Source organism: Nicotiana tabacum, chromosome 15 (assembly GCF_000715075.1).
Source record: "Nicotiana tabacum cultivar K326 chromosome 15, ASM71507v2, whole genome shotgun sequence".
In the NCBI taxonomy this organism is placed as follows: Eukaryota; Viridiplantae; Streptophyta; class Magnoliopsida; order Solanales; family Solanaceae; genus Nicotiana; species Nicotiana tabacum.
In genome coordinates, this window is record NC_134094.1 from 10330536 (window position 1) to 10402624 (window position 72089).

The following is a 72089-nucleotide window of genomic DNA, read 5'->3' on the forward strand; positions in this document are numbered from 1 at the left end:
GGTCCACAATAATAGATTCACCCACGGGTGTAGATACATAAACAGAAGAACTCAAGGAATCACGTGATACGCCCAAATACGGGGCAAAATAAGATGACACATAAGAATAAGTGGAGCCTAGATCAAATAAAACTGATGCAACTCTATGACAGACCAGAATAATACCCGTGATAACAGAATTGGATGCAACGACATGTGCCCTAGCAGGAAGGGTCCCCCTCTAGGACGACCTCTACCTGTCTGACCTCCACCTCTAGCTGGCTATGCAGGTAGAGTGGCAACTGGTGCGGTAACCACAGCCTGAGAAGTCTGGGGAGCCCTGTGGAATAGGTGGGGCCTAAGAAATCTGTGGAGGTGCACCCCTCCTAAATCTGGGGCAATCTCTCATAATATGACGAGTGTCACCACACTCAAAAAAGCCCTCAGAGGTCATGGCTGTTGGAACTGGCTCGGGCCTGATCGACTAGACTGCCTAGTGAAAGCACCCCATACAGGAGGTACAGAAGACACTGGTGGTGCGTAATATGGAACCTGAGGTGTGGGAGTAGTCGGAATACCACTGGAAGCTTGAAGTGCTGAATGAATAGGATGGCTCACATAACCTCTACCATGACGGGTTGCAACTGGGGCACAAGAATTATTATATGTGCCAGAATCTCGGGGTCTCTTAGCTTCCCTCTCTTCGCTCTCCCGAGTCTGCATACCTTCCAATCTCCTAGCAATTGAAACCACCTATTAGTATGTGATGTCCATCTCTAGCTCTCGGGCCATACTATATCTGATACTATGGTGGAGACCCTCATTAAATCTATGAACTCGCTCTCAAACAGTAGCAACTAAGGCTGGTGCATGCCTAGCCAAATCATTGAATCGGACCACATATTCTGACACAGTCATAAAACCATGGCGCAGCTGCTCAAACTCTGTGCGCCATGCATCTCTAAGACTCTGAGGAACATACTCCCTTAAGAACATATCTGAATATTGAGTCCAAGTGAGTGAGGCTGCCTCAGCCGGACTATCCAACTCATATGCCCGCCACCAGTGGTAGGCTGCTCCTCTAAACTGGAATGCCTTGAAAGAAACCCCACTGGAATCCACAATACCCATTGTACGAAGGATACAGTGACATTCCTCCAAAAAACCCTGAGCATCCTCTAAAGCTAAATCGTTGAAAGTGGGAGGGTGGTACTTCTTGTACCTCTCGAGCCTGAGCTGCTCCCCCTCTGAAACTATTGTCCTAATCTCAGGCCGAACTGGGACAACTGGCTGCACTGGTATAACCTCTGGGGCATGGTCAACTTGGGCCCGTGGCTCTGGAATACGGGCTGCGGAAGTCTGTGAGCCTCCCCTAGCCTGAGATATGGCAGGAGCAAGTTGAATTAGCCTTGCCTGAGCTAAAGTGCCAAACATGCTCAAAAACTGGGCAAGAGTCTCCTGAAGTGCAGGAGTAGTAACAGGCGTCTCAGGTGCCTGCTCTCCAACTGGAGATACTGGTGGCTCTGGTGCAGCAGCTCGTGCAGGTGCTCTGGCTGCACCACGTGGTCTTCCTCGGCCTCTGGCTCGACCTCTGCCCCGACCCCGGCCTCTTGTGGCTCTAACAGGGGGTGCGGGTGTCTCATCATCGGATCCAGTTGTGTGTGTACTCACCATCTGTGAGAGAATAGAAAGATAATGATTTAGAAGTTTTGAATTCAATAATTGCGCACGATAAGGAATCAAAGAAGTGAATATTTTCCTAACAGTTCCATAGCCTCCTGAAGATAAGTACAGACGTCTCCGTACCGATCTGCAAGACTCTACAAAACCTGCTTGTGACTCATAACACCAATGAACCTAGTGCTCTGATACCAACTTGTCACGATCCCAAATTTTCTCCGTAGGAGGTCATGATGGCACCTAGTCTCTAAGACTAGGTAAGCCTATCAATGCGGAATAATCATAAATATCTGAAATAATAAACTATAATTCAAATAATTACAACTCCCAAAACGCGGTAGAAATAAGTCAGAAGATTCTAAGAATTTATTCTCTATGTATCTATACATCAGAGTCTAAAATAAATAAGGAAGACAACATAGTAATATAGAAGGGGACTCCGGAGTCTGCGGACGCTGGCAGATATACCTCGAAGTCTCCTCGTACAGCTAGTTTACTAATGTCTGGTATTATAAGATATACCTGGATCTGCCCAAAAAGATGAGCAGAAGCGTAGTATGAGTATACCACAGCGGTACTCAGTAAGTGCCAAGCCTAACCTCGGTAGAGTAGTGACGAGGTCAGGTCAGGCCCTACTGAAAAATAATAATAATAAATAGCACGGTAAAATGTTTCACAATGTAATAAAATAAAATGACAATGGAAATAAATCAAGTAGTAGGTCACCATTTAATTACACAAATAATGGCAAATAATACCTTGTGGAACAAAACAGAATTTCTTTTCAACTTGAAGAAAAATCACAACAACAACAAAAGGCATCTATGGCCAGAAATCAATATCAACAAGGGCATTCCCGAGGTACCGCTTCGTAGTCCCAAATTATAAATAAATTCACAATATCTCATTTTCATTATCTCACCGCGGGAGCCTTCACAATTTATTTAAAGAAAATATTTTTTTCCCGAAATAACATCCCGCGTTTTAGCCATCCTTATCACATCCCATGACTTCTAGTAGTTTCCCCTACTAGCCACGCGTATCAAACCACCCTTATCTCACCGCATGCATTTGAATACCCAGACCTTATACCACCGCATGCGTATCAATATCACAATATATCACAATTTGTACCTCAAGTGCTCAAATAATTTAACTTGTCAAAATAATTCAACAATAATATTTTTCCACAATAAAGAGCTCACGGCTAATGCTAAAATAAATCATCAATAATATTTTTTCACAATAAAGAGCTCACGGCTCCATCACAATGAGCACGAAAATCTTAAAAAAATATTCAGGAATAAATAATTCAGCAAAATAATATTTCAAAATCTTTAATACGTTGCTTCAATACAAAATTTAAAAATGTCAAATACTTCATATTAATAATATTTAATTTAAAGAAAATCAACCTTCAAATAATGCACAGAATAAAAGAAACCAAGTTCCAACTAAACAGGTAGAACAATTAGCAAGAAAGGGTCAAGCAAATTGAAAGTATATAAATTAAATCAATGATGGAGAATATAACAAGATTTAATAATTTAATTAATATGAACAGTGATCTACATAATTTAAAAACATAATCCTTCACATTTAGTCTGTGTACACACTCGTCACCTCGTGTACACGACTTTCATCACATTACAATTAATATCAATCCTAGGGAAAATTTCCCACACACAAGGTTAGACAAGTCACTTATCTCGACTTGCTCCAATTTAACCAAGTAGTACGCCTTTTCCTCGATTTTTCGATTCCGGTCGACTCGTATCTAGTCATAATTAATTTGATACAGTCAACAAAAATTATAGAATCAATTCAATAAGAAAATACTACATTTTTCAATAAAATCCAAAATTAACTCAAAAATTGCACGTGGGGCCCACGTCTCGGAATCCGGCAAAAGTTACGAAATATGAACGCCCATTCAACCACGAGTCTACCCTTACTAATTTTGCCAAAATCCAACCTCAACTCGACCTCCAAATCTTCAAATCTTATTTCCAAATCCCTAAGTTCAAACTCCCGATTTACACCCCAAAAACATGTAATCAGTCGGATTATTCGATGATAATTCAATATTATGGAGTAGAAAGGCTAACAAGAGATTTACCTCAAAATTTCCCGGGATTTCTCGCTCAAACATCGCCTCACCCGCTTTTGAAAATGTCAAAAATAACAAAATCTCGGACTCCTCTGTTTTTAACATTCTGTCCAGGAGTCTCGCACCTGCGGAAATTGAACCGCTTCTGCGGATTTATCCCTCGCTTCTGCGATCACCCACGCGCAGGTGAGTGTCCGCACCTGCGATATGCCTTCCGCATCTGCGCTCCACAGTCACCAACCTAGCCTCCGCTTCTGCGCATCTCAGCTCGCACCTGCGAGCTCGCTTGTGCGAGTTTCCTGTCCACTTCTGTGAACCTTGCGCACCTGCGAGGTCCATTGCGCTTCTGCGTGGTCGCACCTGCGAGCAAAGTTCCGTAGGTGCGATTACACCAGAAGGCAGAAACTTCAGATTTTTCTTCTAAGTCCGAATTTGATCCGTTAACTATCTGAAACTCACCCGAACCCCTCGGGACCTCAACCATATATACCAACACGTCCTAAAATATTATACGAACTTGCTCGCACGATTAAATTGCCCAAATAACACCTAAAACTACGAATAGGACACCAAATCAAAGAAAATTTTCAAGAAAACTTTAAAACTTATATTTTCACAACCGGGCATCCGAATCACGTCAAATCAACTCCGTTTCTCAACTCCGGAACAAAAATATGAACCCGGTATCAATAAATCCAATATCATTAATTTCTTAAAAATTATTAAGCTTTCAAACTTTTAATTTTTCATTAAAATTCCATATCTCAGGCTAGGCACCTCGGAATTTGATTCCGGTCATACGCCCAAGTCCCAAATCACGATATAGACCTATCAGAACTGTCAAAACATTGATCCGAGTCCGGTTGCTCAAAAAGTTGACCACAGTCAACTCAGTTAAGTTTTAAAACTCTAATTCACATTTTAATCCATTTTTCACATACAAACATTTTGGAAAATTTTACGGACTGCGCACGCAAGTCGCGGAATGATAAATAGTGCTTTTTCGAGGTCTTACAACAGAGAATTAATTATTAAATTTAAAAATAATATTTTGGGTCATCACACATGATAACTATTATTTCTTGTAATTAACTATTTTTTTGGGTCTGCGAAAAGTAAATTTGGAATTTGCGTGTGATTGTTAGAATGTTAGGTTTTAATTTAGGTATATTGTCTCACATTAGGAGAAAACGTATTGTGTAGGCATCTATAGATATGTACCAATCTCTTTACTTATTTTTGATAGAATGAGCTTTATCAAGAATCCGGTTACTATTTTTCTCCATGATATTATTTAAGTTTGAAAACTAACAAAGTTTTGAACGGTTATTTAGCAATATGATAAAGTTGAAACAAGGTAAGAGCTTGAAACTGTGCACCTAACTCTTAAATCGTCGATTAAACCGAACCAAACATGAATAAATCGAACCGAAGTTAATATAGTTTGGTTATGATTATTTAAATCATAAATCGAAAATTGAATAAACCGAACCGAAATTCTATAAAATCGAATCGAATCGACCGATGCCCACCCCTACTCCGGAGCAGCAGCAAATATGCAACTAATAGCAGGGCTGGTAGGAGATACTTGGATGTGCACACGAAACATGTGCAGAAGAGTAGCATGAGTATACCACAACGGTACCCAAAGTGCCAAGCCTAACCTCGGTCGAGTAGTGACGAGGTCAGGTCAGGGCCCTACTGGTATATATATATAAATTAGATAAAGCAGAATAAAAATATCGCAGTGTAATAAGAGATTGAAATTTAACAAAGAAAATCACAAAAGAATAACAGTACAGTACACAGGGGTAAAACAACAGGTGATCTCCCGAGATACCATCTAGTAGTCCTAAAAGTAAATATGCAGGGGGATCTCCCAGGATATCGTCCCGTAGTACCAAAGTAAATATGCAGGGGGATCTCCCGGGATACCGTCTCATTGTCCGAAAGTAAATACGCAGCTCAAAACAATGGAAATAACAGTTACATCAAGAAATCCTACAGTTTAGACTAAGTACAAGTCAAGGAGGAAGTAGGAAATCCACTAAGCATGTTGTACAGAGCTCAGATGAGCATTTAAGACACGTAGACATGTTATACTAGGCTAAACAGGATAACTACACATGCTGGTATAACTCAATTAAGATGAAACAGGTTATTACTCAATAAAAATCTGATTTTACAACAAATAGCCCATGTACGCACTCGTCACCTCACATACAGGACGCGCACATATCACAACAGTACCAAATCCTAAAGAGAGTTCTCCCACACAAGGTTAGGCAAGCCACTTACTTCGAATCAAGCTCAATCAATCGGTAATAATGCCTTTTCCATGATTTTCCGACTCTGAATGGCCCAAATCTATCCAAAAGCAATTGCATACCATAAATACAACTATAAGCAACTAATCTAATTAATGAAATCAAGGCTTAAGTAAGGAATTAGAAAATCACCCCAAAAGGTCGACCCGGGCCCACGTCTAGGAATCAGTAAAAGTCACAAAATATGAAAACTCATTCACTCACGAGTTCACTTGTACCAAAATTATCCAAATCCGGTATCAAAATCCGAATCAAAACTGTCAAGACCCAATTTTCCCTCTGTGTGATGTCGTGACGGCACCTAGTCCCCTTCTACTCTTTCTCATGTCCATTATCTTCTGTAGTTTTCCTTGTTAGACTCTGATGTATAGAGACACTAGATTTTTCCTTCTGTAGTTTATGATTAGCGATGTTCCGTGTTTTGGGATTTGTTATGTATTTTTGAATAGTTGGTTAAATTTATATTTTTATTTCATTATTCCGTAAAATATTAGGCTTAACTAGTTGTAGAGACTAGGTGCCGTCACGACGTCACACGGAGGGGAAATTGGGTTATGACAAGTTGGTATCAGATCTCTAGGTTCGTAGGTATCGTGAGTCATATGCCGGTTTATTAGAGTCTCGCGGATCGGTACAAAGATGTCTGTACTCATCTTCGGGAGGCTCTGGAACTGTTAGGAAAATTTCACTACTGAAGCGAACTACTGAAATCGACAATTTTCGCAAGACAAGGAATCAAAGTAGTGAAATTTTCCTAACAGTTCCAGAGCCTCCCGAAAATGAGTACAGATATCTTCGTACCGATCCGCGAGACTCTAATAAACCGGCATGTGACTCACGATACCTACGAACCTAGAGCTCTGATACCAACTTGTCATAACCCAATTTCCCCTCCGTGTGACGTCGTGACGGCACCTAGTCTCTACAACTAGTTAAGACTAACATTTTACGGAATAATGAAATAAAAATATAAATTTAACCAACTATTCAAAAATACATAATAAATCCCAAAACACGGAACATCGTGAATCATAAACTACAGAAGGAAAAATCTAGTGTCTCTATACATCAGAGTCTAACAAGGAACAATACATAAGATAATGGACATGAGAAAGAGTAGAAGGGGACTCCGAGGTCTACGGACGCGACAGATATACCTTGAAGTCTCCAAAGCTGTCCTGGCTCATTGATAGTGCGGCTGATAAGGTGCACCTGGATCTGCACACGAAAAACATGTGCAGAGTATAGCATAAGTACACCACAATCGGTACTCAATAAGTTCCAAGCCTAACCTCGATCGAGTTGTGACGAGGTCAGGTCAGGGCCCTACTGGTAAATATATAATAAAATAATATAGAGTGTAATACCGCAATAAAATAAAGGCTGAAATTTAACAACGATGAAATCATAGAAGGTAACAGCTCAGTACACAGAAACACAACAGGGGATCTCCCGAGATACCGTCTCGTAGTCCCAAACGTAAATGTGCAGGGGGATCTCCGGGAATACCGTTCCGTAGTCCCAAAGTAAATATACAGGGGGATCTCCCGGAATACCGTTCCGTAGTCCCAAAGTAAATATGCAAGACATGGGGATCTCCCAGAATATCGTTCCGTAATCCCAAAGTAAATATGTAGTACAGGGGAATCTCCCGAAATACAGTTTCGTATTCCCAAAGTAAATATGCAGCGCGAATGACAGAAATACAACTACATCACGAAATTCTTACAATTTAGACTAAGTACCAGTCAGGGAAGAAGCAGGAAATTCGCTAAGCATGCTGCACATAAGTCACATAAACAATCAAGACGCGTAGACATGTTGTATTAGACTAAACATGATAGCTACACATATTGGAATAACTCAATTAAGAATGAAAATAGATTAGTACTCATTAAAATTGTATAGCTCAAAATAATAGGAAAACATTTTGCTGCTCGGTAAGAAAATTGGGTTTTGCCACAACTAGCCCGTGTACGTACTCGACACCTCACGTACACGGTGCTCACATAAAACAATAGTTCCAAATCTTAAGGGGATTTCCCCCACACAAAGTTAGGCAAGCCACTTACCTCGAACCAAGCTCAATCAATCGGTCACAATGCTTTTCCCACAAATATCCGGCTCTGAATGGCCCAAATCTACCCAAAAGTAATTACATATCATATATACAACAATAATAGACTCATCTAATTAACAAAATTAACATTTTAATGAAAATTCCGAAATTAACTCAAAAATCGCTCGTGGGGCCTACGTCTCGGAATAGGGTAAAAGTCATAAAATATGAAAGCCCGTTCACTCATGAGTCTAACCATATCAAATTTACTTAAATCCGACACCAAATGGTCCTCCAAATCCACAAATCAAACTTCCAAATCCCTAGCCTCAAATTCCGAATTTTCACCTTAAATACACACTAACTAGGTGGGAAAATACATGGGGAAGCAAGATTATTGATCAAAAATAACCACAAGGGACTTACCGTAAGAAAGCTCTCGAAAATGCTCTTAGGAATCGCCCTAAACCGAGTTGCAAATTCCAAAAATGACAAAAATCGCGAAGCCCTTCGGTTTTAACCACTGCCCGGGTATTTCCGCACCTGCAGAGCCTGGGCTCGCACCTGCGGGTGCGCTTGTGTGGCAAAATGTGCGCATCTGCGCAAATCACTTATCCCCTTTGCCTTCGCCCCTGCGATGAAAGGGCCGCACCTGTGGAAATCCCTTCCGCTTATACGGACCTCGCGCACCTGCGATGACCCTAACGCATTTGCGGGCATCGCAGATGCGGAATTCACCTCACACCTGCGACCCCTGGCACTCCTCCATTTTTTCACTTCTGCGCTTGCCTCTCCCCACATGCGATCACGCACCTGCGGTCTCTCCACCGCAGGTGCGAAAATGACAGATGCCTGAAGACTTCAGCAGCAACTCAAATCCCACATTTGATCTGTTAAGCACTCGAAACTCAACCGAGGCCCCTGGGACCTCAACCAACCATACCAACCAATCCTAAAGCACCATACGAACTTAGTCGAGCCCACAAATCTCAACAACTAATGCTAAAATCATGAATCACCCTCTAATTCAAACTTAAAGAACTTGAAACTTCAAATTCCTACAACTGATACTGAAACCTGTCAAACCACGTCCGAATGACCTCAAATTTTGCACACAAGTCATATTCAACATTACGGACCTACTCCAACTTCCGGAATCGGAATCCGACCCCGATATCAAAATTTCCACTACTAGTCCAAATCTATAAAAATTCGTCTTTCACCATTTCAAGCCTAAATGAGATACGGGGCCCCAAAACACATTCCGGACACGCCCCTAAGCCCAGAATCACCTAACGGAGGTAACGGAATCAACGGAATTCCATTCCGAAACCATCTTCACACAGTTCCGACTATGGTCCAAATTCTAAGACTTAAGCTCTCATTTAGGGACTAAGTGTCCCAAAACACTCTGAAACTCAAAACCAATCATCTCGGCAAGTCACAATAGCAGAAATAGATATGGGGAAAGCAGTTAATAGGGGTTCGGGCTCTAGCTCTCAAAATGACCGGCCGGGCCATTACCTCATCCCCCTCTTAAAACAATCGTTCGTCCTCGAACGAGCATATAGACATACCTCAAGTGGTGAAAAAATGAGGATAACGGCTGCGCATATCCTGCTTGGTCTCCTAAGTCGCCTCCTCGACCGACCGTCCCCTCCATTGAACCTTCACAGAAGAAATGTTTTTTGACCTTAGCTTTCTAACCTGCCTATCTAAAATAGCCACTGGCTCCTCAACATAAGATAGATCCTTGTCCAATTGAACTGAGCAGAAATCCAACACATGGGACGTATCGCCGTGATACTTCTGGAGCATAGAAACATAAAATACTAGATGAACTCCTGCTAGACTGGGAGGCAAGGCAAGCTTATAAGCAACCTCCCCAACTCGACGCAGCACCTCAAATGGACCAATGAACCTTGGGCTCAGCTTTCCCTTTTTTCCAAACCTCATAATGCCCTTCATAGGCGAAACGTGGAGCAAGACTCGCTCTCCAACCATGAATGCCACATCGCGAATCTTCTAGTCCGCATAACTCTTCTGTCAGGACTGGGCTGTGCGAAGTCTATCCTGAATCACCTTCACTTTTTCCAAGGCATCCTGAACCAAGTCCGTACCCAATAATCTGGCCTCGCCAGGTTCAAACCAACGCACTGGGGACTGAAACCGCCTACTGTACAGAGCCTCATACGGTGCCATCTGAATGCTAGACTGATAACTGTTGTTGTAAGCAAACTCCGCAAGTGGCAAGAACTGGTCCCAAGCACCCCCAAAATCTATCATACACGCACAGAGAATATCCTCTAATATCTGAATAGTGCGCTCGGACTGCCTGTCCGTCTGATGGTGAAATGTTGTGCTCAACTCAACCCTAGTACCCAACTCATGTTATACAGCTCTCAAGAACCGTGATGTAAACTGCGTACCCCGGTCAGAGATAATAGATATCGGTATGCCATGAAGCCTGATGATCTCACAGATGTAGATTCGAGCTAGCTTCTTGGAAGAATAGGTAGTCATCACAGGAACGAAATGAGATGACTTGGTCAGCCTATCCACAATCACCGAAATTGCATCAAACCTCTTCTAAGTCCGTGGGAGTCCAACAACGAAATCCATAGTGATCCGCTCCCATTTCTACTCCGGAATCTCTAACTTCTGAAGTAATCCACCTGGTCGTTGATGCTCATATTTTACCTGCTGGCAATTCAGACATCGAGCCGCATACTCTACTATGTTCTTCTTCATTCTTCTCCACCAGTAATGTTGTTTCAAGTTCTGATACATCTTTGCGGCACCCAGATGAATAGAGTACCGCGAACTGTGAGCCTTATGGAGAATCAACTCACGCAAACCATCTATATTGGGCACACATAACCTGCCCTGCATCCTCAATGCACCATCATCTCTAATAGTGACCTCCTTAGCATCACCGTGTTGGACCGTGTCCTTAAGGACAAGCTGATGGGGGTCATCATACTGACGTTCCCTGATACGATCATAAAGAGAAAAGCGAGAGACCATACAAGCAAACACTTGACTCGGCTCAAAAATATCCAATCTCACAAACTGGATGGCTAAGGCCTGAACATCCAACGCCAATGGCCTTTCTACTGCTGGTAGATATGCTAAACTCCCCAAACATAATGCCCGGCGACTCAAAGCATCAGCCACCACATTGGCCTTCCCAGGGTGGTACAAAATAGTGATATCATAATCCTTAAGTAGCTCCAACCACCTCCGCTGACATAAGTTAAGATCTTTCTGCTTAAACAGATGCTGTAAACTCCGATGATCGGTGTAAATCTCACAAGGAACACCGTACAAATAATGCTGCCATATCTTCAAGGCATGAACAATAGCTGCTAACTCAACGTCGTGGATAAGATAGTTCTTTTCGTGCACCTTTAGTTTTCTGGACGCGTAGGCAATCACCCTACCTTCCTGTATCAACACCGCGCCGAGACCAATCCGCGATGCATCACAATATATAGTATAAGACCCCGAACCTGTAGGTAATACCAATACTGGTGCTATAGTCAAAGCTGTCTTGAGCTTCTAAAAGCTCTCCTCACATTCCTCTGTCCACCTGAACGGAGCACCCTTCTGGGTCAGCCTGGTCATATGTGCTGCAATAGATGAGAATCCCTCTACAAAGCGACGGTAATACCCCGCCAAACTAAAAAAACTCCAGATCTTTGTAGCTGAGGACGGCTTGGACCAACTCTGCACTGCTTCAATCTTCTTTGGATCCACCTGGATCCCCTCACTCGATACTATATGACCCAATAATGCCACTAAGTCTAGCCAAAACTCATACTTTGAAAATTTTGCATATAACTTCTTTTCTCTCAAGGTCTGAAGTGCAGTCCTCAGGTGTTGCTCATGATCCTCCCGACTCCGGGAGTATACCAGAATGTAGTCAATAAACACAATGATGAATGAGTCAAGTTAAGGCCAGAACACACTGTGCATCAAGCACATGAAAGCTGTTGGGGCATTGGTCAGCCCAAAAGACATAACAAGAAACTCATAGTGACTATATCTAGTCCTGAAAGCAATCTTCGGGATATCCAGCTCCCGAATCTTCAACTGATGATAACCTGAATGTAAGTCAATCTTGGAAAACACTCTAGCACCATGTAACTGATCAAATAAGTCATTAATACAAGGCAATGGATACATATTCTTCACTGTGACTTTGTTCAACTAGCGGTAATCAATACACATCCGCATAGAATCATCCTTCTTCTTCACAAATAAGACAAGAGCACCCCAAGGTGACACACAGGGCCAAATGAAACCTTTATCAAGCAATTCTTGTAACTACTCTTTCAACTCCTTCAATTCAGGAGGAGCCATACGATATGGAGGAATAGAGATGGGCTGAGTTCCCGGCAACAGATCAATGCCAAAATCAATATCTTTGTTGGGCGGCATGCCCGGAAGATCAGCTGGAAACACATCTGGAAAGTCCCTCACTACTTGAACGGAATCAACTATAGGGGTATCAATATTAACATCTCTCACATAAGCTAGATACGCATCACACCCCTTCTCAACCATTCGTTGAGCTTTAAGAAAAGAAATAACTCTGCTGGGAGTATACTCTAAGGTACCTCTCCACTCTAATCGCGGTAAACCTGGCATAGCCAGCATCACAATTTTAGCGTGACAATTAAGAATAGCATAATGGGGCGACAACCAGTCCATGCCCAAAATAATATCAAAGTCTACCATGCTGAGCAATAAAAAATCGGCTCTGGTCTCAAAACCACTAAGAGCAATCAAACACGACCGATACACGCGGTCCACAACAAGAGAATCTCCCACAGGAGTAGATACATAAATAGGGGAACTCAAAGAATCCAAATATACGCCCAAATACGAGGCAAAATAAGAGGACACATAAGAATATGTAGATCCTAGGTCAAATAATACCGACGCATCTCTATGACAGACCGGAACAATACCTATAATGACAGAATCAGAAGCAACTGCCTCTGTATGAGACGGAAGTGCATAATATCTGGCCTGGCCTCCCCCTTTAGGGCGACCTCTACCTCTCCGACCTCCACCTAGAGCTGGTTGAGCAAGTGGGGTGGCAGTTGATGCTGTAATCATAGCCTGAGGACCCGGTGGAGCACGCTCTGGCTGAAAAGTTTGTGGAGGTGCACCCCTCCTAATCCTGGGGCAATCCCTCACCATGTGGCGAGTGTCGCCACACTCAAAACAAGCTCTGGGAGGGCGTGGCTGCTGTGACTGGCTTGGGCCAGGTCTGCTGGATTGGCCGCTAGGAACACCCCGTGCAGGAGGCACGCTAGACAATGGCGGTGCATAATAAGGCTCCTGGGGTCTAGAAGGAGCTGGAACACCGCTGGAGGCTGGAAGAGCTAAATGAACGGGGTGGCTCACATAACCCCTACCATGGCGAGCTACTAGGGCACGAGCTCCCGAATAATAACCAGCCTCTCGAGAGCTCTTTGCCTCCCTCTCCTCTTTATTCCGGGCAAACATGCCCTCAAATCTCCTGGTAATACACACAACCTGCTGATAAGAAATATACATCTCCAATTCCCTGGCCATACTACTCCGGTTGCTGGGATGGAGACCCTCAATAAACCATCGAACCCTCTCTCGAACTATGGCAACTAAGACTGGTGCATGTCGGGCCAAATTACTGAAGCGAACTACATACTCTGACATAGTCATAGCACCCTGGCACAGCTGCTCAAACTCCGCACGCCATGAGTCCCTGAGGCTCTAAGGGACATACTCTCTCAAAAATATGTCCTAGAACTAAGTCCATGTATGTGAAGCTGCCTCAGCCGGACTACTCAACTCATAAGCACGCCACCACTAATAGGCTGCTCCTCTAAGATGGAATGTGGTAAAAAAAAAACCCGCTTGTCTCTGCTATGCCCATAGTACGGAGAATACGGTGACACTTCTCCAGAAAACCCTGAGCATCATCTGTAGCCAATCCGCTAAAAGTAGGTGGGTGGTACTTCTTGTACCTCTCTAGTCTAAGCTGCTCCGCCTCAGAAGTTGCTGCCTTAAACTCGGGCTGAGCTGGAGCTACCGACTGCATTAGTACAATCTTTGGAACATGGTCGACCTGAACCCGCTGCTCTGGAGTACCGGCGAAGGGAGTCTGTGCTCCTCCCCCGGCCTGAGATGTGGTAGGAGCAAGTGGAATCAATCCAGCCTGAGCTAAGATGCTGAACATGCTTAGAAACTGGGCTAGAGTCGCCTGGAGGGCTGGTGCAGCAACATGTATCTCAGGTGTTTGCCCTCCAACTTGAGCTACTGGGGGCTCCTCTATAACAGCTCGTGCGGGTGCTCTGGCTGCACCACATGGACGTCCTCGGCCTCTACCCCGGCACCGGCCTCTCGCGGCTCTAGCAGGGGGCGTAGGTGCATGCTTATCAGATCCGCTTGTACGTGTCCTCACCATCTGTGAGAGAATAGAATACAGAAATTTAGAATCTCTAAAATCAATAATTTTCGCACGACAAGGAATCAAAGTAGTAAAATTTTTCTAACAGTTCCAGAGCCTCCCGAAGATGAGTACAGACATCTTCGTACCGATCCGCGAGACTCTAATAAACCGGCATGTGACTCACGATACCTACGAACCTAGAGCTCTGATACCAACTTGTCATAACCCAATTTCCCCTCCGTGTGATGTCGTGACGGCACCTAGTCTCTACAACTAGTAAAGACTAACATTTTACGGAATAATGAAATAAAAATATAAATTTAACCAACTATTCAAAAATACATAACAAATCCCAAAACACGGAACATCGTGAATCATAAACTACAGAAGGAAAAATCTAGTGTCTCTATACATCAGAGTCTAACAAGGAACAATACATAAGATAATGGACATGAGAAAGAGTAGAAGGGGACTCCGAGGTTTGCAGACGCGACAGATATACCTTGAAGTCTCCAAAGCTGTCCCGGCTCATTGATAGTGCGGCTGATAAGGTGCACCTGGATCTGCACACAAAAAACATGTGCAGAGAGTAGCATAAGTACACCACAATCGGTACCCAATAAGTGTCAAGCCTAACCTCGGTCGAGTAGTGACGAGGTCAGGTCAGGGCCCTACTGGTAAATATATAATAAAATAATATAGAGTGTAATACCGCAATAAAATAAAGGCTAAAATTTAACAACGATGAAATCATAGAAGGTAACAGCTCAGTACACAGAAACACAACAGGGGATCTCCCGAGATACCGTCTCGTAGTTCCAAACATAAATGTGCAAGGGGATCTCCGGGAATACAGTTCCGTAGTCCCAAAGTAAATGTGCAGGGGGATCTCCCGGAATACTGTTCCGTAGTCCCAAAGTAAATATACAAGACATGGGGATCTCCCGGAATACCGTTCTGTAGTCCCAAAGTAATATGCAGTACAGGGGATCTCCCGAAATACCGATCCGTAGTCCCAAAGTAAATATGCAGTACAGGGGGATCTCCCAAAATACCGTTCTGTAGTCCCAAAGTAAATATGCAGTGCGAATGATAGAAATACAACTACATCACGAAATTCTTACAATTTAGACTAAGTACCAGTTACGAAAGAAGCAGGAAATTCACTAAGCATGCTGCAAATAATTCACATAAACAATTAATACACATAGACATGTTGTATTAGACTAAACATGATAGCTACACGTAATACAATAACTCAATTAAGAATGAAAATAGATTAGTACTCATTAAAATTGTATAGCTCAAAATAATAGGAAAACATTTTGCTGCTCGGTAAAAAAATTGGGTTTTGCCACAACTAGCCCGTGTACGTACTCGTCACCTCACGTACACGGTGCTCACATAAAACAATAGTTCCAAATCTTAAGGGGATTTCCCACACACAAAGTTAGGCAAGCCACTTACCTCGAACCAAGCTCAATCAATCGGTCACAATGCTTTTCCCACAAATATCCGGCTCTGAATGGCCCAAATCTACCCAAAAGCAATTACATATCATATATACAACAATAATAGACTCATCTAATTAACGAAATTAACATTTTAATAAAAATTCCGAAATTAACTCAAAAATCACTCGTGGGGCCTATGTCTCGTAATCGGATAAAAGTCATAAAATATAAAAGCTCGTTCACTCACGAGTCTAACCATATCAAATTTACTAAAATCCGACACCAAATGGTCCTCCAAATCCACAAATCAAACTTCCAAATCCCTAGTCTCAAATTCCTAATTTTTACCTTAAATACACATTAACTAGGTGGGAAATTATATGGGGAAGCAATATTATTGATAAAAAATAGGCACAAGTGACTTACCTCAAGAAAGCTCTCGAAAATACTCTCAGGAATCGCCCTAAACCGAGTTGCAAATTCCAAAAATGACAAAAATCGCGAAGCCCTTCGGTTTTAACCACTGCCTAGGTATTTCCGCCCCTGCGGAGCCTGGGCTCGCACCTGCGGGTGCGCTTGTGCGGCAAAATGTGCGCATTTGCGAAAATCACTTATCCCCTCTGCCTTCGCCCCTGTGATGAAAGGACCGCACCTGCGCGTGAGCGCCTGCGGAAATCCCTTCCGCTTCTGCGAACCTCGCGCACCTGCGATGACCCTAACGCATCTGCGGGCATTGCAGATGTGGAATTCACCTCACACCTGCGACCCCTGGCACTCCTCCATTTTTCCGCTTCTGCGCTTGCCTCTCCCCACATGCGATCACGCACCTGCGGTCTCTCCACCACAGGTGCAAAAATGACAGATGCCTGAAGACTTCAGCAGCACTGCAGGTGCGAAAATGACAGATGCCTAAAGACTTCAGCAGCAACTCAAATCCAACTTTTGATCCGTTAAGCACTCGAAACTCACCCGAGGCCCCCGGGACATTAACCAAATATACCAACCAATCCTTAAACACCATACGAACTTAGTCGAGCCCACAAATCATATCAACTAAAGCTAAAATCACGAATCACCCTCCAATTCAAACATAAAGAACTTGAAACTTCAAATTTCTACAACTGATGCCGAAACCTGTCAAACCACGTCCGAATGACCTCATATTTTGCACACAAGTCATATTTAACATTACGGACCTACTCCAACTTCCGAAATCGGAATCCGACCCCGATATCAAAATTTCCACTGCCGGTCCAAATCTCCAAAAATTCGACTTTTGTCATTTCAAGCCTAAATGAGCTGCGGGCCCCCAAAACACATTCCGGGCATGCCCCTAAGCCCAAAATCACCCAACGGAGCTAACAGAATCGACGAAATTTCATTCTGGAACCGTCTTCATATAGTTCCAACTACGGTCCAAATTCTAAGGCTTAAGCTCTCATTTAGGGACTAAGTGTCCCAAAACACTCCGAACCTCAAAACCAACCATCCTGGCAAGTAACAATAGCAGAAATAGATATGGGAAAAGCAGTTAATAGGGGTTCGGGCTCTAACTCTCAAAACGACCGGACGGGTCGTTACAAAAACTCAAAACTAAGTTGAAGAACTTTCCAACTTTTCCCCCAAATTTCTCAACCAAATTATTTAATTAAATGATGAAATCAACTATAGATTAGTGGAATATAACCATAAATGAGTTAAGAATCGTTACCCAAAAGCTTCCTCTGAAAATCTCCCAAATTATCGCCCAAATCCAAGCTCTCAAAGTCCCAAAATTGAAAATGGGATAAAACCCTCGATCTTGGCCCTTTTCTGCCAGTGATTCCGCTTCTACGGGCTTCCAGTCGCACCTGCGGAATTTCCATCGCAGGTGCGGATTCCACTTAAAGTCCAAAATCCGCTTCTGCGGTCACTTCTCCGCATTTGCAGATGCACAGATGCGGCTCCTTTTTCGTACCTACGCTACAGGACAAACTCTTCTAGAGCGCACTTGTGGTCCTCCTCCCGCACGTGCGTGCCCGCACCTGCGGTCTCCCCACCACAGGTGCGAAAATACCAGAAGCTTGAAAGCTTCAGCAATAGGACAAGTCCAATTTTTGATTCGTTAAGCATCTGAAACTCACCCGAGGCCTCCGGGACCTCAACCAAACATATTAACATGTCCTAAAATACTATACGAACTTAGTCGAGCCCTCAAATCACATCAAACAACACTAAAAATATAAACCACCATCCAATTCAAACTTAATGAACTTTGAAACTTCAAACTTGTACGTTCGATGCCGAAACCTATCAAACCACGTCCGATTGACCTCAAATTTTGCACACAAGTAATATTCGACATTATGGGCCTACTCCAACATCCGGAATCGGAATCCGACCCAGATATCAAAAAGTCCACTTCCGGTCAAAATCTCTAAAAAAATTCGACTTTCGCCATTTCAAGCCTAAATCAGCTACAGACCTCCAATTCACAATCCGGACATGCTCCTAAGTCCAAAATCACCCAACGGAGCTAACGGAATTGACGAAACTCCATTTCAGAGTATTCTTTACACAGTTCTGACTACAGTCAAAATCTTATGACTTAAGCTTCCGTTTTAGGGACTAAGTGTCCCAAATCACTCCGAAACCACAAACAAAACCTCCTGCCAAGTCACATAAGAAAAAAAACAATATGGGGAAAGCAGTAAATAGGGGATCGGGGGTATTACTCTCAAAATAATTGGTCGGGTCGTTACAGTTTCGATACGAGTTCAACCATACGAAAATTATTGAATTCTGACATCGGATCGCCTTTTAAATCCTCATTTTATATTTTTGGAACATTTTAAAAAAATCTCATTTTCTTCAATTAAATTCACTAATTAATGATGTAAATAGGCATGGAATCAAGAAGTATAATCAATTTAGGATAAGGAACACTTACCTTTCGAACTTGTGAAAACTGCCTCTGAAATCGCCCAAATCTGAGACTTAAAACTCAAAAATGACCAAAACTGTCGGACTCCCGAATTTATGCATTCTCTCCATCATTTTCATTTTTGCGGACAAGAATTTCACATCCGCGAAGCCAGCTTGCCAGGCTAAATTCTGCACCTGCGGAATTCCAGTCCGATTCGCGACTGCGCAGAAGCACTAATGAAGCCGCAGAAGCGACGAGTTGCGCATTTTCGATACTTGCACCGCACAAGCGGGCATCGCACCTGCGCTCCAAGCTTCGCAGAAGTGAAGATTCTTCCCTGGCCTCAATGTCACAGAAGCGACATTGTCTTCGCAAAAGCGGCTCCGCATCTACACTCCAAAATGCGCAGATGTGAGACGCTAGAACAAGACTTGCAATTTCAACCAAAAATGATCTGAAACTCACCCCGAGCCCCTCGTAACTTCGTATGAATATTCCAACAAGTCCCGTAACATAATAAGGATCTACTTGGGGTCTCAAATAACAACAAACAACGTCGAAACTACAAATCGGACCTCAATTCGAACTTATGAGTTTATGAAATATTTAATTCTATAACTCGTGCCGAAATATGTCAAATCAATTCGGAATAACCTCAAATTTTGCAGGTAAGTCCCAAATAACATAACGGAGCTATTCCAACTTTCAAAAATCTCAACCCGAGTCTGATATCAATAAAGTCAAATTTACGGTCAAACTTTGAAAATCTTTAACATTTAGATTTCTAGTTTCCGTCAAATAGCGATAATTTGAGCTAGGGACTTCTGAATTTGATTTCGGACATACGTCCAAGTCTCAAATCACGATACGGACCTACCGAAACTATTAGAACATTGATCCGGATCCGTTTACTCAGAACGTTGACCGAAGTCAACTCAAATAAGTTTTGAAACACTATTTCATATTTTTATCAATTTTTGCACATAAAAGTTTTCTGGAAAAAGATACGGACTGCACACGCAAGTCGAGGAATGCTGAATGGTTCTATTCAAGGTCTTAGAACACAGAAATAAATGTTTAAAATTAAAGATGACCTATCGCACATCGCAATGAATAATATGAAATTTATATTAGGTACTTGAGCAAATATAATTTATTTTTTAAGGCCATGAAGAACATAGTATTTTTGCATGATAATTAAGTATAAGTCAACATATTATTCTACATAAAGAAAATGCACAACTCATATATTGAAGTTACAATAATGCATTAAATACTTTTGTATGACATAGCTTTTTACTTTCTTAAGTTGGCTAAATATGATCAATATTAATTATTTTCAAGAGCTTGTGCTTTTTTAAAATCTAGTATTTATAACTAAATTACATAGTTTAATAATATTTATGTGATTTTTAAAATTTTATACTCATTGAGATAAAGTGCACGCACAACATGCATATCCTAAAACTAGGTTATTGGTACGTTATAATCTCATCATAGGATTTTGTGTATAATTAAATACTAAAAAGTTTACAACTTTTTAACTAATAATTGAGCAGTTTTATGGGGTGAGTTCTTCATTATTAAGTTTAGCATCAACATTCATTATTTTTGTAAACTTATACTTTTATTACAAAACTTAAACTTAAATTCAATAGAATATTTAAGTGATTTTTAAAAAAAATTACTCAATGAGAAATGGGTACACTAAGTACTCACACAAATACTATGACATATTTATAATTATAAGTTTCAAGAGTACCTTTCTTTCCTAATCTACATACTCAGTCAAAATGGGAGTCTTGGCGTAATTGGTAAAGTTGCTTCCATATGACCATATGACCAGGAGGTCACGGCTTCGAGCCGTGGAAATAACATTTTGCAGAAATGTAGGGTAAGGTTGCGTACAATATCCCTTGTGATCCGACCCTTCCCCTGACCTCGTGCATAGCTGGAGCTTAGTGCGTCGAGTTGCCCTTTTTATACTAGTAAGATATTTTTCACATTGGGGCACAAGTTGGTACTACTATGTCTATATCAGAAATGACATGATCTTGCACTGCACTGAGGATGACACCGATTCTAGAGAACTAGATAATGATCAAATTGTTGATGACTTGATGTACATATAATTGGTATTAGAGGTGACAAAGAGCGAGTTGGGTCGCATATGGGAGGGTCGAAAACGAATAATACAAAAACGAATAAGATATCTTACCAGCCCCATATTTAATACAGATAAAAAATGGGTTAACTGACGGATAATATGAAAATCCATATTATCCATGTCTTCTTGAATATGATCACTTTTGGGAGAACTTTTAGTCTCCCAATCTTGAAGAACCCCCAATTTGAGTCTTTGCAAATGTAAAAGTTAAACACATTGTTTATCCATTTTTTTAAAGTGAATAATATTATTTTTTATCGATATTTGACCTATTTTTAAAAAAATCATTATTCAACTAATTTTTTAGTGGATTATATGGATGCATAATCATTTCTTGTATCCATTTTGCAGCTGCTAATTGATATTTAGCTAATATAGAATTGTGATTGAGACCACCTTTTGGAGGTGTACTAACATTAATTACTTGATAGATAAAGATAAAAATGAGATCAATTATAGATTGCTAATAACTTGAGAGAGAAAGCAAGTCAAATCCAGCCATTGCACATGCAATGTGTTGTCTCTTTTTAATGCAGAAATCTGCACATATCAGTTCATATATTAGGTATTATGCGGTGTTCAATATTGGCCATGTCAATAAAGGGGTATTGCAGGATAAATAAGATTCCTTTAACATTAATAGAAGTTCTAGAAATGGAAAAACCTCTTATATCCAGCCATTGCACATGCAATGTGTTGTCTCTTTTTAATGCAGAAATCTGCACATATCAGTTCATATATTAGGTATTATGCGCTGTTCAATATTGGCCATGTCAATAAAGGGGTATTGCAGGATAAATAAGATTCCTTTAACATTAATAGGAGTTCTAGAAATGGAAAAACCTCTTATGAGTAGAGATACATCCAAAAGTTAAACTTTACGGGTCTGAAATCTAGGACAATAATAGTTGGCTTGAAATTTTAAAGTTTTGTTCATATTTGTGAATTTCTTAATATATATACCCTTGGTCAAAACTATTGAATTGTCGAACTCATATACTACTTTACATCTGCCCCTAGTAGGAGGAGCCCTTTCTTTTTCTAGTAGGCCCTATAAGGAAAAAAATCCGATTAGTAGTGTTGCATTTCTCAGCAAATTTCTCCTTGAGAGTACTCTCTGCTTGGCAGATTTCTGACTCATTCTGGTTTACTTATTAGCATTTAAGGGACTTTGGGGTTGCGAATATGAAGGTTATGGAAAATCTTTGGTTTGCTATCCTTGATGAATGATGCAGTTTAGACTAATCTTTAAATTATCTCAATATAGAAAATGTTAGGTCAATAGCATACGCTACCATGATGCTACACACTGAGCTTGCACTGACATGACTTGCAAACAACTCTGAATGATGCAGTTTAGGCAAGTCTTTAAACTATCTCAATATAGAAAATATTAAGTAGCATAACTAACATTACAATGATGCTACGCTGAGCCTGCACTGGCATGACTTGCAAACAACTCAGACACTATAAGCCCGCACGCTACAATAAAAAAGCAGCGCCTAACAAGCCAGAAAATGGATGCACAAAGGCACAATGGCTTTTGGGCGCAATTGATTACAGCCTTGCTTCTTGCTTTCAGGCCGGAGCTTGATAAATAGCAAAGTGGTCGAATAAAACTTTATGTTAAGCAATTAGCAAACTAGTTAAGCCAGAGAGGAAAAAATGGCAGAAGCATTAGGTTTCAGTAATTAATATTTCTTCCTTTTCTTTTGAAATGAATCATAAAAACTCTTACCCAAAAGAAATATAAAGAGGGCAAGTGATAAAGAGCAAATGACACAGATAAATATAGCTAGGCTTGTAGAAGGTAGCACAACGTACAAGCCAGTCATAAACGCTATCATCATTGCTAGCATGGCAACCAAGGCAAGGATGCCAGCAGCTACATAACGACTCAACCTTTTGTTCTCTTTCTCGTAAGTTGCAAGGTAATGCAGAAAAACAGCAGCTGTGGAAGATATCATGGCAATGGTATCTGTTACTGCGAATGCTTTGAACGCTGTTTTCTTGGATATGATTGCCATGCCTTTATTTGGACCATCATCACCATTGTAACCACCAGGAATGGTGAAGCCAGCCGCGAAAGAAACGGTTAATATAAGTGTAACAACTATCAAATGTGTGTTTGCTCTTTCTTTCCATACTTCCATGCGTCCTTTGAACCACTTCTTATAAGATTCTTTCTGAAAATAGAGTTAAAAATCTCTAATTATTTTATCTCAAGTCTCAAGTATATCTCAATTTTTGTTTAAAAAAAACTATGCCATTTTAGTGTTATAAAACTAACCTCTGAGTGTTTTTAATAGGAAAAGACCAAAAAGAAACTTGCATCGTATAAACAAATATTTACCCATCTGATATTGTTGCGCTCTAATTCTTCCCAGCAAGGGTGAGACTGAAACGACACGTTCCCTGTAATCTCGTCGGGCACGTTCCCGTCAGCGTCTCTTTGCACAAAGATGTTATTGTTCCAGTGTTGATCTTCGAATAATGTTATCATTTTCCAATGCTCCTTCGCGTATGCAATGTGAAGAACATTTTGGCCTTGGCTAGTGACTGCGTCCAAGGAATCTGGGCACTGCTCTATAATCTCTTCCACGGCCTGTATTTTATTATTGATGACCGCTAAATGCAGAGGTGTTTTATTTTCTTCTTTAATAGTTCCATAAGCCATATGTTTATCCGCCATTAATAATGTCCTCACTGATAGTTTAAACCCTACGTAAGCCGCGAAATGGAGAGGATTCCACCCAAAATCATCTACTTGCTTTGTTAGACTTGGTTCTTTTCTTAGTATCATTTCCATGCATTCTATCCAAAGGAAATATCCTAGTTAGTAAGGGCATCACTCTAACAAATGTGAAATAATGGGGAAAAATATAGTTATAGAATATTTAGAAGAGAAACAATTTCTTTATCTCTGCTTTCTTTTTCCTTTATGTTTATTTTTAATTTATTGTAGACATCACCAATGTTTTTAATATCTACTTGACATTAGCAAAATAAATTAAGACAGAGGGAGTATAAAATATCAGAAAAGAGAAAGTCCAAGTATATATTTCAATTCTCAAGAAAAATGTCATCCCTCCTCTTTGCCAAGGCTAACAATAATTTATGAATTCCATACAAATAAGAATCACATAAATTATATACTCCTTGTTGGAGAACTTGTATTGATCTTCCTGATCTACAAAGACAATATCCTTTATGATGACATCCAGAGCTTGATTTTAAGTGGAAAGTGGGGTTGGGGGGTTGTGGGGGGGAGGAATCCATAAGGGGATCTAGTGTTCGAACTGGGGTAGATCTCAGCCAGAGAGGTTAGAAAAATGTTATAAAGAGGTCTTTTTGCCTATTTATTTTTTGGAACCCCAGAAAAATCCGTAACCACTACAGCCTCTACCCTTCGGGTGGTGAGCACTCTGTGTGTACTGGATAAATCCCTCACTGTATAATAGCCTGCAAACCACACAAGGCAATTCCTACGCGACTGGCTCGACCAAGAAGGCATTGAGGGAGGATCGATCCTGATGGATATAAATTATTCATCTAATTTCATATGTAAAAAATAAGTTCCTGAAATAAAATATGAATAATGATATTCTATCCTGGCATATTTTCTAACAAATCTTGTAGGAAATTCTGAAGAAGAAGAAAAGAGGCGAAAAGATAAGAGAATGAAGCAAAGCCATAGTTGTACACATCATCTTCATATTCACAAATGTGGAATATGTAACGACTCGGCCGGTCGTTTTGAGAGTATTAGCTCTGATCCCCTATTTACTGCTTTCATTGTATCTTTTTATGCTTATGTGACTTGCCGGGAGGTTTTGTTCTTGGTTTTGGAGTGGAATGGGACACTTAGTCTCTAAAACGGAAGATTAAGTTCTAAGATTTAGACCGTAGTTGGAGTTGTGTGAAGGCGACTCCGGAATGGAGTTTCGTTGGTTCTGTTAGCTCCGTTGGATGATTTTGCACTTAGGAGTGTGTCCGGATTGTGAGTTGGAGGTCTATAGCGGAATTAGGCTTGAAATGGCGAAAGTTAAATTTTTGGAAAGATTGACCGGTAGTGGACTTTTTGATATCGTGGTCGGATTCCGATTCCGGAAGTTGGAGTAGGTGCGTAATGTCGAATATGACTTGTGTGCAAAATTTGAGGTTAATCAGATGTGATTTGATATATTTCGGCATCGATTGTAGAAGTTTGAAGTTTCAAAGTTTATTAAGTTTGAATTGGAGTGTGATTCGTATTTTTGTTATTGTTTGATGTGATTTGAGGGCTCAACTAAGTTCAGATGATGTTTTAGGACTTGTTGGTATGCTTGGTTGAGGTCCCGGGGGCCTCGGGCTGATTTCGGGTGGTTAACGGATTACTTGGCATTGTGTTGGAATGGCTGAAGCTTTGCTGCACCTGGTGTAATCGCACCTATGCACATTGAGCCGCGGGTGAGGCACCACAGAAGTAGCCATTGAGCTGCAGATGCGATTATGGGCCTGCCCAGCTAGGACCGCATGAGAGGAAGAGGAACGCAGAAGCGGCCCTTGTTCGCAGAAGCGAACTTTGAGGACTTAAGTGAAGTCCGCACCTGCGAGGGTTTTTCCGCAAGTATGGAACCTCAGATGCGGTGGATTCCTCGCAGAAACGAGATCACTAGGTAGAAAAAGGGGAATTACGAGGGTTTGATCTTATTTATACTTTGGGACTTTGAGAGCTCGAATTTAGGCGATAATTTGGGGTATTTTCAGAGGAAGCTATTGGGTAATGATTCTTAACTCATTTATGGTTATATTCCATTAATCTATAATTGATTTCATCATTTAATTAATGATTTGGGTTGAAAATTTTGGGGAAAAAGTTGGAAAGTTCTTCAACCAAATTTTTGAGTTTTGATTGGGATTTTGGTATCGGATTTGAGTAATTTTGGTACGAGTGAACTCGTAAGTGAATTGATGTTCGTATTTTGTGACTTTACCCGATTCCGAGGCGTGGGATCGGGTCGACTTTTTAGGGCGATTTTCTAATTTCTTGTTAAAGTCTTGATTTCATTAATTAGATTAGTTTCTTGTAGTTATATTTATGGTATGTAATTATTTTTTGCTAGATTTGGGCCATTCGGAGTTGGAAAAACATGGAAAAGGCATTCTTACTGTTTGATTGAGTTTGGTTCGAGGTAAGTGGCTTGCCTAACCTTGTATGGGGAAATCCTCTTAGGATTTGGTACTGTTGTGATATTTCTGTGATATGTGAGCATCGTGTACACGATGTGACGAGTGCGTACACGGGCTAATTATTGTAAACTCTGGTTTTACTGAGCAGTAACATGTTACATCTTAATTAAGTTATACCAGCATGCATAGTTATTCTGTTTAGCCTAATATCCCATGTCTACGTGTCTTAAATGCTTATTTGAAATCTGTGCAGCATGCTTAGCTGAATTTCTTGTTTTTCCTTGATTTATATCAGTCTTAACTGTAGAATTCTTGTTGTTAATTGTTGTTTCCATCGGTTTCGAGCTGTATGTTTACTTTTGGGACTACGAGGCGGCACCTCGGGAGATCCCCCTTTACATTTACTTTTGGGACTATGAGGCGGTACCTCGGAAAATCCCCCTGCACATTTACTTTTGAGACTACGAGGCGGTATCTCCGGAGATTCCCTTGCATATTTACTTTTGGGACTACGAGACAGTATCTCGGGAGCGCCCCTGTTGTTTATCACTATGTGTTGTGTTGTTATTTTCTGTAGAATTCTCCTTGTTAGATTCTCAGTCTTTTCACATTATTATATCTTTTGTCTTACTTATTATATACCAGTTGGGCCCCGACCTGACCTCATCACTACTATACCGAGGTTAGTCTTGGCAGTTACTGAGTAACTTTGTGGTGTACTCATGCTACTCTTCTGCACATATTTTATGTGCAAATCCAGGTATCTCCTACCAGCATCGCCATTAGTTGCGTACTTGATGCTGCTCCGCAGGTATATCTGCCAATATCCGCAGACCTCAGAGTCCCCCTCTATCTCTTTTATGTTGTTCCTTCTTTATTTTTTTCTAGTTACTGATGTATAAAAACAGTTAGATAAATTCTTAGAGCTTGTGACTTGTGACTACCGGGTTTTAGGAATATTGTTTATACTCGAGTGTTGGTTTACTTATACATGCCGAGCGGCATTTTTCCATTATATAGTTAACTGTTGAAATCTAGTTGTTGATTCTGTCGTAGAGACTAGGTGCCGTCACGACATCTTACTGGGGGAGAATATGGTCGTGACATACATATGGGCTTATCGCAAGAGATAATTAGAGATGAAAAGGAGCATAGTTGCATATGTAGAATCTATATACGCAAGGTCACATTCACATATATGGAATATACATTTGCAAGACTAACTCATGAAGTCAAGAGTGAAGCACAAGTATCATAGTTGCATATATGGAATCTACGTACACAAAGGTCACTTCGCATACTTGGATTTCACATTTGCAAAAGTGGAACATGACAAAAGCTACTCATCTATTCCTATAAATAGAAAGCTCTCTTTGTATAAGGAGATCCAATCTTTGTAAGACAAGAACTAATCTTGGTCTTCTTTTCTTGTAGTAAAAATATTTTCTTGGTCTTTTAAATATTTCTAGTGGTTTAAATATCTTTTTGTAGCTTTTCTTACTCCATAATGGAGTAATTTCTTTTCGTTGGGATAGTTAATGAACCTTGATATATTTTATAATACTATGTCAGTTTTTATATATTCTTGGCTTGAAACGTTTTATTTACATTTAATACTATGCTGGAATGATGGTTTTTAATTACTCTATTATCACGTCGACATATTTTATCTCTAAGTTATTCTTATATTAATTTTGTAATTCTCACGGAGCAAAATTAATATATAATAACTGATGAATAGAATATTAGAGTGAAAGTAATTTTTAGTAAGATTATTATTTCAAGTCTGTAATCTTGCTTTCCCCAGTTTTAATTCTCACGGAGGAATTGTTGAAGGCAAGATTATTGATCCTTAGTAAAAATATTCTCACGAAGTTTTTACTTTCTTTTAGCACAATTCAAGCAAGAAAAATATTTCGGTTTAAACGTCACTAGTCTTAAGTTGATTAATTAACATAATTCTCACAGAGTGTTATTAATTGGTTATTTTTTAGTGAGAAAAATATAATTGTATTAGAAATAAATAATTATTCTTTAAAGAAATAAATGTAGAAATTGAGATTTTATTGTAGTAATATTAGCAAGTGAATTCAATGATTCTCAACTCTTTTTTAAATTACGAATCTTACAAAAGTTATTTGTTTTGTTAAGATAATTAACAAGTTTCAAACCTCAATCACTTTTCATCTATTTGATTACTCAAATAGTAATTAAAATATTACAAGTCGGTAGCATAGATTATCCAGTCTCTGTGGGGCGATATCTTAAACTATACTAGAATTTAACAAAGTACGAGCAGGAAATTTCAATACACATTCGCCTCGTCCCAGGACATATGTATAAATGACCGCCTTCTTTAACGACCCGACCGGTCGTTTTGCTTATTAGATCTATGTTTCCCTAATTAAGACTCCCCGTGTGTGCTTTTACTATTTTATGCCTTGCGGGAATGGTTAGTTTGGATTTGGAAGGGTTCAGATTAAAATCGGAACACTTAGTTCATTAATAATGGCTTAAAACGGTTAAGTTTGACTTGAGTCAACGTTATGAGTTAACGACCTCGAAAATAGGATTTGACGATGCCAATAGGTTTGTATGATCCTTTTGTACTTTCGCGTATGCTCGGATTGGGTTTCGGATGACCGATAGCTTTTCGGCGCTTAGTATTGAAAGTTAGTGAATTAAAGGTTTTCAAGTTCTTTAAATTTGGTTTGAAGTAGGTTTTGGTGTTATCGAGGTCCGTTTGGGATTTTGAGCTTGGGAATAGTTTCTTATGATGATTTGTCACATGCACGCAAAATTTGGTGTCATTCCGAGTAGTTTAAGTATGATTCGGCACATTCAAAATAAGTTGGAAGAACTTGAAATTCATAAGTTGATTCGATTTGGTTTGGGATGCGATTCTTAGTGTTGTTGCTGTTTCACGCATTTCGAGGGTTCGAGGGAGTCCGTTTTATGTTTACGAACTTGCTGGTATATTTAGACGGGGCCTCGGGTGCTATTCGGACGATGTGCAGAACATGTTGGACTAGAAATCATTGTTGAGGCAGCAGCAGTTCTGGTATGTTTGTACCTGTGAGAAACTAGCCGCAGGTGCGAGCCAACGAGCACAGGAGCGGCTGAGAGTGGGCTGGCCAGTGTCCGCATAAGCGGACTCACATCCCGCGATGGGGGGATCGCAGATGTGAAAGGAGGCAGTATGGCATGGGTCGCAGGTATGTGAGGCGAGCCGCAGAAGCGGGCTCGCAGATGCGGAATGTTCCCGCATGTGCGACCATTGCTAGATCGTGCGTGTTCCGCAAAAGCGGATAATTGCCTTGCAGAAGCGGCGAAGCTGCCGCGGATGTGAAATCGCTTGAGGCAGTGAGGCCCATTTAATCCGAATTTAAGCTCTTTTTCCCCCATTTGTATTTAGAGAACTTTGACTTTGGAGCTCTTGGAGAGGGATTTTTTGCCTATCATCATGAGGTAAGTAACTCACACTTAATTTGAGTTTAATACGCGGATTTTGGGTAGATTCTTAACATGTAATTTGTATAAATCATGGGTTTAGTTGAGAAATCTAGGTTTTGATGAAAATGGAATTAGGCCACGAAAATGAATATGAAATTGGGAAGAAATTATATGTTTGAGTTCCTGAGGTTATGGGTAACACTTATCTTCGAAAATTTTCAGAATCCGGACACGTGGGCCCGAGGGTAAATTTTAAGAATCTTTCAATTTGGGTTGGAAAATTACTCAAATAGTTAAATTATGAAATTTTGAGCATGTATTGATTAATTTCTATAATATTTGGCTAGTTTCGGATTATTCAGCACCAACTTGAGGCTTTAGAGTGAATTTTTGCACCGGAAAGTGAGATTTGGGACGAGGTAAGTCTCTTTCCTAACCTTGTAAGAGGAAATTTACCCTGTAAGTATTTTAAATTGCTATTTGCTTCTGATTGTGGGTGCTACGTACGTACGAAGTGACGAGAGTCCATGCGTAGCTACAAATCGTACTTATGTCCGGGTAGTTTTAGGATCATCTCATGAAATACTTATATTGTTTGCACTCTACTTGTTAATTTAAGTTCTTAATTTATATTGAAAATTGTTAAAAGGATTCGTAAAGACCAAACTTAATCGTGCGCGATAATGTTTGGAGTCCGATCACACTTGATATTATTTTTATTTCTTGAGAAATTATAATTTACTTGATGGCCCATAATTGTTGAAGTTAGTATGTGTCAGTGGAGATTTTAGATTGACTTTTAATTAAAGAATCACTTATTTACTGTTGTTATTGTGTTATTATTATTATTATTATTACTGATGTATTCCATGCCTATTGAAAAAAACTTCATATTTATTTATTGGCCTTCACTACTTCTTCGATGTTAGACTGGATACTTATTGGGTACATGTTGTTTATGTACTCCCGCTACACTTCTGCACTAATCGTGCAGGATCTGAGATAGGTGTATCTGGCAGTTATTCAGGCGCACACCCCCAATATTGTGAGGCATAGTGGTGAGCTGCTCTCTGAGTCTGTTCTGCAGCAACTGTAGTCTGTCTTTTGTATTTCCATTTTGTCTATCTTATTTCGGATAGTAACATAGATGTTTTGTATATTCTACTACATGCTAATACACTTATGGCTTTGAGTATTTATTTCACTGCATTTTCTCCTTCACTAGTTTACGCTTTACTATAATTTTTCACTTTTCATCTTCTTAATAAAAAAAATCAACGACTTTGAAATTATTAAAAAACCAAATACATGTCTAGTTTACTATTGGCTTGCCTAGCGACGATGTTGCGCGCCATCACGGCCTATAGGAGAATTCGGGTCGTGACAACTTGGTATCAGAGCACTGGGTTCACGTAGGTCACAAGTCATGAGCAGGCCTAATAAAGTCTTGTGAATCGTTGCGGAGACATCTGTACTTATCTTCGAGAGGCTATAGGGTGTTAGGATAATTTTTCCTTCTTCGTCTCCTATCGTGCAGTTAATGTTATGCTAAGTATATTTCTCTTATTCTCTCACGGATTGTGAGAATGCATGCGACAGATGTACTCAACCATGGATGAGATGCTCCCCCTACTATTAGAGGCTAAGGCAGAGGCCGAGGGAGGGCTTCAGCTTGTGCTAGAGGACGAGGGCATCCTAGAGTTGCTCCAGTTATGCCTCCAGTGGATCCAGTGGAGGATCCTATTATTGAGGAGCAGGGCAAGGTACCTGCAGTAGAGACGGCCTCTACGGATTTCATGTCCGCACTAGGATTCCAGGAGGTCATGGGTCGTATGATGCGGTTTATGGACTCTATGACGCATGTTGGTTTATTTCCAGCAGACCCAGTCACATCTTAGGCGGGAGGGGGAGATCAGACCCCTACTACTCAGGCTCCAGGGCATGCAGCTACCGTATATTAGACCCCGGGTGCACTACCCGTGGGCGGAGCTCAGCCAATTACAGCGGCTATACCAGAGCCCAGACCAGCTGCGGGGCTGGCGAGCCTCAGAAGCTATTGGATAAATAGAGCAGGCTACATCCTCAAGCCTTTGGAGGTGAGCGACATGAGGACCCCTGAGACTTTATTGATCATTGCAGGGACAGACTACACAACATGAGGATATTGGAATCCCACGGGGTGGACTTTACCACCTTTCAGGTAGAGGTGAGGGTCCGTAGATGGTGGCCGTCCTTTATTCTCAGTAGGCCAACAGGTTGTTCTCCCTTGACAAGGGACCACTTCACACGTCTCTTTCTGGAGAGATATATCCCAACCTCTTAGGGGGAAGAGTTATGGGGTGAGTTCGAGCGGCTTTAACAGGGTCAAATATCTGTGACCGACTATGAGGCGAGATTCTCTGAGTTGTCTCGCCATGCACTTATGACACTCCCCACTGATGCAGAGAGAGTGTAGAGGTTCATTGCGAGTTTGCACTATGGTATTCAGGTCATTATTTCCCGAGAGGTTGAGATGGGGACTTCTTACGAGCAGGTTATAGAGATAGCTCGGAGGATCGAGGGTATTCGTCAGTAGGGCCGAGAGCATACTCCTAGGGACAAGCGATTTCGATACTCTGGAGGGTTCAGTGGTACTCTGTCTAGGGGCAGAGGTCAGTTCGTGAGGGGCCAGTCTATAAAGGCCACCTATCCAACATTACCGCCCTCTTGGGGTGCTCCAGTGCGGCCCTATTTCAGCTTCATTCCAGAGAGCTCCTACCGTCCACCGGCTATTCAGGGTTCCTCCAGTGGGAGTTCAAGTATCCAGAGTTAAACTTAGGGTCAGTCATTTTTCGCACTGAGAGGTTATTTTGAGCGCGGGGATCTTGGTCATGTGAGGAGATTCTGCCCCAGGCTTCGGGGCAAGGCAGTACAACAGGGTCATCAATCCATGATTACCGCACCAGCTTCCGCACCAACCATCCAGCCTCCTAGAGGCGGAGGGAAGGTGGGTAAGGGTCATCTTAGAGGTGCAGTCCAGTCAGGTGGCGCTCCAGCTAGGTTCTATGCCTTTCCATCCAGACTAGATACAGTGGCCTCAGATGTCGTGATCACATGTATTATTTCTATCTGCGATAGGGATGCTTCCGTACTATTTAATCTAGGTTCTATGTATTCATATGTTTCATCTATGTTTGCTAATTTTCTAGGTGTTCCTCGCGAGTCCTTGAGTACTCCAGTATATGTGTCTATGCCAGTGGGCGATTATGTTGCAGTAGATTGGATTTACGTGTCCTGTATCATTAATTTCTATAGTTATGAGACTAGAGCGGATCTTATGTTGATCGATATGACCGACTTTGAGGTCTTCCTGGGCATGGACTGGTTGTCTCCATATTATGTCGTCCTTGATTGGCATGCCATGACTGTTACCTTAGCAATACCAGAGTTGCCTAGATTGAAGTGGAAGGGTTCATCTGTTAGTGCATCTGTCGGGTTATCTCCTCTTTGAAGGCTCGACACATGATCAAGAAGGGTTGTTTGGCTTATCTAGCTAATGTTCGAGATACTGCTGCAGAGACTCCAACGATTGATTCAGTGCCCGTCGTTCGGGAGTTCTCAGATGTGTTTCCTTCTGATCTACCAGGCATGCCACCAGATTGTGATATTGATTTGGCTCTAGGTACCCAGTCTATCTTTGTTCCACCATACAGCATGGCTCTGAAAGAGTTGAAGGAACAACTTGAGGATTTCTAGCAAAGGGGATCGTCAGACGAGTGTGTCGTCTTGAGGTGCACCAGAGTTGTTCGTGAAAAATAAGAATGAGATTATGTGAATGTGTATTGACTACCGCCAGTTGAACAAAGTTACCATTAAGAACAAGTATCCGTTGCCGCATATTGAGGATTTGTTTGACCAGTTGGAGGGTGCCAGGGTGTTCTCTAAGATAGACTTGAGATCTAGGTATCATCAGCTGAAGATTCGTGCTACGAATGTTTTGAAGACGGCCTTCCGGACTAGATATTGCCACTATGCGTTTCTAGTGATGTCATTCAGTTTGACCAACACCCAAGCGGCGTTTATGGATTTGATGAACCAGGTGTTCCAGCCATATATTGACTCGTTTGTCATTGTCTTCATTGATGACATATTAATCTACTCGCGTACCATGGAGGAGCACGAGCAACATTTGAGAGTGGTGCTTCAGACCTTGCGGGAACAAAAGCTATATGCTAAGTTCTCTAAGTGCGAGTTCTGGTTAGATTCTGTGGCATTCTAGGGGCATGTTGTATCAGGCGAGAGTATCAAGGTATATCTCAGGAAGATCGAGGTAGTCTAGAGTTTTCCTCGTCCTACCACAGCAATCGAGATCAGGAGCTTCTTGGGGTTAACAGGTTATTATCGCCGGTTTGCGGAGGGATTTTCATCTATCGCAAAACCTTTGACTATATTGACCCAGAATGATGCTCCGTTACAATGGTCCGATGATTGTGAGGTGTGCTTTCAGAAGCTCAAGACAGCACTGACTACATCATTGATGTTAGTGTTGCCTTCCGGTTTAGGGATGTATACTATGTATTGCGATAATTAACGTGTTGGCTTGAGTTGTGTATTAATGCAGGAGGGGTTAGATATTGCATATGCTTCATGTCAGCTGAAGCCTCAGGAGAAGAATTACCCCGTACATGATTTAGAGTTGGCCGCGATAGTTCATGTTCTTGAGATCTGAAGGCATTATCTTTATGGGGTGTCCTGTGAGGTTTACACCGATCATCGCAGCTTCCAGTATTGAGGGATCTCAATCTGAGGTAGCGCAAGTGGCTTGAGTTACTAAAGGACTTTGATATTACCATTCTTTATAATACGGGTAAGGCAAATGTGGTTGTGAATGCTTTGAGCAGAAAGGCTGAGAGTATGGGATGTTTGGCATTCATTTCAGCGGAGGAGAGGCCATTGGCTTTGGACATTTAGTACTTGGCTAACAGACTAGTGAGGTTGGATATTTTCGAGCCCAGCCGAGTTTTTGCATGCGTCGTTGCTCAGTCTTCATTATTCGAGCAGATCAAGGCTCGTCAGTACGACGATCTACACTTATTGGTTCTCAGAGAGACGGTACTACGAGGTGGTGCCAAGGAGGTTACTTAGGAAGGCCAATATGGTGGCCGATGCTTTGAGTCATCGGGTAGAGAGTTTGGGGAGCTTAGCATATCTACCAGCAACAGAGAGGCCTGTGGCGTTGGATGTTCAAGCCTTAGCCAGCCAGTTTGTGAGATTAGATATTTCTAAGACGAGTCAAGTATTGGCTTGTGTGGTCTCTCGGTCTTCTCTTTATGATCGTATCAAGGAGCGTCAGTATGATGATCTCCATCTGCTTGTCCTTAAGGACACGGTCCAACACGGTGATGCTAAGGAGGTCATTATTGGAGATGATGGTGCATTGAGGATGCAGGGCAGAGCATGTGTGCCCAATGTAGATGGTTTGTGTGAGTTTATTCTCTAGGAGGCTCATAGTTCGCGGTAATCTATTCATCCGGGTGCCGCAAAGATGTAATAGGACTTGAAACAGCATTACTGGTGGAGGAGAATGAAGAAGAACATAGTAGAGTATGCGGCTCGATGTCTGAATTGCTAGCGGGTAAAATATGAGCATCAACGATCAGGTGGATTGCTTCAGAAGTTAGAGACTCCAGAGTCGAAATAGGAGCGGATCACTATGGATTTCGTTGTTGGACTCCCACGGACTCAGCGAAGGTTTGACGTAGTTTGGGTGATTGTGGATAGGCTGACCAAGTCGGCTCATTTCATTCCTGTAATGACTCCCTATTCTTCCGAGCAGCTAGCTCGAATCTACATCCGTGAGATCGGCAGGCTTCATGGCGTACCAGTATCTATTATCTCTGACCGGGGTACGCAGTTTACATCACAGTTCTGGAGAGCTGTACAATATAAGTTGGGTACTCGTTTTGACTTGAGCACAGCATTTCACCCTCAGACGGACGGGCAGTCCGAGCGCACTATTCAGATATTAGAGGATATGCTCCGTGCGTGTGTGATAGATTTTGGGGGTGCTTGGGACCAGTTCTTGCCACTTGCGGAGTTGTCTTACAATAACAGTTATCAGTCCAGCATTCAGATGGCATTGTATTGTAGGCGTTGTCGGTCCCCAGTGCGTTAGTTCGAGCCCGGCGAGGCCATATTATTGGGTACGGACTTGGTTGAGGATGCCTTGGAAAAGGTTAAGGTGATTCGGGATATACTTCACACAGCCCAGCCTCCCAGTCCAGACAGAAGAGTTATGCGGATCGGAAGGTTCGCGATGTGGCATTCATGGTTGGAGAGCGAGTCTTACTCCGGGTTTTTCCTATGAAGGATTTATGAGGTTTGGAAAAAGGGCAAGCTGAGCCCAAGGTTTATTGGTCCATTTGAGGTGTTGCGGTGAGTTGGGGAGGTTGCTTATTAACTTGCCTTGCCTCCCAGTCTAGCAGGAGTTCATTCGGTATTCCATGTTTCTATGCTCCGCAAGTATCAGGGCGATCCATCCCATGTGTTGGATTTCAGCTCAGTCGAATTGGACAAGGATCTATCTTATGTTGAGGAGCCAGTGTCTATTTTAGGTAGGCAGGTCAGAAAGCTAAGGTCAAAGAACATTGCTTCTGTGAAGGTTCAATGGAGGGGACATCCGGTCGAGGAGGCAACTTGGGAGACTGAGCATGTTATGCGTAGCCGTTACCCTCACCTTTTCACCACTTCATGTATGTCTTTATGCTCGTTCGAGGAAGAACAATTATTTTTAGAGAGGAAGGATGTAACGATCCGGCCGGTCGTTTTGAGAGTTATAGCCTCGATCCCCTATTTAACTGCTTCTTCTATATTTATTTTTGCTATTGTGACTTGCCGGGAGGTTTCGTTTTGCGTTTTGGAGTGTTTTGGGACACTTAGTCCCTAAAACGGGAGCTTAAGTCTTAGGATTTTGACCATAGTCAGAACTGTATAAAGACGACTCCAGAATGGAGTTTCGTCGATTATGTTAGCTCCGCTGAGTGATTTTGGACTTAGGAGCGTGTCCGGATTGTATTTTGGAGGTCCGTAGCTTATTTAGGCTTGAAATGGCGAAAGTCGAATTTTTGGAGATTTGGGCCGATAGTGGAAATTTTGATACCGGGGTCGGATTCTGATTCTGGAAGTTGGAGTAAGTCCGTAATGTTGAATATGACTTGTATGCAAAATTTGGGGTCAATCGGACGTGGTTTGGTTGGTTTCGGCATCGGTTGTCGAATTTGGAAGTTTCAAGTTCTTTATGTTTGAATTGGAGGATGATTTGTGATTTTAGCATTGTTTGATATGGTTTAAAGGCTCGACTAAGTTCGTATGCTGTTTTGGGACTTGTCGGTATGTTTGGTTGAGGTCCCGGGGGACCTCGGGTGAGTTTCAGATGGTCATTGGATCATTTTTGGACTTGGAAGATTTTTCTGGTGCTGGTTCTGCTGTAAGCGCACCTGCGCAAGGCTGCCCGCAGGTGCGAGCAAATTGGCACAGAAGCGGATTTGGGCAGCCTGAGTTGGGATCGCAGGTGCGAGGTTAGTTTCGCATCTCCGATGCCTGCTAATACAAGAGAGGAATCGCAGATGCGAAGTTTGACCGCATAAGCGCAAATGATTTTCGCAGGCGCGCACGCGCAGGTGTGGCCCTTTATCGTAGGTGCGGAGGCAGAGGGGGTAAGTGATTTGCGCAGATGCGCACATTTTCCGCACAAGCGCACTCACAGGTACGAGCCCAGGCTCCGCAGGTGCGGAAATACCTGGGCAGTGGTTAAAACCGAAGGGCTTCGCGATTTTTGTCATTTTGGACTTTGGAAACTCGATTTAGGGCTATGTTTGAGAGCCTTTTCGAAAGATTTCTTGAGGTAAGTCCCTTGTGATTATTTTGATCAATAATATTGCTTCCCCGTTTATTTTTCCACCTAGTTAGTGTGTATTTAAGGTGGAATTTAGGAGTTTGAGACTAGGGATTTGGAAAGTTTGAATTGTGGATTTGAAGGACCATTTGGTGTCGGATTGTAGTAAATTTGATATGGTTAGACTCGTGAGTGAATGGGCTTTTGGATTTTTTGACTTTTACTCGATTCCGAGATGTGGGTTCGGGTCGACTTTTAAGGCGAATTTTGAAATTTTTGTTAAAGTACTGATTTAATTAATTAGATGAGTCTGTTATGGTTGTATTTATGATATGTAATTGCTTTTGGCTAGATTTGGGCCATTCGGAGCCGAATATTCGTGGGAAAGGCATTCTTACCGATTGATTGAGCTTGGTTCGAGGTAAGTGGCTTGCTTAACCTTGTGTGGGGGAACTCCCCATAAGATTTGTACTATTTTTTATATATGAGCATTGTGTACATGATGTGACGAGTACGTACACGGGCTAATTGTGTAAAAACCCGATTTTCTACTAAGTAATAACCTGATTTCTTTCTTATTTGAGTTTCATCAGAATGTGTAATATCCTACTAGATTAGAATAACATGCCTACTTAACTTAACCGTTTACTTGAACTACGTGCAACATGTTTAGTGAATTTACCTGTCTTTCTTTAACTGGTACTTAGGTTGAACTGTAGAATTTCGTGTCGTAACTATTGAATTTTATTATTTTTGCTGCATATTTACTTTGGGACTACGGAACGGTATTCCGGAAGATCCTCCTGCACTGTATATTTACTTTGGGACTACGGAACGGTATTCCGGGAGATCCCCCTATACTGCATATTTACTTTGGGACTACGGAACGGTATTCCGGGAGATCCCCCTATACTGCATATTTACTTTGGGACTACGGAACGGTATTCCAAGAGATCCTCCTGTACTGCATATTTACTTTGGGACTACGGAACGATATTCCCGGGAGATCCCCCTATACTACACATTTACGTTTGGGACTAGGAGACGGTATCTCAGGAGATCCCTTGTCGTGTTTCAGTGTACTGATCTGTTACCTTCTATGATTTCATTGTTGTTAAATTTCAGCCTTTATTTTATTGCAGTATTACACTCTATCTTGTTTTATTATATATTTATCAGTAGGGCCCTTACCCGAACTCGTCACTACTCGACCGAAGTTAGGCTTGGCACTTACTGGGTACCGATTGTGGTGTACTCATGCTACTCTCTGCACATGTTTTTTTCGTGTGCAGATCCAGGTGCTCCTTATCAGCCGCACTATCATTGAGTCAGGACAACTTTGGAGACTTTAAGGTATATCTGTCATGTCCGCGGACCTCGGAGTCCCTTCTACTCTTCCCCATGTCCATTATCTTATGTATTTTCTTTTGATAGACTCTCATGTATAGAGACACTAGATTTTCCTCCTGTAGTTTGTGATTCACGATGTTCCAGGTTTTGGGATTATTGTGTATTTTTGAATAGTTGGTTAAATGTATATTTTTATTTCATTATTCTGCAAAATGTTTGGCATACCTAGTTGTAGAGATTAGTTACCGTCACAACATCACACAGAGGGGAAATTGGGTCCTGACAAGAGGCCCGGTGGCCTAATCCAGAAGATGGTTATACCTGAATGGAAATGGGAGTGCATTACTATAGACTTTATAGTTGGGTTACCGCAGACCTTGAGGAAGTGTAATGTAGTTTGGGTCATTGTCGACAGGTTGACTAAGTCGGCACACTTCATTCCAGTTGTGACTACGTATTCTTTAGAGAAATTGGCCCAGACTTACATTTAGGAGATTGTTCGGTTGCATGGTGTATCTATTTCCATCATTTCAGATAGAGGCCCTCAGTTCACTCCACACTTCCAGAGAGCAGTTTAGAGCGAGTTGGGTACCCGAGTGGAGCTCAGCACAGCCTTTCACCCGCAGACCGACGGGCAGTCGGAGTGGACAGTTCAAATTCTGGAGGATATGCTTAGAGCATGTGACATTGACTTCGGAGGTTAGTGGGATAGATTTTTTCCATTTGACTAGTTTGCTTACAACAACAGTTATTAGTCCAGTATCGAGATGACTCCATTTGAGGCTTTTTATGGTCAGCGATATCGTTCGCCCATCGGATGGTTCGAGCCCGGCGAGGCTAAGTTATATGGTATTTATTTAGTGAAGGGTGCCTTGGAAAAGGTAAAGTTGATTCAGGATTGACTTCGCACAGCACAGTCCAGATAGAAGGGTTATGCAGATCAGAAGGCGCGTGATTTATCATTTATGTTAGGCGAGAAGGTTCTCTTAAAGGTCTCGCCGATGAAAGGAATCACGAGGTTTGCAAAGAAGGGCAAGTTAAGCCTAAGCTTTATAGGTCCATTTGAAGTGTTGAGGCGAGTTTCGGAGGTTTCTTATGAGTTTGCTTTGCGTCCCAGTCTATTGGGAGTTCATCCGGTCTTCCATGTGTCTATGCTCCGGAGGTATCATGCTGACAGGTCGCACGTGCTAGATAACAACATGGTTCAGCTAGATGAGAGTTTAGGTTGTGAGGAGGAGCCAGTTCCCATTATTGACAAGCAAGTTTTCCAGTTAAGGTCCATGAAGATTGTTGCGGTAAAGGTTCAGTGGAGGGGTCAATTAGCCAAGGAGGCGACTTGGGAGACCGAGGAGGACATATGGAACAGATATCCACACCTATTCGGCAGTCCAGGCATGATTCTACACCCGTTCAAGGACGAACGTATGTTTGAAAGGTGGAGAATGTAATGATCCGACCGGTCACTTTGCTTTGTAGATACCCGTTCCCCTAATGAAGACTTCCTGTATGTGATTTTATTATTTTATGACTTGCGAGGATGGTTAGTTCAGGTTTGGAAGGGTTTGTGTTGAAATCGGAACACTTAGTTCCTTAATAATGGCTTAAAATGGTTAAGTTTGACTTGAGTCAACATTTTGAGTAAACGACCTCGAAACTGGGATTTGACGGTCCCAATAGGTTTGTATGATGATTTTGGATTTGGGCGTGCCCGGATTGGGTTTCGGATGACCCTTCGGCGCTTAGTATTGAAAGTTGGCGCATTGAAGGTTTTCAAGTTCTTTAAATTTGGTTTGAAGTAGAATTTGGTGTTATCGAGGTCTGTTTGGGATTTCGAGCTTGGAAATAGTTCCATATGGTGATTTGTGACTTTCACGCAAAATTTGGTGTCATTCCGAGTAGTTTAAGTATGGTTCGGCGCGTTCGGAGTAAGTTGGAAGAACTTAAAGTTCATAAGTTGATTCGATTTGGTTTAGGGTGCGATTCTTAGTTTTGATATTGTTTCACGCGTTCCAAGGGTGCGAGCGAGTTTGTTTTATGTTTACAAACATGTTGGTATGTGTGGATGGGACACCAAAAGCCTCAGGTGCTATTCGGATGATGTGCGGAACATGTTTGGACTTGGAATCATTGCTGAGGCAGCAGTAGTTCTAGTGCGTTCGCACCTGCGAGAAACTAGCCGCAGGTGCGAGCCAACGAGCACAGAAGCGGCTGAGAGTGGACTAGCCAGTGTCCACATAAGCGAAGCTTCTTCTACAGAAGCGGACTCGATTCTGCGATGGGGGATCGCAGGTGCGGAGGGAGGCAGCATGACATGGGTCGCAGGTGCGCGAGGCGAGCCACAGAAGCAAGCTCGCAGATACGGAAGTTTTCTGCAAGTGCGACCAGTGCTAGATCATGCGTGTTCCAAAAAATTAGATAATTGCCCGCAGAAGCAGCGAAGCTGCCGCATATGTGAAATCGCTTAAGGCAGTAAGGTCCATTTAATCCGGACTTAGGCTCTTTTCCCCCTGTTTTCATTTAGAGAAGTCGATTTATAGCTCTTGGAGAGGAATTTTTCGCCTATCATCGTGACTTAAATAATTCCTATATAATGTGAGTTTAATACGCGGATTTTGGGTAGATTGTGAGAAGGCACGGGAGAAAATACGTTATTGATATTGGATGATAAATACAATACAAGAGGTCCCTAGTTATAGCTATTTACGACAAGGAGATATTACTCCTCTTCCAATGTGGGACAAGACTACACTATGAATATCTGTAAACTAACACTCCCCCTCAAGCCGGTGCATACACATCATATGTACCGAGCTTATTACACATGTAACTAATACGAGAACCAGTAAGAGACTTAGTAAAAATATCTATTAGTTGATCATTCGACTTTACAAACTTTGTAACAATATCTCCTTAAAGTATTTTTTCTCTGACAAAGTGACAGTCGATCTCAATGTGTTTAGTCCTCTCATGGAACACCGGATTTGACGCAATATGAAGAGCAGCTTGGTTATCACACACTAATTCCATCTTGCTGATTTCTCCAAACTTTAACTCCTTGACCAACTGCTTGACCCAAACTAACTCACACGTCGCCATAGCCATGGCCCGATATTCGGCTTCGGCGCTAGATCGAGCAACTACATTCTATTTCTTGCTCTTCCACGAGACCAAATTACCTCCTACTAGAACACAATATCCAGACATAGAGCGTCTATCAAAAGGTGATCCTGCCAAATCAGCATCTGTGTACCCAACAATCTGCTCATGGCCTCGATCCTCGAATAGTAATCCTTTTCCTGGAGCTGACTTTATATACCGAAGAATGCGAACAACTGCATCACAGTGACTATCACAGGGAGATTCCATAAACTCACTTACAACACTCACCGGAAAAGAAATGTCAGGTCTAGTCACTGTGAGGTAATTCAATTTGCCAACCAACCTCCTATATCTCGTAGGCTCTCTAAGAGGCTCCCCCTGTCCAGGCGGAAGCTTAGCATTCGGATCCATATGAGAGTCAATAGGTCTGCAACCCATCATTCCAGTCTCCTCAGGAATGTCTAAGGCATACTTCCGCTGTGAAATAACAATACCTGAGCTAGACTGAGCGACCTCACTACCTAGAAAATACTTCAATCTGCCCAGATCCTTAGTCTGGAAGTGCTGAAAGAGATGTTGCTTCAGATTAGTAATACCATCCTGATCATTACCAGTAATAACAATATCATCAACATAAACCACTAGATAAATATACAGATTAGGAGCAGAATGCCGATAAAACACAAAGTGATCAGCCTCACTACGAGTCATGCCGAACTCCTAAATAATTATGCTAAACTTACCAAACCAAGCTCGAGGGGACTATTTCAAACCATATAGTGACCTGTGCAATCTGCACACACAACCATTAAACTCCCCCTGAGCAACAAAACCAGGTGGTTGCTCCATATAAACTTCTTCCTCAAGATCACCATGGAGAAAAGCATTCTTAATGTCTAATTGATTAAGAGGCCAATGACGTACAACAACCATGGACAAAAAGAGATGAACATATGCTACTTTAGCCACGAGAGAGAAAGCATCACTATAATCAAGCCCAAAAATCTGAGTATATCCTTTTGCAAAAAGACGAGCCTTAAGCCGATCAACCTGGCCATCCGGGCCGACTTTGACTGCATAAACCCAATGACAACCAACAGTAGACTTACCTGCAGGAAGAGGAATAAGCTTCCAAGTGTCACTCACATGTAAAGCAGACATCTCGTCAGTCATAGCATGGCGCCATCCTGGATGAGATAGTGCCTCACCTGTAGACTTAGGGATAGAAACAGTGGACAAAGAAGATATAAAAGCATAATGAGGTGACGACAGACGATGATAACTTAAACCGACATAGTGAGGATTAGGATTAAGTGTTGATTATACACCTTTGCGGAGTGCAATTGGTTGACTAAGAGGAGACAAGTCCGCAGTAGGTGCAGAATCTGATGCGGGGCGTGAATCACTTGGGCCTGATGCTGGATGTGGACGACGATGATAGGTCAAGAGTGGTGGAGCTGCAGAAGGTTGAATTGGATTACGTGGAGGAATTGGATCTATAGGTGGTGGAGCTACAACCGGAGCTATAGGTGGTGGAACTGGAGCTATAGGTGGTAGAGCTACAACTGGAGCTATAGGTGGTAGAGCTACAACTGGAGTTGTAGGTGGTGGAGCTGGAGTGACTGAATCTCCAAAAGATGAAACTGGTATTACCTCATAAATATCTAAGTGATGACCTGAACCTGTGAAGTATGATTGGGTTTCAAAAAAGGTAACATCAGCGGACATAAGGTACCGCTGGAAGTCAGGAGAGTAGCATCGATACACTTTTTGTGTTCTCGAGAAACCCAGAAATACGCACTTAAGAGCACGAGGTGCTAACTTATCTGTTCCTGGAGTAAGGTTATGGCCAAAACAAGTGCTTCCAAAGATACTGGGTGGAAGAGAGAACAAAGGTAAGTGGGGAAACATGACAGAGAATGGAACTTGGTTCTGGATAGCTGAAGATGGCATACGATTAATAAGATAGCAAGATATAAGAATTGCATCCCCCCAAAAACACAACGGAGCATGAGATTGTATGAGAAGGGTACGAGTAGTTTCAATAAGCTGTCTATTCTTTCTTTCAGCTACCCCATTTTGTTGAGATGTGTACGAACAAGATGTTTGATGAATAATCCCATGAGATTTCATAAACTGCTGAAATGGAGAAGACAAATACTCTCGGGCATTATCACTATGAAATGTGCAAATAGAAACCCCAATTTGATTTTGAATTTCAGCGTGGAAGGTCTGGAAAATAGAAAATAGCTCAGATCGATTTTTTATAAAAAATATATCCAAGTGCACCTGGAATAATCACCTATGAAACTGACAAAGTAGCGGAATCTCAAGGTGGAACTGACCCGACTAGGACCCCAAACATCTGAATGGACTAAAATAAAAGGTGACTCTGCTCGATTATCAAGACGCCGAGGAAAATGGGAGCGGGTATGCTTACCGAGCTGACATGACTCACACTCTAGAGCTGACAAGTGAGATAAACCAGATACCATTTTCTGAAGTTTTGACAAACTGGGATGTCCCAACCGTTTATGTAATAAATCTGGTGAATCAGTAACAGGACAAGTTGTAGAAGGAAGACAAGATGTGAGTCCATGTGATTTAGCAAGGATAAGGTAATAAAGTCCGTTTGATTCACGCTCGGTACCAATGATCTGCCTCGTACTGCGTTCCTGTATAAAAACATGGTCATCAAGAAATAAAACAGCGCATTTAAGTGATTTGACTAAGCGACTAACAGCTATGAGATTAAAAGGACTATTGGGAACATAAAGGACTGAATCTAAAGGTAAGGAAGGAAGTGGGCTTGCTTGACCTATTGCAGTTGCCATGGTTTGAGACCTATTGGCCATTGTGATTTTTGGAAGAGATTGAGAATACGAAATAGTAGTGAAAAGAAATTTGTTACCAGAAATATGATCTGATGTACCTGAATCAATGACCCAAGACTCAGAGGATGAAGATTGGGAGAAACAAGTAACGTTATTACCTGTTTGAATAACAGAAGCTATCTCAGAAGATGTCTGCTTACATGCTTTATACTGAAGGAATTCAACATACTCTGCTAAATAAACCATCTGACTATTCAAAGCATCGGTTCTCATGTCGCTACAATTTATAGTAGTAGAGTTAACTTGAAATAGTGAAAATAAGTAACTCCTGTGAGAAAACTGAAAAAATAGCTTGAAAAACACTGTTTACAACAGGAAAACAAAACATTGTACTGTGCCAGAAACACTGTTCTCGCCGGAAACACTGTAGCTCGCTGAAAAATTCCAAAGTTGTCGGAATTTGCCGTAACTAGGATGGATAGACTCGAAATTCCTTTACGAGCAAGCTGTCCTAAAGAAATGGCCGGAAAGGTCACTGTTCATGCCGGAAAAATATAAAAATGGTCGGATTTTGATTTGAATTAGATGGTAGGCTCGGAATTTTGAGGAGAGCACACTGTCCTGAAGAAGCTTCGCAAAAAAATGGTTGGAAAGTGGCCGGAACCCTCGCCGGAAAAGTTGTTGCCGGCGCGTGGAGGAACGTGGCGGCTTTTCTGCTAGATAAAATTTTCGCGGTTGGTCGTCGAAGGGTGATCTACCTCGTGGTGGTGTTGGTTTTAGCACAACACAGACATAAAGTGACTTTTACTTAGACAAGCCTTAGGTCACCAAAAACATTGCACGATGACTAAGTTCTTTCTTCCCGGTTAACGCTGGAATGACGCACAATAATCTTTTCTCACTAATGCTCTGATACCATGTGAGAAGGCACGGGAGAAAATATGTTAGTGATATTGGATGATAAATACAATACAAGATGTCCATATTTATAGCTATACACTACAAGGAGATATTACTCATCTTTCAATATGGGACAAGACTAATATGTAAATTATAGAAATCAAGGGTTTAGTTGCAAAACCTAGGTTTTGATGAAAATGGGATTATGCCACGAAAATGACTATGGAATTGGGAAGAAATTATATGTTTGAGTTCATGAGGTTATATGTAACATTTATCTTCGAATATTTTCGGAATCCGGGCACGTGGGCCCGGGGTGAATATTATGAATCTTCCAATTTGGGTTGAAAAATTACTCTAATAGTTAAATTATGAAATTTAAAGCATGTATTGATTAATTTATATAATATTTGGCTAGTTTCGGATTGTTTGGCACCAAGTTAAGGCTTTAGAGTGAATTTGTGGGCCGAAAAGTGAGCTTTGGACGAGGTAAATCTCTTGTTTAACCTTGTAAGAGAGAATTTACCCCATGGGTATTTTAAATTGCTATTTGCTTCTAATTGTGAGTCCTACGTACGCACGAAGTGACGAGAGTTCGCGCGTAGCTACAAATCGTGCTTTTGTCCGGGTAGTTTTAGGACCCTATCATGAAATACTTGTATTTTTTGCACTCTACGTGTTAATTTAAGTGCTTAATTTATATTGAAACTTGTTAAAGGATTTGTAAATACCGAACTTCACTTATTTTGATTTTTTGCTAATTACTTGGTCGTTGATAGAAATTGTGTCTCCTTGTGAACTGGTCTTGTGATAGCCTTTAATCGGATATCCGTAGAGTATTCTCTCTTCTTGTGGAGCGGGCTGAACGTCTCAGCAGTATAATAGATGCATCTACGGTTCGTGTTAGTCAACTCTCGGCAGTGTACACATTATTCTGTATTAGGCTGTATTACCTTAGAATAAATCTTGCATTATAATGTTCGGAGTCAGATCACACTTGATATTATTTTTATGACTTGAGAAATTATAATTTACTTGATAGCCCGTAATTGTTGAAGTTAGTATGTGTCAGTGGAGATTTTAGATTGACTTTTAATTAAAGAATCACTTATTTACTGTTGTTATTATGTTATTGTTATTATTATTACTGATGTATTCCATGCCTATTGAAAAAAACTTCATATTTATTTATTGGCCTATAGTAAGTGTCGATGCCAACCTCTCGTCACTACTTCTTCGATGTTAGACTGGATACTTACTAGGTATATGTTGTTTATGTACTCACGCTACACTTCTGCACTAATCGTGCAGGATCTGAGGCAAGTGCATCTGGCAGTCATTCAGGCGCGCACCCCCGATACCCCAAGGCATAGTGGTGAGCTGCTCTCTGAGTCCGTTCTGCAGCACCTGTAGTCTCTCTTTTGTATCTAAATTATGTCTATCTTATTTCGGACAGTAACATATGTGTTTTGTATATTCTACTAGACGCTCATACACTTGTGACACCGGATTTTGGGAATATTTTAGTAGACACTTTATGGGTTTGAATATTTATTTTCCTGCATTTGCTCCTTCACTAGTTTACGCTTTACTTTACTATAATTTTTCACTTTTCATCTTCTTAATAAATAACAATCAACGACTTTGAAATTATTAAAAGAACAAATACATGTCTAGTTCACTATTAGCTTGTCTAGCGACTACGTTGGGTACCATCACGGCCTATAGGGGAATTTGGATGGTGACACCCTCCAAACCAACTGGGCATCCCCAAAGGTCTTTTTGCCTATTGTTAGTTACTAATGTTGGTAAAAATAATGCAAAGTCATGAGGAAAGGGAGATACCTGTAGTATTATACATTGCAGCTGCATGTAGCACAGTTGTGCCATAGGGACCAGCATAAGATGGTGAAGTGGAGTTGTTCAAGATGTGTTCCACTGGTTTTTCATTTTTAATCTGTGCAGCTAGATACAGTGGAGTCTTCCGAGCATTGTTAGGCGGATACGAAAAGTCAGGATCTTCTTTGACTAACAATTCTACCACACTGCAATCATGCCTCTGCATTACAGCTTCGTGCAAGGCCGTATTTCCATAGTTGTTAGTAATCCTCAAAAACTCTATGGTTGTCCGAATGCCAGCTTCTATATCAATAACCCCATCGGGCCCTCCACAAGTTTTCATGTAGTTGATAAAGGCCTCGACGAGATCTCTGTTGCCTTTCCTAGCAGCCATATGAATAAAAGTATCTCCATTAGAGTTCAAGCTGGAAAATAAGTCTGGACCGGCTATAGCAAGAAAATCTCTTGAGTTAATTTTCCGAATTAAGCCTTTATTTTGAGCTGCAATATGGAGGACAGTGTTGTTGTAAGGAGTTAATTGGGTGGCGAACTGGCTCTTGTATTCTTCCAGAACTTTCATGTCACCTTCTTTAGCAGCTGTGTACAACCGCCGATCCATCGGCATTTTATTTATCAGAATTAATATTCTTGAAGAGAGATATATGAATGAGTCTGTTTACTTGAAGAGGGATATATGACTGAGTCTGTTTCTCATACAACTCAGAAAGCAGAATAACTTTTAGGTGATTCCTCCTGCCAAATTATTAGTAGGTAATGCAGCCTTATCAAACTAGAATATAATAAGAGGGAAAAAACGATTAAAACAATGTTGCTTAAAGTTATTAACAATTTTAAATGATCTAATCATCCTTTAAAATAAGGATTCCTCCACTAAACTAGTGGTAGGTGATGCGCTGTGCAGTAAAGAAAGACTAATGTCATGTGGGTAATAAAGAACGTCAAACTACGAGTGTTTAAAGTCTTTAGTCATTTTTAATACTCTAATGATCCTTCAAATCCGGGTTTTGGTCCGATGAATGTGGTGTAATCGAATTTTTTTATTAAAAAAAAAAGAATTAACTTAAATAGCCCTCCACCAAGAGCTTAAACTAAAAATAGCTTGGAGATGTCTAATTCATATTTAATTGAATCTAATTGAAAAATATTCCGTACCAAAATTTTTGATATCCCTAGACTCGAAACAAACTTCTGCTTAAAAGATAAAATAATCATATTTATTCTAGTAAGATGATTTTTCTCATTGGTGCACAAGTTACTACTATATCAGAAATGATATGATAGGATGATACTGATTCTAGAGAGAACTAGATAATGATCAAATTGTTGATTACTTGATGTACATATAATTGGTATTTAGCTAATATAGACTATGATTGAGACCAGCTTTTGGAGGTGTACTAACATTAATTACTTACTAGATAGATAAAGATAAAAATGTGATCAAGTATAGATTGATAATAACTTGAGAGAGAAAGCAAATCAAATCCAACCATAGCACATGCAAGGTGTTGTCTCTTTTTCAATGCAGAAATCTGCACATATCAGTCCATATATTAGGTATTATATCGTGTTCAATATTATGGTCATATTTAATAAAGGGTGTGGTGGGATAGATGAGATTCATTAACCTTAATCAGAGTTCTTGGGTTCGACCTCTAAAAATAGAGAAACCCCTTATGAATAGAGGCGAATCTAAAAATTAAACTTTTCGAAACCTAGGACACTGACCTTAATTGCTAGTAATTTTAAAACTTTGTTATATTTTGTGAATTTTTTAATATATGCACAGCTTCTGAGCCAAAACTACTGGATTTTATCGAACCCATATATTAGACTCTACATCTATCCCTAGTAGGGAGCACTTTCTCTTTTAATAGGCCCTACGTCGATTTTGATTAGTTGGACAATGAATTTTGAATATGGGATGATAAAAAGAGTTTGCGGTTCTGTCCTGGCTTTGGTCTAAAACTAATAGCCTGTTTGGCCAAACTGTAAAAATCAGCTTATTTTGAAAAGTGTTTTTTCTCAAAAGTACTTTTGGTGAGAATCGGTTTGTATTTGGCTAATTAATTTAAAAAGCATTTCTGAGCAGCAATTAGTGTTTGGTCAAGCTTTAAAAAATGCTTCTAAGTATATTTTTCTCAAAAGTGCTTTTCAATAAAGTGTTTTTGGAGAGAAGCTACTTTTTCTGCTTCTCCAAAACTACTTCTGCTTCTCCTCAAAAACACATTTTTCCTTTCAAAAGCTTGGCCAAATACCTTAATTTTATAAAAAAGCATTTTTGACATTAAAAAAAGTGATTTTGCCTCCGAAGAAGCTCGGCCAAGCAGGCTATAAGATTAGTTCATCTTGAGATGATTTAGGCTCCCATAACATAACTAAATAATAAATATGTAGACCCTGGATCAAATAGTACCGAAGCATCCCTACCGCAGACAGAGATAATACTTGTGATCACGACATCTGAGGCTACTGCATCTTGTCTGGCCGGAAAAGCATAGAATCTAGCTGGAGTGCCACTTGACTGGCCTCCGCCTCTAGGACAGCCCCTATCCACCTGCCCTCCACCACTAGGCGGCCGGACGGATGGTATGACAGCTGGTGCTATAATCATAAGCTGATGACCTTGTTGTACTGCCTGACATCTGACCCTGCTGAAGCTGCTAGAACTAAAACCACAACTCTTCCCTCTGAGAGTGTGGAATATACCTGTTGGTTTCCCAAGTACACACAAGTATACGTGTCCGTCAAGTAATAAAGTGACTCGAAAGACGGATGTCGAACCCACAGAGACTTACATTGATCGTTAATGAAGCAAACTAAAATTAATTAATTGACCAAAATACTTAAGAGTAATGTTTTTCTATTAATCTACTATTGCAAAAATTAAACAATTAACAACTAATTTATCAAGAATGCAAATTTGTATGATAAAATTTTAATTCAAATGAGATGAAAATTTCAGGGTTGTGGTTGGTTTATCAATCCTATTAAGTTCAATAATCACACTCGTTAATCCAGATTATCTATGGTTGCTAATTAACCGGATCATTTGTATTAATAACATGTTCCTACAAGAGATTGATGATTGAGTGAGGCCGAGGGCCTGATTGTGAGGATAATTATGGGATCGGGCTGCACGCCGCAGCAGGCCAGATTGGCTTATTATAGAACATGAGTTGTCCGTGTGGATACAAATATTATTATAACACGTGAGTTATATGTGCAGCACGTGAGTTGTCCGTGCGGATTCAGATATTATTATAGCACGTGAATTGTGCAGCACGTGAGTTGTCCGTGCAGATTATAGTGCTTGGGCTGAAAGAGCCCATCCGGAGTCTGTACACACCCCCAGTGAGCGCAGGTACCTACTGAGTGCGAGTGCCGAGTGCGAGTGCCGAGCGATTAGAGGACTGAGTGACTGTGAGGACTGAGTGATTGTGAGGACTGAGTGACTAGGAGGATTGAGAGTATGCATATAATTTTATCACTGAGTTGCATCGCATTGACATGCGCACATTACATACAGGCATAGAGATGTAGTTTCCTCATGCTATATAGTATCACATCATTCATGATTTCTCACACATGTTGACAGATGGGTATAGTGTTGCATTTGTTTTACAGAGGTTATTTGGAAAGAAAATGAAACATCTCATTTATTATTGAAAAGATTTTGGAAAAATTATTGTTTTCAAACTTATTCATATTTTTGGCAACTTCGGTAAACGATTTGGATTTTCACTGATGTACTTGAAAGGAAGAACTATTTTTAGAAATCATGATTTAACTGAGCATTTTATTTCTGAGTTACTTCTTGTATTATTTGCTTTACGTTGTTATGGACTGTGGTGGACTAGTGATTTTGGACCCGACCTTGGTAAAATCTCATCACTACTTTCAACCTAAGGTTAGGTTTGTTACTTACTCAGTACATGGGGTCGATTGTACTGATACTACACTTCTGCACATTGCGTGCAGATGTTGGCTGTTGTTGTTGCTGTACTGGATGGTTGCCGGATTCGAAGATGTACCTGAGTTGCTATTGTAGCTGCCTCTTGTTCATGGTAGTCTTAGATTATAAAAACTCTGTTTATGTACTTTTCAAACAGAAGATGTATTTACTTCATATGAGCTTTGCAAATTTTATTCTTAGAAGCTCATAATTTGTACTACCAGTTTTTGGGGAATGTATAAGATTACGATCTTTATTTACTTAAATTGCTTTACAAATTGTTATTGGAATTAGATAGTTGAAAGTTGGCTTACCTAGCGGGTTGGGTTAGGTGCTATCACGACTAGTTGGATTTTGGGTCGTGACATTTATGTTCAATACAAACTTCATATCAGATTCAGGCACACATCTTATCATTAGCTGATCAATACAAGATTTGAACAGGAATGGCTCATCCCACACATATGACCTCACATCTCGCAAGAACTTCCTTTTAGAATACGGTTCAAGATCAGGCGGCATTTCTCCACTCGCCAGGTAGTTCACAAAATCTACATACCATGGTACCTCCTCAGCAGTAATGGCCAACAATTGCTCATCTGGGAATGTTTCCTTGATGACATCTCCCTCAGCTATATGATTCCCAGTTTCTAACCTGGATAAGTGATCATCCACTTGATTCTCTGTTCCTTTACGGTCTCGGATCTCCAAATCAAATTCCTGCAAGAGTATAACCCAATAGATTAGCCTTGGTTTGGCATCTTTCTTTTCAAACAAATACCTTATAGATGCATGGTCTGTGTAGACAATGACTTTTGTGCCAACCAAATAGGCCCGAAATTTATCAAACGCGCACACTACAATAAGTAACTCTTTTCTGTCACAGTATAATTTATTTGAGCTGGAGTGAGAGTCTTGCTTGCGTAGTAAATGGAGTGAAATATGTTTCTCCTCCTCTGGATAATTACGACCCCAATTGCATCATCACTAGCGTCACACATTAGCTTAAATGGATCGTTCCCGTCAGGAGCCACTATGGTTGGTCGACTCACTAACTTCTTTTTTAGCTCCTCAAATGCTTTCAGACAAGCATCGTCAAACTTGAACGACCAATCCTTCTCTAACAACTTGCACAAAGGAGAGGAAATTTTTGAGAAATCCTTTATAAATCGGCGATAAAAGCCTGCATGTCCGAGAAAACTCCTAACTCCTTTCACTGAAATCAGTGGTGGCAACTTTTCAATTGCTTCCACCTTAGCCTTGTTAACTTCCAACCCATGTTTGGATACCTTGTGTCCAAGCACTATACCTTCACGTACCATAAAATGGCACTTTTCCCAATTCAGTACCAGATTAGTCTCCTTACACCTAGCAAGCACTTTAGCAAGATTGGTCAAGCATTCATCAAAAGAAGAACCAAACACAGAAAAATCATCCATTAAGAACTCCATGAACTGCTCCACCATATCGGTGAAAATGGCCATCGTACACCTTTGAAAAGTCGCAGGTGCATTACACAACCCGAATGACATTCTCTTAAATGCATAAGTGCCATAAAGGCATGTAAAAGTGGTCTTTTCTTGGTCTTCCGGGGCAATAGCAATCTGATTATACCCCGAATAGCCGTCAAGTAAAAATAGTATTCAGGTCCGGCTAACCTATCAAGCATTTGATCAATGAAGGGGAGAGGAAAGGGATCTTTTCGTGTAGCATTATTCAACTTCCTATAATCTATGCATATTCGCCAACCAGTCATAGTCCTAGTTGGAATTAATTCATTTTGTTCATTCACTACAACAGTCATACCCCCCCCCCCCAGGCACACATTGAACATGGCTTACCCACTTACTATCGGAGATAGGAAATACTATGCCTACGTTGAACCACTTAATTTCTTCTTTTCTTATCACCTCTTTCATGATTGGATTTAGGCGGCGTTGATGCTCTACGCTAGGCTTGTGTCCCTCCTCTATGAGTATTTCATGCATGCAGAATGCATGGCTAATACCTTTTAGGTCAGACATTGTCCAACCAATGGCATGCTTGTGCTCCCTAAACACCCCTACAAGCTTTTCTTCCTGCAATGCAGACAAAGAGACGAAACAATCCCAGGTAAAGTGTTAGAATTTCCCAAATATGCATAATGAAGGTGAGATGGTAAGGGTTTAAGTTCCAATTTTGGGGCTTCCTCAACTGAGGGTTTAGGGGGTGGGCCGATTGCCTATCTAGAGGCTCAAATTGGGATATTTCTTTTATGTCTTCACAAGATGCATCCAGCATTTGCAATATCTCCTCAACCTCTTCTTCAAGTTCCAAGTGATTGAACAACATCAATGCCTTTTCTAGTGCATCTTCCTTAAACGCACTTGGATCTACAGCCGGTTCATTTATCTCCACCACCTAAATCATGGCCAGGTCCTCGTAATGTCGAGGCAACTGAAGTGCTCGATATACATTGAAGATTGCTTCTTCATTGTCTATCCTCAGGATCATCTTACCTCCTCGGACTTTGATAACTGCATCTCCAGTGGCCAAAAGAGGTCGTCCCAATTCCCAATCTGCAGCAAGACGCCCTCAATTACCCCCTCAGGATAAACATAAGATCTATTAGCTAACTGTATCATCACTGTGGTTGGTCTCGGAGCTCCTAAGACTAATTGTTTGAACACTCACAACGGCATCAGATTGATACTTGCACCCACATCACACAAGGCTCTACCACATCAATTTCACCAATCCTCACGGGGATGGTAAAACTACCCGGATACTTAAGCTTTTGTGGAAGCTTATGTTGAATCCTGGAACTATACTCCTCAGTAAGTGCAAATGTCTCAAACTCAGTTAACCTCCTTTTATAGGCCATTATATCCTTAATATATTTTGTATATTTTGGGACCTCACGGAGCGTGTCCACCAAATGGATGTTCAAGTGTATCTGCTTCAGCATATCTAGGAATTTATGAAACATATGGTCTAAATTCTTTTTTCTCAATCTTTGAGGAAAAGGGAGTGGTACCCTCTCTTATATTTGCTCGAACTCTGTTTTATTTCTCTCATCTACCTCTACAGGTTTTGGCACTCTTTCTTCTTCGATCCCAGACTGCTCATTTTTCTTCTTAGGAACTTCTACCAACTCTCTCCCATTTCTCATCGTCACTGCATTGACTTGAGGATTTTTCTCTATATCACTTGGGAGAGCTCCAGCAGGTCTAGTATTCTGATTGTTATCCATTTGCCTAAATTGCCTCTCTAGATTTCTGAACTCTGTGCTTAATTGTTGATTCTCAGCCCTGACTTGCTGATTATCAGACATAACTTTCCGATTGTCTATCAAGAGCTTTTTCATCATGTCATTCAAACTCTCCTCTGCTTGCTATGAAGGTTGAGGTGGATGATTGTAATTCGCTTGAGGTCTGATATTCTGATTTCCACCCCAAGAGAAATTAGGATGATTCCTCCAGTTCGGGTTGTATGTGTTACCATATTGAGCATGTTGATTCATCAGCCCTCTAGCTTGTTTCCCCATATAGTAGATGGATTTAGGATTCCCGAGGCATATATCACTTGTGTGACCTTTACCACATAACTCGCAGCAAGTAGACATCTATTGCACATGCTGCATCTGTTATGCTTGGTGCATTGTCATTTTATTCATCTGATTTGCTAATCTCACTATATCTGCCTCATCGCTGAGAAATCATCAAGCTCGATCACACCTGTTGCCTTTTGTTTAAGTGCTCTTCGTGGTTCCCATCTCCTTGCAATTATTATTATTAGCAGTGAAATTATTTAGCAGGATCTGGATTTCACTATACGGTCTTGCCATGCAGCTTCCCCCACATGCTGAGTCAAGATTCATCTTTGATGCCTCGTCCAACCCATCAACGAAAGTGTGACCCAACACCTCATTAGTCTGACAATGGTGTGGGCAGTCTCTGAGTAGCTTCTTGTAGATTTTCCAAGCTTGTCGAAGAGTCTCACAATCTCGTTGTTGAAACCCAAGAATCTGGCTCCTCAACGACTTTGTTTTCTTAGTGGGAAATAACTTGATTAAGAATTTCCTTTCTAGATCATCCCAATTGTGGATTGAGTTCGCGAGCTCCTTCTATAACCATTCCTTAGCTTCCCCCATCAGTGAAAAGGGAAACAATGTCAGTCTAACATAGTCCTTGGAATCGCTCGGATAATTGTAAGTGTCTGTAATTTCCAGAAAGTTCTGAATGTGCCTCTGCGGGTCTTCATGAGATAAGCCAACATATTACCCTATGGATTGAATCAGCTGTACCATGTACTGTTTGAGTTCAAAGTGACCCGTGATATCGGGCTTCACAATCTCCTGAGTCATATTAGCCAAATTGGGCCTTGCAGCTTCTATCACCGGACGCCCTTCATTACCTGCCATCTCTGTTAGTTGTGGTTGAACTACGATGTTAAATTCTCTTTCAATTCTACTTCTAACTTCGATTTCCCTCCTCACTCTATGAAGTGTTTATTCGATTTCAGGATCAAGAGGAAGGAGATCGTTTGCGCTTCTACTCCTCCGTATTCAAGAGAAGAGCTTGCTTTATCAAAAATAAAGTAAACTAAAAATTAAAACTTGAACAACTAACGAATAAAAGCTTAACTCAAATAAACAATCAATAACTAAGTCCCCGGCAGTGGCGCCAAAACACTTGTTGGTTCCCCAAGTACACGCAAGTATACGTGGCCATCAAGTAATGAAGTGATGTTTATTACGACTCAAAAGTCAGATGTCGAACCCACAGAGACTTAGATTGATCGTTAACGAAGCAAACTAAAATCAATTAATTGTCCAAAATACTTAAGAGTGATGTTTTTCTGTGAATCTACTATTGCGAAAATTAAACAAGAAACAACTAATTTATTAAGAATGCAAATGTGTATGATGAAATTTTAATTCAGAGGAGATGAAAATTCCAGGGTTGTTATTGGTTTATCAATCCTATTAAGTTCAATAATCACACTCGTTAATCCAAATTATCTATGGTTGCTAATTAACTGAATCGTTTATATGAATAGCATGTTCCCACAATACTACTTGCCTGTCCATAATATATCAATCCTATATTCCTATAGTATTGAGTCTATCATGAACGAATATAATACGGTACTCAATTAAGCAAGACTGTTAGGCATATTCCTATCCTAACCGCGGAATCGTTCCCCGAGCCACGGGTTCAAAAACAAGCTCTCTCTAATTCTACTCTAATCTGAACACGACTTTCCCAAGCATCTCATAGATAGTAGGGTGAATTGGTAGCTACAACAATTCACAAATTAAAACTAGAATTAAAGAAATAACCAAAAGATGATAATCTGAATTAATGAACATGTAGTTAATAAACATTAATAATCATGTCAACCACAACCCTAGAACTAGATTTCTTAGCCATTCATGTTCGTAGTAACAATTTTTCAAGTATTTTGCATAAACAAATTACAAAGAAAAGATAAAGGAAAAAAGAACTCAATGATTTTCTTCTTCAAAAGTTGTTCCACGTGATGTTTTTGCCTCCGATCGCAAAACTTCCTCAAAATGGTGTTTAATGACTATTTATATGTGTAGGAAAAATACCTAGAATACATAACCAAGTCCAAAACCATAAAGGAGATAACATAGGCTGTAAAATTCCGGAACACCCTCGCTACAGGCCTCGTGACGCGAGACAAAACGTGAGCTTCACCTCGCTGTACATTGTGCGACGCCAGCTCTATCGCAAGCTTGATCTTGCTTTAACCCATGTGATGCATGCTCAAAATCGAGATAAATATCTTGCCTCGCCTTCTCTAACGCGAGCAATGAATCTCGCATCGCCTGGGAGGCTGCTTCGCTTTTGATGTTGATTTGCTTTTCATTCTGTTGTTTATCTTTCCATTTCACATTGTTGTTTCTTTTTCAATTTCCTTTGCCTTGTTTCTTTTTGTCTTCTTTTGTATTTGTCTTAAATCATTGTCTCATTATATCATTATAATTTTGTCCAATCAATAAATGATCATGAACTATTCTTGAAATGTATAAAATATACATAAAAACTCTACTTTGCTCCGAATTTTATTTTTAATGTACCTACACATAAAATAAACTTAATTAAGCAAAAATATAGTATACTTTAGCATTAAAGCCCCAAAATATAAAGTAAGTAATGCACTAAAAATATTGGATTATACCCAAACATCTATACCTATCAAGAAAGATATGCGTGAACTGATCCTATGTCAAGGGAGGAGAACCTGCTGGTCTACCGAAAAGATATGACTGCCACCACCTACAGGCCCTGCCCTCCACTTGGAAAGTGGTAAAGTCCACACCGTGGGACTCTAATATCCTAATATTGTGCAGTCTGTCCCTTCACCGATCAATAGAGTTATGGGGATCCTCATGTCGCTCACCTCCAAAGATAAGAGGGTGTAGCCTGGTCCATCTGTCCAATAACTTTTGCGGCTCACTGACCGCAACTGGTCTGGGCTCGGGTATAGCTGATGTAATTGGCTGGGCTCTGCCCACGAGTAGTGCGACTGGGGTCCGATATACGGCAGCTGTGTGCCCAGGAGCCTGAGCAGTAGGGGTCTATGCTCCCTCTCCCGCCTGAGATGTGGCCGGGTTTGCTGGAAACAAACCATGATGATTCATAGAATCCATGAAATGCAGCATACAACCCATGACCTACTGGAATCCCGGCGCAGACATGAAATCCACTGAGGTTGGCTCTGCTGCAGGCACCTCACCCCGCTCCTCAATGATAGGATCCTCTATCGGATCCACTGATGGCATGAATGGAGCAACCCTAGGATGCCCTTGTCTTCTACCACGATCTGGAACCCTCCCTCGGCCTCTAAAAATAGAGGGAGCAGCTCCTCCATGATCGGGTACATCTTCCGTGCGCGTTCTCACCATCTGTGAGATAATAAGGAAAGATACTTAGCACAACATCAACTGCACGATAGGAGATGAAGAAAGAGTAGTTTCTTAAAACCCTATAGCCCCTCGAAGATAAGTACAGATGTCTCTGCACCGATCTGCAAGACTCTTTTAGGCCTGCTCATAACTTGTGAGACCTACGTGAACCTAGTACTCTGATACCATGTTGTCACAAACCTATTTCCTTATAGATCATCTGGGCAAGCCAACGGTGAACTAGACATGCACTTATTCTTTTTAAAATTTTAGAGATGTTGATTTTAATTATTAAAAAAGTGAGAGGTGAGAAATTAAATAAAAATAAAGTGTGAGCAATCATAAGGTCAAGTGAGGTGAAATAAATACCCAAAATTTATCAAATGTCTACTAGCATAATTCCAAGACCTTGTGTCACAAATGTATGAGCTACTAGTACAATATACAAAACACTAACTATTGTCTCAAGTAGAGTTGACATAAAGTAAATACAAAAAAGAGACTTCAGGTACTGCAGGACGGGCTAAGAAGCAGCTCACCACAAAGTCTCAGAGTATCAGGGGTGTGCGCCGGGATGAATACCAGATGCACCAGTATCAGGTCCTGCACGGTTAGTTCAGAAGTGTAGCATGATGCCACGACCCAAAACCCACTATAGATCGTGAGGCACCTAACACCGCCGTCAGAAAAGTCAATGGTGATTTACCAATTTAATTACCCATTTTAGTATTTTTGAAATCAATATTTTCCTTAATTAGACAGTATAAAATAGAATTTATGGAGTACGTGAAAGTATCTGCATGAATCACAATAATAAATAACCTGAAAAGCTCCCAAAACCCGGTGTCACAAGTGCATGAACATCAACTAGGGAAAATATGATAAATGCAACATTCGTCTGGAATACAAACTAGACAGGCGTATATAAATAACTTTGATGGAGACTCTGTATGCTGCAGAGTCATAACATGGAATGCAACTCACCGTAAGTCCCCGCGATAGTTGCGCCTCTGTGCACAAAGGATCACTAGACATACATGTACCTGTACAAACATCTGCAGCAAGTGTAGTAGGAGTACATAAATCAACGCATACCCAAGAAGTATAAGTCTGCATTTCCATACCACCGACGAGTGTTGTCATGAACCAAAATCTACTATAGATCGTGAGGGCGCCTAACGCCGCCGTCAGGCATGCCAACGGTGATTTACGAATTTAATTACCCATTTTAGTATTTTTGAGATAAATATTTTCCTCAATTAGATAGTATAAAATAGAAGTTACGGAGTATGTGAAAGTATTTGCACGAATCACAATAATAAATAACCTGAACAACCCCCAAAACCCGGTGTTGCAAGTGCATGAGCATCAACTAGGGAAACTATGATAAATGCAACATCTGTCTGGAATACAAACTAGACAGGAGTATATAAATAACTTTAATGGAGACTCTGTATGCTGCGGAGTCATAACATGGAATGCAGCTCACCGTAAGTCCTCGCGATAGTTGCGCTTCTGCACCCAAAGGATCACTAGACATACATGTACCTGCACAAAATGTGTAGCTAGTGTAGTTTGTGTACGTAAATCAACGAGTACCCAGTAAGTATCAAGTCTAACCTCGAAGAAGTACTGACTAGAGGTCGACATCGACACTTACTAAAGGTCAAATAAATCAATATAATAAAAACGTAGGCAGATATAGAGTGCACAACAATAGTAGGGTAAATTGTAAGGTTTAAAATCTTCTCAATTATTTCATTTAAATTATTAAATTTCTCGATCTTCTATTCTACATTAATATCTCAGAAAAATGCCAAGTGTCAATACCAATTAAGTAAGAAATACCATAATATGTCGGGCTTCAGTGGAAGGTTTATCTTGTGAGTATTCGAACTACTAACGATAACGCACGATTCCACCAAGGTCATTTGGCCTGATCCAGAATAATGTGTACACTGTCGAGGGACAAGCAACACAATCCATAGATGCATCTATATTGCCGAGGTATTCGGCCCGCTCCACAAGAAAGAAGGACATTTTATAAACCTCCAGAATGATAAGCTATCACAAGGCTAACACATAAAGATGTACAATTTCAATTAACGATCGAGTAATTTGCACAAAAATTCAAGTATGTGAAATTTCGGTCTTTTACTATTTCCTCTAACAACTTCCAATATGATTCAAGTACTTCAATTAATAAAGGATGCAAACATTACAAGTAATTCATGATTTGGGTCCTAAACTACCCAGACATAGCATAATTAGTAGCTACGCACGGACTCTAGTCACCTCGTGCGTACATAGCCCCCACAATTAGTAGCAAATGTTAATTTAAATCACCCACAGGGTAAATTCCCTCTTACAAGGTTAGACAAGAGACTTACCTCACTCCGAAGTTCCATAACCCGCTCCAACACCACTCTAACACCTCAAATCGATGCTCGTCGACCCAAAACTATGCAAACAATGTGCAAATCAATCAATATGTGTTCTAATACCCATAACTAATTAATTTAAACAATTTCTAACTCCGCTCAAAAAGTCGATAAAATTTACCCTTGCGCCCATGTGCCCTGATTCCGAAATGTTTCGAAGATAAAATTTTACCCATAACACCACGAACTCGATTATATCATTTATTCCAAATTTCATGTCCAATTTTATGGTAAAAATCCAAAAATACCAATTTCTAGGTTTTTCTTCAAAATTCCATATTTCTACTAATTTCCATGTTTAAATGCATATATAAACCAAGTATTTAACTTGCAATAGGTGGTAATCACTTACCTTGACATAGATAATGAAAATCTCCCATTGAGGTTCCCCAAAAAACACCCAACCAAGTGAAAAATGAGAGAGAATGAGCCAAATCCCGTATTAAATCCAATCTGCCCGGGCCCGTTCTTCTTCGCGCTCGCGTATGCCCTTCACGTTCGTGATAGCCAACTGCCCCCAGCCTAGAACTCCTTCTTCGCATTCGCGTATGCCCTTTCGCGTTCGCGAAGGGAAAACTGCCAGCCCAAAGTCTCATCGCGTTCGCGACTACCTTATCGCATTCGCGTAGGGTAAGTTCCCCCTGACCCACAGCTCTCCTTCATGTTCGCGAAGCACAAAGAGGCAGCCACTATTTTCCTTCTTCGCGAATGCGGGACTCCCTTCGCGTTCGCAAAGAACAAAACCGGCACCAGCAACAGCAGCAGCATAACAACCAAACTTGGTTCGAAACCATCCTGAATCACACCGGAGGACCCCGGGACTCCGTCCAATCATACAAATCAGTTCCAATACATAACACGAACCTGCTCGAGGCCTCAAATCACATCAAACAACATCAAAACTACGAATTGCTCATCGGTTCAAGCATAATGGACTATTGACTGACCTCAAATCACGTCAGACTGACCTCAAATTTTGCACACAAGTCACATTTGACATTACGGACCTACTCCCATGTCTGAAATCGGAACCCGCCCTCGATATCAAAAAGTCCACTCCCGGTCAAACTTCCTAAAAACCTTTAAATTTCAAAAATTCTCTAAATGACACTAAAATGACCTACAGACCTCCAAATCCATATCCGGACGCGCCCCTAATACCAGAATCACCATACAGAGCTATTCCTTGGCTTGAAATCCCAAACGAACATCGATAACATAAAAATCCACTTCAACCCAAACTTAGAAAATTACTAAACCTTCAAAATGCCAACCTTACATAATGGGCGCCGAAATACTCCCGGGCCACCCGATACTCGACCCGAACATACGCCCAAGTCCGAAACCATCATACAAGCCTATTGGAATCTTAAATTCCTGATTTTGAGGTCGTTTACTAAAAATTCAAACCTTAGTCAATTCTTCCAACTTAAAGCTTTAGAATTCCCTTCCCAAGTCATAATATCTGAAGTGAAGCTACTCCAGGCCTCAAACCGCCGAACGATGCGCGAGAGCTCAAAACGACCGATCGGGTCGTTACACATAAGTACATAAACAACATGTACCCAGTCTAATCTCGAAGAAGTAGTAACGAGGGGTCGACATCGACACTTAATATGCGCCAATAATAAAATGCAGGAATTATAAACAGGTATGGAACATGGAAATAATAATAATAATAATAATAATAATAATAATAATAATAATAATAATAATAATAATAATAATAATAATAATAATAATAATAATAATGATGATGATGATGATGATGATAACAAATAGTAAATAAATGGTTCCTTAACTGATGACAAAATTACAAGAATTCCTCTAGCCAACACTTACTAATCCCAATTCAATTTTTGTCATTTAATGAATTATATCCTCACAAGCCATGAAATAATATTAAGTGTAATCAGGTTCCGAGTATTATCACACATGATTTATGCCGAGGTTATATGGCCCGATCCAAAAATATATTGTGTGCACTACCGAGGGTCGAACGGCACGAACCATAGGTGCATCTATTAACCTGCAGAGGCCAACGACCCGCTCCCATGAGAGTAGAGATGTTTACCTCGTTCACAGAATACTTGCGACGAGAGTGGACATAGATTTCTCAAAATTATTATATATTCCTCAATTCTTCCCAAAAATATAAAATCTAAATTGGGGAGTTTCAACCTCAAAATCTCAAATCTCAGCTTTAATTAAGACATTTAACATGCATAACAAACATGAGCACTTCATATTCTTTGAAAATGATTTGGAAAAGATTTTGAAAGAGTATTTTTGTCTTTATATATGTTTGTCCATGTATTAAAAATTATAGTATTGCTAATGACATAATTTGCTATGTATAAGAATAATAACATAGATTGAAAAACACTACCAAACAAGGAATTAATAATACCAAAACTAAATACATTTATTATTTTCCCTAATACATCCTACCAAACGACTCTTATACACAAAGCACCTAATATAATCACAAAGGCAGAAACAGTGCTGATAACATAGGTTTGAAGACGAGCAAAAATGGCAATTGACACGAAGATTTAATAACCTATAGTTCCGGGTGGTCCGAAACTCACCCAAGCCATCTGGGACCTCGTCCAACTGCACCAATAAGTCCATAAATATAATACAGACCTGCTCGAACTCTTAAATCGTATAAACCAAAATCAAAACTAAGAATCGCACCCCAAAATCAAATTGAACTAAATAATGAACTTCAAGTTTTCAACTTGCTCCAAACGCGCCGAATTATACCTAAACTACTCGAATGATACTAAATTTTTCGTGCAAGTCTTAAATCACCATACATGCTCGAAATCCCAAACGGACCTCGATCACACCAAAACCTACTCCAAACCAAATCTAAAGAACTTTTAAACCTTCAATAAATCAACTTTCAACTTTAGGCGCCGAAACACTCCCGAGTCATCCAAAACCCGATATGGACACACGCTCAAGTCCAAAATTGTCATACAAACCTATTGGAACCGTTAAATCCTGATTCCGAGGTCGTTTCCTAGAAATGTTGACCAAAGTCAAACTTAACCCTTTAAGGCCAATATTAAGGAACTAAGTGTTCCGATTTCAACCCGATCTTTTACAACCCGAACTAACCATCCCCGCAAGTCACAAAATATAAAAGGCACATATGAGGAGTCTTATTAGGGGAACATGGATCTAGAAAGTAAAATGACTGGTCAGATCGTTACATTGTGAAAGATAGAATGATAGGCATTCTCGAGTCTAGGAGGCCCTTTTTCTTCTATCCAAACACTTTATATTCTTTGTTACCCCTTTCGAGCATGTGCCATTTTCTTTGACCTTATTTCTTGGAATCAAGTATAGAGTCAAAAGTCCAAAATAAAATAAGATATGTAAAGTTCAAGTCAAACAAGAATAAAAATTTGTTCTAAAAAAGAGAAGAAAAAAGAAAAAAGAAAAGAAAGAAAAGCAAAACAACAAATCTTTAGGTCAGATATTTGAACTACGTTTGATTTGATTCCTTTAAAAGATATGTAGGCAGATTTATACTAGGGTTCAATCCAACCAAATCAAAAAATAAAAATTTCCCAGTATCTGAAACTGAGGCAAAAGTTTTTTTTTGAAAGAGTCGATTCTAAGAGTTGTAAGTGTACAATCCCATCATATTGAATCTATTCCGAGACTTCATACCGTCCCTTTTTTCTAACCATATCAAAAAGTCTTCCAAAGAAAGACCTCCTGATAAACCCTCAAGAATACAAAGAAAATCATGCAATGAGCAAACAATAGTCACACGACATAGAACACGATCAAGATGATCACACAAAAAAGCAAAAAAAAATTTTAAAAAAAATGAGAGAGTCTCTCTAGTGAAAACCCTCATGGGCACTGTAAGGCGATGGTAAGTAGAGATAAATAAATGAGAGAAGTCGGTTGGTGAAAACCTTTAAGGTCTCTATCGGTCGAAGGTGAGCTGTGATTTGATGTAACCGCAAAAAGGCCAACTTCAATGACGAAAGGGAATAACAAGAAGAAACGGTAGATTGGTTGGATAGACTTGGCCGTTCAGTCCAAAATGCATGCCATGATCATTAGAGTTGGGTACCACATTAAATAAATCCCCATTTTTCTTGCTTCCCCCCTAAAGCGGCATTTTTAGTTAAATACTATTCATTTTCACTTCTACATCGCGTCATTGTGTGCATTTGCATTATTATTTTGAGTCAGTTTTTTGTTAAAACAAATGAGAAATTATATCAAAATCTGTTACCAACTTTCTCACTGTATAAAGCGAGTTCTATCTTAGCCATCAAAGAGGACATCCCCAGGAAGCAACATGAACAATAAATTGTTGAAGTTAAAAGATATCTGAGGGTTCATGCAGACATAAGTTCTAAAGAGAAAAGTTTCCTGGTCTATTTGCTTAGAAGCCAACAAAGAAAGGGCCATAAAATTGATTACTGTTTCTCGAAACTATAAAATAAAGGATATGGGGCATACGCGACAGTGATAAAGGTACACATCCATATGTTATCTCCTCCGATAAGCCGAGCAAAGTTTTTCAAAGAAATCGAAAAGTTATCTAAGCAATACTTGCTTCATGGGAAAAATCGATAAGCACTACAGACACAAACTGGTACTAGGTGCAAGACAACTAAGTTTTATTTTAAATGAAAAATTGCCTTACCTTGGGGATAAGGGTCAGCGATGGCATGGACATCCGGGTATGAAATATTTGGGGGAAACATTGGAAATCCAAGGTCTCCAAAAAGCGATACAGAGTATCTGAGCATCTCGGTACAACACTGACAAAATCAGTTCTTCGACAGCAGTGGTCGTGAATTCAACTTACTTAGGGCATCAATGCCACAAACCGACCACCACTTTAAAAACTCAAACTTTTTGTTTGTTTGAAGAAGGAAAAAAGCAATACAGAATGGCAATTCTCAAAAGACGAATATCACCAAAGGTAAGTTCCTCAAAATCTCCATTTTCTTTTATATTTAGAATGCATCAGTACTGTTCATACCTCTCATTTTCGCAGCTTAACTCGGGTAGAACCGTTTCGCCTAGGGGGATCCAAATCATGTTCCAGGTAGTACTCTTTGCTTAAGCTGTTTTATGTAGCTTAACTGAGTTAGAATCATTTTGCCTAGGGGATCCATCTCATATTTTCGGGTAGAAGTACTCTTCGCTCAGGCTGTTTTACGTAGCTTAACACATGTAGAAGTTTTTCGCCTAAGCGAATCCAGCTCATATTTTTGAGTGGAAGTACTCTTCGCTTAGGTTGTTTTACGTAACTTAACCTAGGTATAACCTCTTGCCTAGGGGGATGCAGCTTATATTTCTGGGTAGAAGTACTTTTCACCCATGTTGTTTTTTGTAGCTTAACCTATGTAGAACCTTTTCGCCTAGGGGATCCATCTCATATTTCTAGGTAGAAGTACTCTTTGCTTAGGCTGTTTTGTGTAGCATAACCCAGGTAGAACCTTTACGCCTAGGGAGATCCAGCTTATAAACCGGGTAGAAGTACTCTTCGCTCAGGCTGGTTTACGTAGCTTAATGCAGGTATAACCGTGTCTCCTAGGGGGATCCAACTCATATTTCCGGGTAGAAGTAATCTTCCCTCAGGTTGCTTTATGTAGCTTAATCTAGGTAGAACCGTTTCTCCTAAGGGGATCTATCTCTTAACCCGGGTAGAAGTACACTTCGCTCAGGTTGTTTTCAAATCTTAACTCAGGCAGAACCTTTTCGCCTGGGGAGATCCAACTCAAATTTTAAAGGTAGAAGTACTCTTCACTCAGGCTTGTTTTACGTAGCTTAACTCAGGTAGAACCTTTCTTCTAGAGGGATCCAGCTCATATTTCCGGGTGGAAGTACTCTTCGCCTAGGCTTGCTTTACGTAACTTAACTTAGGTAGAACCTTTTCGCCTACGGGGATCCATCTCATATTTCCGGGTAGAAGTACTCTTCGCCCAGGTTTGCTTTACGTAGCTTAACTTAGGTAGAACCTTTTTACCTAGGGGGATCTAACTCATATCGGTAATTCAAGGTTCCAACCCTTGTTACATTTCTTTTCGGTAATACAAGGTACCAACCCCTAGTTACATTCCTTCTCAGTAATAAAGGGTGTCAACCCCTGGTTATATTTATTTTTAGTAATATAGGGTACCAACCTCTGTTACATTCATTCTCAGTAACACACGACGTGATTCCCCTAAACCCGGGATATGTAGGTTGTCCAAAACCAGTACCCGTTTGCATTTTTTTTCTCTTCTCCTTATTTCTTACCCTTTGAATAAAGATATATTTAAAAATTAGTGACATGGCTCACCTTTTCTTTACCTAAAGACTCTTCATGTTTCCAAGCAAAGAGGGGCATGTTGTAAACACCTAATATTTTACCATATTTAAATTTTTATCACTTGCAACTATGTAAATATTTTTAAGCGTTTAATTTACAGTTATTAGCTATGTTTAACATTTTTAAAGGGTAAAAGAAACTAAAAATAATTTGAAAGATCAATTATTATTAATAATATTATTTTTTTATCTTTATTTTAAAAAAAATGAAAAAATTAAATAAAGAAAAAAATAAAAAAATAAAAAAAAAATTTATGTGGGAATAGAAAAAGAGGAAAAAGAAAGTGAGAAATTATAAAATAAAAATAAAGGAAGGTGAATTTGTTTTTAAAAAAAGTTAAAGAAAGTGAAAAATTTTAAAAATAAAAGCAAAGGCATTATGGAATTAAAAAAAAAAGAAGTAAAATAAAGTGGGAAATAAAAAAAGAAAAGTAAAGGTATGTGGAAATTAATAAAAAAGTAAAAGAAAGTGAAAATTTAAAAAACAAAAAAAAGTAAAGGAAGATGAAAATTAAAAAAAAAATGAAAGTAAAGGAAGGTGGGGAATTTTTTTTGTTCACTAATTTTATTCATAAGATTGCGACGTCATTAGCTTTTGTTAATAAAGTATACAAAATATGAGATATTGTTGAATAAATTATTTGGGCTATGATTTTGTCACGACCCCAATTTACTTCTATAGGATGTCGTGATGGCAAATAGTCTCTAAGACTAGGTAAGCCTAACAATTATGGGTAACTCAAGTCTCAACATATAAAATAAATCAAACCGCAATTCAGAATAGTTGCATCACCCAAAACCCAGTAGAAATAAGTCACATGATTGTAAGAGAAATACTAAGTGTCTCTATACATCAGAGTGTAAAGAGAATAAGGAGAAAAAAAATAACATAATAAGGATAGAGGGGGACTCCGAGGTCTGCGAACGCTAGCAGATGTACCTTTGAAATCTCCACGTACAGCCAATCTCACTGGTATCTGGCCTGGCAGGAAGAACCTGGATCTGCACAAAAGGATGTGCATAAGAGTAACATGAGTATGCCACAACGGTGCCGAGTAAGTGCCAAGCCTAACCTCAGAAGAGTAGTGACGAGGTCAGGACAGGGACCTACTGGAATAAAAAGGAAACAAGGTAGAAGATATAATAATATAAAGAAATGAGTCAGAATTTAACAATGAGAAATTACGGAAAGGTAACAACACAACAAATAGAGGTAAACAACAAGGGCACTCCTGATATACCGCCTCATAGTCCCAAATGTAAATACACAATAGGGGAGCTCCCGAGGTACAACTCCATTGTTCAAAAAGTAAATATGCAACATGGGAGCTCCCGAGGTACCGCCTCGTAGTCCTAAAAGGAAATATGCAACAGGGGAGCTCCTGAGGTACCGTCTTGTAGTCCCAAAAGTAAATATGCAATGGGGAACTCCCGAGATACCGCCTCGTAGTCTCAAAAGTAAATATGCAATGGGGAGCTCCCGAGGTACCGCCTCGTAGTCCCATAAGTAAATACCCCATAACTTGTGGAACAATGAATTTATAGCAAGGAATCCTATAATTAGGGACTGAATACAAAATTAAGGAAGCGGGTAATTCAACTAAGCATGTTGCAAAAATTGCAAGTAAGTGTTAAGACACGTAGACATGCGATACTAGGCTAAACATGATAACTACACATGCTAAGGAAACTCAGTTAAGGAACTAAAAGAAGACAACTCAGCAAGAATCGGATTTCTCCACATTAACTTGAGTATGCACTCGTCACTGCGCGTACACGACCTGCACGTATTTCAAATACCATAACAGTACCAAAAACTAAGGGGAAATTCCCTCACACAAAGTTAGACAAGTCACTTACCTCATACCAAGCTCAATCAGTCAATAAGAATGCCTTTCCCTTAATTTTCCAACTCCGATCGGCTCGAATCTAGCCAAAATATTTACATACTATAAAAATAACTACAAGAAACTAATTTAAATAATGAAATTACGCCTTTAGCAAAGAATTAAATATTCGGTCCAAAAAGTCAACCCGGGCCCACATCTCTGAATCAGGTAAAAGTTATAAAATACGAACACCCATTCGACCACGAGTCCAACCATACCAAATTTATCAAACTCCAACACCAAATCGTCAATCAAATTCCCAAATTAAACTCTCTAAATCCCTAGCCTCAAACTCCCAAAGTCAACCTCAAATACACACAAACTAGGTGGAAAATTAAATGGAGAAACAATATTATTGAATAAGAATGATCGCAAGTGACTTACCTCAAGAAATACCTCGAAAATGCTCTCAAGAATCGCCAAAACTCGAGCTCAAAATGTTTAAAATGAAGCAAAATTAAGGGTTTTGTCTAGTACTTCCGCTTCTGCGGAAACTTAGCTACATCCACGGTGTCGCAGAAGCGACAACATACCCGCTTCTGCAGTTTCCCTTGCTCCCGTGGTCCCTTCCTCCGCTCATATAGACTCGGTTCAGCGAGTCTCCAAGCCACACCTGCGACCACAGGCCATTTCTTCCAGCCCCGCATCTGCGCCCAAATGCTCGTTTCTGAGACCTCGCACTTGCGGTCAATCTTGCACAGTTGCGATTGCACCAGAACTGGTGCACTTCAGCCATTCTCACATGTTCAAATTTAATATGTTAGCCATCCGGAATCCACCTGAGGCCCCCGGTACCTCGACCAAATATACCAACCAATCTTAAAACATTATATGAACTTTGTCGAGCCTTTAAATCATATCAAACAAAGCTAAAAATACGAATTCAAGTCTGTGACCTCAAATTTTGCACACTAGTCACAATTGACATTATGGACCTACTCCAATTTCCGGAATCGAAATACGACCCCGATATCAAAAAGTCCACCCCCGGTCAAACTTTTCAAAAATCACCAATTTTCCAACTTTCGAAAATTCAAGCCTAATTCAATTACGCACCTCCAAATAACAATCCGGACATGCTACTAAGTATGAAATCACCCAATGGAGCTAACGGAACCCTCAAAACTCAATTCCAGAGTCGTTTACACATAAGTCAACATCCAGTCAAGTATTTCAACTTAAGCTTTCAACCATGAGACTAAGTGTCTCAATTCCTTCTGAAATCTCTCCATACCCGAACCGACTACCTTGGCAAGTCACATAACAATTATAAAATACAAAATGAGTAGTAAATGGGGGAATGGGGCTATAACTCTCAAAACGACCAACCGAGTCGTTACATCCCCCCCCCCCCACTTAAACGAATGTTCATCCTCGAACTAGTATAGAGATATACCTGAAGTGGTGAAAAGAAGAGGATAACATCTACGCATATCATGCTCAGTCTCCCAAGTTGTCTCCTTGATCGGATGACATCTCTACTGAACTTTTTACGGAAGCAATGTTCTTCGACCTCAACTTTCGAACCTGCATGTCCAAGATGGCCACTGACTCCTCAACATAAGATAGATCCTTGTACAACTAGACCAAGCTAAAGTCTAACACATGGGATAGATCGCCGTGATACTTCCGGAGCATGGAAACATAGAACATTAGATGAACTATAGTGATACTTGGTGGTAGTGCAAGTCTGTAAGCCACCTCTCCAACCCTCTCAAGAATCTCAAACGGCCCAATATACCTATAGCTCAACTTTCCCTTCCTTCCGAACCTCATAACACCCTTCATAGGCAAAACCAGGAGCAAGACCCGCTCCCCAACCACGAATGCAACATCACGAGCCTTCCGATCCGCATAACTCTTTTGTCTGGATTGGGTGTACAAAGTCAATACTGAATCAATTTAACCTTTTCCAAAGCATCCCAAACCAAGTCTATACCCAATAGCGTAGCCTTGCCCGGCTCGAAACAATCCATTGGAGACCGGCACCATCTACCATTCAAAGCCTCATACAGTGCAATCTGAATGCTCGACTGGTAACTGTTGTTGTAGGCAAACTCTGCAAGTGGCAAGAACTGATCCCAAAGACCTCCAAAATCCACCACACACACATGAAGCATATCCTCCAATATCTGAATAGTGCGCTCGAACTTTTCGTCCACCTGAGAGTGAAATGTTGTACTCAACTCCACCCGAGTACCTAACTCACATTGTATGGCTCTCCAGAACCGTGATGTAAACTGTGTACCCTGTTTAGAGATGATAGATACCGGTACACCATGAAGTATGACAATCTAGCGAAAAAAAACCTGAGCCAACTGCTCCGAGGAGTAAGTAGTAACCATAGGAATGAAATGTGCTGAGTTGGTCAATCTATCCACAATCACCCAAACTGCATCAAACTTTCTCTGAGCCCGTAGAAGCCCAACAACAAAATCCATGGTGATAGGTTGCCATTTCCACTCTGGAATGTCTAACTTCTGAAGCAATCCACCCGATCACCGATGTTCATACTTCACTGCTAACAATTTAGGCACCGAACTACATATTCCACTATGTCTTTCTTCATCCTCCTCCACCAGTAATGTTGCCTCAAGTCCTGATACATCTTTGCAACACCCGGATGAACAGAGTACCGCGAACTGTGAGCCTCCTGGAGAATCAATTCATGCAAACCATCTACATTAGGCACACATAGCCTTCCCTACATTCGTAATACACCGTCATCTCCAATTGCGACTTCCTTGGCATCACCGTGTTGAACTGTGTCCTTAAGGACAAGCAGATGGGGGTCATCATACTAACGTTCCCTGATACGATCATAAAGAGAAGATTGAGAAACCACACAAAACAAAACTTGG

The 72089-nt window shown here is 40.6% G+C and overlaps 1 protein-coding gene across 1 annotated transcript; it reads right to left on the reverse strand.

The window, feature by feature from the left end:
• Nucleotides 1-22808: 22808 nt before the first annotated feature.
• On the reverse strand, nucleotides 22809-48469 carry LOC107772247 (protein ACCELERATED CELL DEATH 6-like). The gene is made up of 3 exons (XM_075230538.1): nucleotides 47653-48469; nucleotides 23480-23940; nucleotides 22809-23312 (listed from the first exon to the last, which is right to left on the reverse strand). Exons 1-3 carry the CDS (start codon nucleotides 48269-48271, stop codon nucleotides 22818-22820), a joined length of 1575 nt encoding a protein of 524 aa, XP_075086639.1. The 5' UTR covers nucleotides 48272-48469; the 3' UTR covers nucleotides 22809-22817.
• Between the last annotated feature and the right edge of the window lie 23620 nt (nucleotides 48470-72089).

Coding starts and splice junctions, on each gene's coding strand:
- LOC107772247 (XM_075230538.1), bottom strand. CDS start 48,271: ATGCCGATGGATCGGCGGTTGTACACAGCTGCTAAAGAAGGTGACATG. Junction 23,941..47,652: donor TGCAATGTATAATACTACAG/GTATCTCCCTTT, acceptor TCCTTTGGATAG/AATGCATGGAAATGATACTA. Junction 23,313..23,479: donor AGCGCAACAATATCAGATGG/GTAAATATTTGT, acceptor CTCTATTTTCAG/AAAGAATCTTATAAGAAGTG.